General features: G+C 30.0%; 2 protein-coding genes, 2 long non-coding RNA genes and 1 pseudogene across 9 annotated transcripts; 3 read left to right on the plus strand and 2 right to left on the minus strand.

Annotated features, from left to right (window-relative positions):
• Positions 1-3,045: 3,045 nt before the first annotated feature.
• LOC149514610 (putative disease resistance protein At4g27220) lies at positions 3,046-15,289 on the plus strand. 2 transcript variants are annotated; one of them, XM_089744504.1, is made up of 8 exons: positions 3,046-3,214; positions 4,137-4,930; positions 5,022-5,112; positions 6,324-6,472; positions 6,568-9,750; positions 10,636-11,154; positions 13,674-14,438; positions 14,837-15,289. In XM_089744504.1, exons 5-8 carry the CDS (start codon positions 6,595-6,597, stop codon positions 14,942-14,944), a joined length of 4,548 nt encoding a protein of 1,515 aa, XP_089600630.1. In that variant the 5' UTR covers positions 3,046-3,214; positions 4,137-4,930; positions 5,022-5,112; positions 6,324-6,472; positions 6,568-6,594; the 3' UTR covers positions 14,945-15,289. The 2 variants fall into 2 exon arrangements, with proteins under 2 accessions (XP_089600630.1, XP_089600631.1); XM_089744505.1 differs by lacking the exon at positions 3,046-3,214 and having other exon boundaries at positions 4,030-4,930; positions 5,030-5,112.
• Positions 14,033-19,989, minus strand: LOC149514611 (uncharacterized). 3 transcript variants are annotated; one of them, XR_016328138.1, is made up of 4 exons: positions 19,616-19,989; positions 18,743-19,348; positions 14,269-14,364; positions 14,033-14,171 (listed from the first exon to the last, which is right to left on the minus strand). It is a non-coding gene; the product is annotated as an uncharacterized LOC149514611 (long non-coding RNA). The 3 variants fall into 3 exon arrangements; XR_016328139.1 differs by lacking the exons at positions 14,033-14,171; positions 14,269-14,364 and adding an exon at positions 16,306-16,531 and having other exon boundaries at positions 19,616-19,718; positions 19,807-19,989; XR_016328137.1 differs by lacking the exons at positions 14,033-14,171; positions 14,269-14,364 and adding an exon at positions 16,306-16,531 and having other exon boundaries at positions 19,616-19,988.
• A 1,467-nt stretch (positions 19,990-21,456) lies between these two features.
• LOC149514612 (uncharacterized) lies at positions 21,457-35,795 on the plus strand. 3 transcript variants are annotated; one of them, XR_016328135.1, is made up of 9 exons: positions 21,457-21,829; positions 32,207-32,342; positions 32,721-33,042; positions 33,128-33,210; positions 33,891-33,951; positions 34,091-34,358; positions 34,483-34,589; positions 35,203-35,329; positions 35,453-35,795. It is a non-coding gene; the product is annotated as an uncharacterized LOC149514612 (long non-coding RNA). The 3 variants fall into 3 exon arrangements; XR_016328136.1 differs by having other exon boundaries at positions 34,091-34,194; positions 35,453-35,793; XR_016328134.1 differs by having other exon boundaries at positions 34,091-34,589.
• Positions 35,796-36,798: 1,003 nt separating this feature from the next.
• On the plus strand, positions 36,799-38,259 carry LOC149514613 (uncharacterized). The gene is made up of 3 exons (XM_089744221.1): positions 36,799-37,198; positions 37,413-37,681; positions 38,191-38,259. Exons 1-3 carry the CDS (start codon positions 36,799-36,801, stop codon positions 38,257-38,259), a joined length of 738 nt encoding a protein of 245 aa, XP_089600347.1.
• Positions 38,260-39,865: 1,606 nt separating this feature from the next.
• On the minus strand, positions 39,866-42,427 carry LOC149514614 (uncharacterized; annotated as a pseudogene).
• Positions 42,428-55,449: the final 13,022 nt, after the last annotated feature.

Genomic DNA, 55,449 nt, shown 5'->3' on the forward strand with positions numbered 1-55,449 from the left:
ATATACAAAAAATACAATACTTTTGAAAATAAAAAAATTTTAGATTTGTAATTATTTATTACTTTTGTTTTTTTAAAAATATTATTTTTATTATATGTAATTTATTACGTGTTTAATCGTGTGGTGAATCATGATAATTAATCTAATTATTGATTAGTGAATTCCTTTGGATTGGTTGTGAATTCTGTTCGTTGGAGATCAAGAGGATGAAGCAATAGTTCTATAAATAAGGAGGAACTACAAATAGTATGTTAATAAAAAAATATTTATTATTTGATATTATTAAAAAATAATTAATTGGAAAGAAATATTTATATTTAAATTAATAAAAAATAATATCAAAAAATATACTTATTTTATTTTTTTCTACATATTTTATAATATAATTATACATATATATTAACCAAATGTACATATATTATAAATTTGAATTAAGATCATTGAACATTATGATTACAAAGTAATTTTTATTTAGTAAAATTATAATTTTTTCATTAATTATTTTTAATATAATACCAATTAATAAATATTTTTGTTATTTTTCGGAAATTTTCCCCATAAAGGACAGGTATCTGGGCTGTTCCATTCCAAAGATTTGAAACGAACAATAAAAAAAAAGAAGACTTTAGATAAGAATGGAAGGGTTAAAAAAGAAGATATAAGAAGAAAAGAAGTGATGGGCCATGGCTTTTGTGAGTCAGATGGCTTTTGTCGGCCACTATGAAATTTAATAAGGAAATTAAAAGAAAAGAAGGAGACCGAGAGGCAAATAAGTCTTCGTTTCTCTGCATTTTTACATACTAATCTTAAAACAAATCTATGGCCATAAAACCTCAAAAAAATAAAAAGGCAAAAACCCATTTCTGCTAACAAAAGCAGAGTGTTCTGTTAATCTCTTTTGTTTGAATTTTCCAGGCAGATAAGTGAACATTTTCTTTTCAAATTTCCAAGCTTTTTTTATCATTTCAACGCTTCACTTTTTTTTTTTTTTCAATGAGTTGTAAGGTTGATTTATACTCTATTTTTCCTTCAACTCAAAAAGATAAGTTTATTTTTATATTTTATTCGAATTTGATTAAAATTTAATTTTTAAACTTAAATTTGACTTAAAATAAAAATTATAATATTTAATATCTTTTGATTAAATTTATTTAACAAAAAATAAATTCAATAATCATATTGAATTTTTAAATTTGTTTATGTATTCAAACTTAAACTAAGGATAAAATAATAATTTTTAATTAAATAATAAAAATATAAAAATTTGATTAAATTTATAAATTATTTAAGTATTAAAATGTTTAAACTCTTTAAATTATTCGAATTCAAATCGATAATAATTAAATTAATTTTAATTTTATTCAAATTAAATTAAAAATTTTTATATAAATTAATTTATCATTTATATCCCTAAATTTAACATGTGTCTATAACGAAGAAGACATGAAAATAAAGTAATATATTTTAAAGCTGATCGCTAGAATTGCATTATTTTCTATCCTTTGGAGTTTGGACTACTCTTAATTTAATAATCATCACCTCACTATAAATAATTTAACAAATATATAAGTTGCCGATGCTTTGAAGTAATTAAGTAAAGCAGTTTATCTCTATATTTTTTTGTAAGAATTGAATACTTGTTAAGTTCATTACTTATATTCTATTATTTACTTTTTTTTTTTGCATTGATGAATACAAATAAAAAATATAGTATGTTAAAAAGAAAAATAATATATGAGATTAATAATAAATTAAAGTTTATAATGAAATTTTATTTCAAATGCTATAATTAATTAAAAAAATTTGATATCCATTACTAATTACATCGACATAGTATAGTCATCCGCTATAAGTAAAAATGTAATTAATGTAGAAAATAATCAACAAATTAAAAATCTATTATGAATATCTTTAGATGGTAGATACGGGAGTACCATCTTTTATTGCTTGTTTTGACCGTTTGTTGGATATCATATTCTGTTTTTTCCTTCGTACTTTATTATTAAAGTTAATCAAGATAACGATAATAACTGAAGTTTCTTTTTCTACATAAAAAAATTAATAAAGTACTAGAAAATTTAATTGTACAATGTAATCATTTTGCACAAAATAATGAAATTTACCGACGTAGCCTTCGTAAAAGGCTCAATGAATAGCCAAGCTTACCTTAGATTAAAGCTTCCCCATTTTATTGGTGTTGTTATTGTGTTTTTGTTTCATAATAACTTAATTATATAATTTTCAAGTATATGAAAAATATGACTATACCTTTATTGTATATTTAAGCTGTTTGTATCATATATCTTTTTAATATATCTCAATTCTTCACCTGAAGTGCATTATTAATTTAATTTTTTTTTTATCTGATGAATCATGATAATTAATCCAATTACTAATTAGTGAACATGAACAGATATTTTTAGGTCAGCTCTTTTGCTGTTTCAATTGTTTCTTAAAATGAATTAAGAATGATATGGTTTACCAATGAGAAATTCTTTTGGAATGGTTGTGACTTCAGTTTATTGGAGACAAAAAGGATGAAGCAATAGCTCAATAAACAAGGTGGAACTACAAAGGGTGTTTTAATAAAAAAAAATTATTTGATATTTAATAAAAATAATTAATTGGAAAGAAATATTTACATTTAAATTAATAAAAAATAAATTAATTATTATAATCTTAATATCCAAAAATGTACTTTTTTATTTTTTTTGGATGTACATATTTTATAAAATAATTAACATATATATTAACTAAATGTACATATATTATAATTTTGAATTAAGATTATTGAATATTACGAAAATAAAAATAATTTTTATTATTTTATTAATATATCATAATTTTTCACTAATTTTATTTTAATATGGTACCAATTAATAAATTTTGTTGTTACTTTTCGAAAATTTCCAGACAAATATTTGGGCTGTCTTCCATTACTTAGAAAAGAAAGGAAGAATGAAAAAAAAAAAAAAAAGGACCGGAGAAACAATGAAGTCATACGTCATTGCTTTTGTCGGTCACATGGCTTTTGTAGGCCACTATGGAATTTATTGAGGAAATAACAATATCAAAAGAAAAAGAAGACGACTTAGATGAAAAGGAGTATTCTTTTCTCTACATTTTACATAATTATCATAAAACCAATCTTCGGCCATTAAACCTAAAAAAAAAAAAAAAAAAGCAAAAACCCATTTCTGCTATTAGAAGCTGAGTGTTCTATTAATCTCTTTTGTTCTAATTTTTCAATCAAAAAGTGAACGTTCTCTTTTCAATTTCCAAGCTTTTTTTATCATTTCAGTGCAAGCATTTTTTTTTGTCTAAGAGTTCCAAGGTTGATTTCTATTTTGCTTTTCCTTCAATTCAAAAAGAAAAATGTGATTTTCAATTCGAGTTCAATTAAATTTTAAAATTTAATTTATTTTAAGATAAAAATTGAGATATTTAAATTTTTTAAATAAATTTTATATAATAAAAAATAAATTTAATTTTTATATTTAATGTTAAACTCAGTTATATATTTAAAATTTAAATTTAAATTGATATAAATATAAAAATAAAATAATAATTTTAAATTAAAATAATAAAAAATGAGAAATTCTTTTGAATTAGTTTTAAATTTCGTTTATCAAATATAAAGAGAATGAAACAATAATTCTATAAACAAAGAAGAACTACGAAAGATGTTTTAATAAAAAAATTTATTATTTGATATTATAATAAAAAATAATTAATTGAAAAGAAATATTGATATTTAAATTAATAACAAATTAATTTCCTTTTATAATATTAATATCAAAAGATGTAATTAATTAAATTTTTTTTTGGATGTACATATTTTATAAAATAATTACACGTGTATATTAACTAAATATACATATATTATAATTTTGAATAAAGATCATTGAACATTACGATTATAAAATAATTTTTAATTTTATTTATTAATATTTATTGTTTTTTCACTAATTATTTTGTAATATGGTACGAATTAATAAATATTTGTGTCGGTCACATGGCTTTTGTCGTACATTACGAAATTTAATAATGAAATAACAATATTAAAAGAAAAAGAAGAAGACTTGCATGAAAGTAAGTCTTCCTTTTCTCTACATTTTACCCATTTCTGCTATCAGAAGTTGATTGTTCTGTTAGTTTCTTTTGTTCGAATTTTCCAGGTAGATGAGTGAACGTTCTCTTTTCAATTTCCAAGCTTTTTGATCATTTCAGTGCCATCTTGATTTCTTTTTTCCTTTTGGCCAAGAGTTTTAAGGTTGATTTCTACTCTGTTGGCTTTTCCTTCAACTCAAAAAGAGGAAAAAAAAAAAAAAGAAAAAACGTCAGTTGAGTTTTGTTTGATTCTACATTTCTTTCCTTGTAACTTTAAAAAAAAAAAAAAAGCTACTCTTCAATATTTTCTTTCTCTTTAGTTTCCACTTTGTTTGTCATTTTCATCTAAAAAAAAAAAAAATGCAAAAACCCATTTCTGCTATCAGAAGTTGATTGTTCTGTTAATTTCTTTTGTTTGAATTTTCCAGGTAGACAAGTGAACGTTCTTTTTTCAATTTCCAAGATTTCATTTCAGTGCCATCTTGATTTCTTTTGTCTTTTGGCCAAGAGTTTTAAGGTTGATTTCTGTTCTGTTGGCTTTTTCTTCAACTCAAAAAGAGAAAAAAAAAAAAGAAAAAACTTCAGTTGAATTTTGTTTGATTCTACATTTCTTTCCTTGTAACTTCCAAAAAAAAAAAAAAAAAAAGCTACTCTTCAATATTTTCTTTCTCTTTAGTTTTCACTTTGTTTGTCATTTTCATAAAAAAAATACCAAAAAAACAAAGGTAGAGAAAAAAAATCCAATCTTCAAATTTCTTTTCTTTGTTTTCAATGATCCGTCATGAATAAATCCTGGCAGATTTAGAACGCACCAAGCAAGGTAAATGCAACAACTTCTCCATTGCTTCCTCTTTATACAAATAAAGTGTGTTTCTTACAATTTTTTTTTATCTAATTTGCAATTTTGTCAGTGAAGCAGATCAGATCTGAAAAGGATTGGATTTATTTCTCAAGCAACTTTCCTCTTGAAAGCTTCGGATCTATTGCCTCTATCTAGAAGTGGTAAGGTTGGAATATTCATTTAACTTTTTTTTTGTCAAAATTAAAAAAACAACAAAAAAAGTTGGTTGCAGTGGAGTAGAAAGGCGGATATATATATATATATATATATTTTTGGGTTCTAGGGTCTTTTGATCTTGTTTTTTTGGAGCTTCTCTACTTGTGATGGGGAGCCGGAGGAGAGAAGAGAGGAAACGGTGCCATTGGTGGTGATAAGTGGTTGAGGGTGGCGTTTCTAATTTTTATGGTCTTGGGTTTTGTTTTAAATTTAGAAGTTTCTATCAGTTTTTAGGAAGACTTGATATGATATGAGGAAATGGAGGATCAAGGAGAAGACTTGGGTGAGTTTTGGGAAGGAAAACGGTGCCGACGAGCGGCGTACGATGGCGGTGCTATTAAATGAAGTAGGGTAGTCAGACAAGTTAGAAAATGAAACAAATTGATTTTTTTTGTAAGGAATTGTTTTTTTAAATAAATTCACGTTGGCATAACCGTGTGGTTGAGCATAGGCCATGTGTGAATATCAGTTTACCTATAATAGTGATCCTACAATTTTTTTTTTACTTTAATGTTATAATTATCCAATCATAATAAAAAAATAAATCTAAATTTTTTTTATAATCTTATAATTAATCAATTATAAAAAAAATTATATAAAGGTTCACCATTTAAAAGTGTGGATTTCACATATTTTTTGTAAACCCTATAAAAATATTGAATTTTAGTTGGTTAATTGTTTTACAATAATTAGAGGTGGTATGTTTCCAATAAAAAATTATGCAAGTAAGGTTCACCACTTATGTAAGTGTGTACTTCCTATAAATTTTGATGTGTTTCATACAATTATATATTATAATTGGTTAATTGCATACTATAATTATTGTTAGTGATACGATTGCAGATGATATATTCCTGTAGTATCTTCATCCAACATTTGACTCTAAATGGTATGATGATCAAAGAAACAAATCTTTATAATGTTGGTGACTAAATCATTACTTTTTATAGCTTGGGTGTCCAAAATAAAAAATCAACTAAAATTGTTTGACCAAACAAGTAATTAATCGTTTTTAGACTGTTGCTTAACTGTTACAGTATGATACGATTTTTTTGGTTTTCTATCCTATTAACACAAATTTTTTTATTTCATGTTTTCTGAGTAATGTTTCGTTATAAATTATCTAAAAATATTGTTTTTTATCACGTGTTTTCAGCTTGGTAGAGTGCTGAAGAAAGGCATTTGGTTCTCATACTTTGAATTGTCTTCGCCTTGCCTCGTTACGTACTTAAAAAGTGTTACTCGACAGAAAACTGAAGAAAAAGCAGTTGGTTGTCACACTTTGGACTATCTTCACCTTGCTTGGTATGTTTAGAGAGTTCACCTTCATTATTCTTTAATTTTCTTTTTAGTATCTTCACCATGATTTATCTCATAGCCAATATTTTTATGTTTGGCAGAAGTTTCTTCAATTTGAGCTGTCAAGAATGGCTTGTGGGTTTTGCGAGGATGCTCTCTCTAACTGCGTGGGAACACTGCTCGTGGATTGGGTGGCGAAGCCAGTAGGACGTCAGTTTAATTACATTTGTTGTTTTCACAACAATGTTGAAATGCTTAAGGAAAGAAAAGACGAACTGATAGGTGCTCGAGCTCGGCTGCTACATAAGATCGAGGAGGCTGAGAGGCAACTTCTAGCAATTCAAGATGATGTTGGAGGCTTGTTATCAAAGGCGGACAAAATCCTACCAAATTTGGAAACTTTGGAAAGTGAAATACAAAAAAATAAGAGATGTTTCAATTGGTGTCCTGATTGGATTTGGCGGTATCGCTTAAGCAAGAAAGCAATGAAGAACACTCTTGTTATTTGTAAGCTTCTTGTCAAATTTGATCAACTTGGAACAGTGGGCTACCATTCAACTAGTGCAATTCCGACCATAGAATTCCTCTCATCTAAGGATTTTATGGTTTCTAAATCTTCAAAAAAAGCTTTCGATCAGATCATTGAGGCCTTACAACATGACAAGGTCAGCATGATTGGATTGTGCGGGATGCCAGGGGTGGGCAAGACAACCCTAGTGCGTGAAGTTGGAACTCATGCCGAAAAATTTAAGCTGTTTGACAAAGTTGTGATTGCTACTGTGACTCAAAAGCCAAACGCTGAAACAATTCAAGATGAAATTGCAAAATACTTGGATTTCAATATGAAGGATGAACGAGGAAGAAAATCAAGACAAGAATTCTGGTCGAAACTGCAGAAACTGCAGAAGGATAAAAGGATTCTAATAATCCTTGATGATGTTTGGGCAAAAATTGACTTGAAAGAGAATATAGGAATTCCATTTGCCGAGGATCATAAAGGCTGCAAAATTCTTTTAACAACTCGCCGTCGACAAGTATGTGATGCTATGGAATGTCAAAGGACAATACCACTTGGTTGTTTAGAAGTCAATGAAGCTGAGGCTTTATTTAACGCCAAAGCTGGTTTAAACGACTCTTCTGATGCTTCTATTGAGGATGTGGCAACTAAAGTTATCAAAAAATGTAAAGGTCTGCCCATAGCTATAGTTACATTGGCAAGTGCTCTGAAAGGTAAAAGTCGTCATGGGTGGGAAGCAGCATATCGGCGACTCGAAAACCGTACATTGCTTGACATAGAAGACATTGATCAACAAAATGCTTACCTATGTCTTGAGGTAAGTTTTGATTATCTGAAGAATAAGAAGACCAAGATGTGTTTCTTGTTATGCTCTTTATTTCCTGAAGATTATGAGATTTATGTAGAGGAGCTGGTGAGATATGCATGGGGAATAGAGTTGTATAAAGGTATGGGCTCAATTGAAGTGGTGAGGAGCGAAGTGCTTGCGGCGATGGACATCCTCAAGGATTCTTGTTTGTTGTTAAATTGTGGAGAGAGACATGTTAAAATGCATGACTTGGTTCGTGACTTTGCTTTGTGGATAGCATCAAACAGAACGGAGTTTTCTTTTATGATAAAATCAGATGTTGTTGAATTGTGGCCAAAGGATGAAAGTTTTGAGCGTTACAAAGCAGTCTCCTTCAAGACTAGTCGGATTGTTGAACTTCCTAAAGGACTGCTATGCCCAAATCTCAAAATTCTTGTACTTGGTGGAGATAGGAAGATGACAACTTCAAGTGAATTCTTTGAAGGAATGACAGCATTAAAAGTTTGCGCTTTGAATTCTAGATTGATATCTCCGGATGCATTTCAGTTTCAAACAAACCTTACAACTCTACATTTGGAAAGTTGCAAACTCTTGGACATCTCAGTGCTTGGGAAGTTGAAGAAACTTGAAGTTCTTTCATTTAGTTGCTCTGATATCAAAGAATTGCCAGAAGAAATAGGTGATTTGGATAATCTTAAATTGTTGGATTTATCGTATTGTGTACAACTACAGAGAATACCTTCTCAGTTAATACCTAGATTGTCCAAATTAGAAGAACTATACTTGCATGGTTGTCAATTATTAAAATGGGCCACTGAGAACACTGTTCGAGAAGAAAGATTTGCCAGTCTATCAGAGTTGAATTCCCTCTCAAACTTGATTGTATTATCTTTAGAGGTTTCTTCTGAAGATATTCCAAGAGGCTTTGTGTTCTGTAAATTACAAAGGTTTTATGTATGCGTTGGCTTTGGCTTTTCTAATTTTTATAGATTGAAGATGGACTATGAGATCTGCCCATTCTCGAGATCTTTAAAGATTGAGGGGTCTGTAATAGAGACATGCAAGCAGTTACTTGGGGATACAGAATCTCTTAATCTGAAAAATGTGGTGGGTTTCCAAAATCTTGTTCCAAGCATGGAGTCGGGCCGAGTGGTATTCAATAAGCTGACTTCTGTGGGTCTTGAGAGTTGCGAGACTATGAAATGTCTCATCGATACAACAAAGCAGCAGGAGCTAACCATTGCGTTCTCTAATTTGTTCAAATTATCTTTAAAAGATATGCGTGGTTTGGAAGAGCTATGCAGTGGTCATCAACCGCAAGGGTTTTTGCTAAAATTAAAAACTTTGATTATAGATAAATGCAGGGACATGACATGTGCAATTCCAATTCTACAAAGTCTTGAAAGGTTGGAAGTTAATTATTGTGATGAGATGCAAGTGCTATTTCAGATTGCTGAATTGAGGAGCATACAACAAGGACCCAGTCATCATGTAAGCTTACAAAGTTTGAAGGTTGTAAGAATAGACAACTGTAATAAATTTAGATATCTCTTCCCAACGTCTGTTGCTAAAAGTCTTGGGCAACTGGAAACGCTGAACATATCCGACTGCTTGGAATTGGAAGAAATAATTCCCAAAACGGAAGTGACAAACATCAATCTCCAAAGTCTAAGGGAAGTACATGTAAGTGGCTGCAGTAAATTGACATCTCTTTCCTCATTGTCGCATGGTCAAAGTTTGGAGAATTTGACTACACTTGAGATTATTGATTGCTCTCGATTGGAATATACTTTTCCAATCTCAATGGCTGAAGGTCTTCCGCAGCTGAATAAGGTTACATTGCAAAGATTGGCTGAATTTAAAGGAAGGGATGGAAATGATATTGTACTCATGCTGCCATCTTTACAAGAGTTGGAAATGAGAGAGTGTACACAATTTATCATTTCGGCTGAAATACAGGTAAGCCTATTTATTTGTATTTTTTTCTTTTACTCTTACAACTGTGCTTGGTTGGATGGAGTGTAAAAGAGTGGAAGAATAGAGAGTGGAAAGAAAAAAAAAATCGATCAAAATTTAATCCTTTTAAATTGGGAGAAAAACATTTTTTTATACTTAATAAAACCGTGTTTTTAATAGTTTTTCTTCTAATCCTTTTTCTTTTTTCTTTTTTTGTTTCATCTTTGGTACCAAACAATAAAAAAGAAAATTAATTTTCTTTTCTATCATTTATTTTTGCTTTCCTCACCCTTTTTCCCTCTCTTTATTTTTCTTCCAACCATTAAACATAGCGTTAATGTTGTCGACAGAATTTTTTTTCTTGATAAACTGGTGTTCGAAAAGTTCAAGTCTAAGAGCTACAATATTTAAAAGATAGACTTTGTATCACTTTGTGTAAAACTAACGTAAAACTACTTCTTCACTACTTAAACAATGATCATTTAAAGATCAGTTGTGGAATTTTAAGATAGCTTTTTTTATTTTACTTTCCTCTATAAGTTTTGTGCAATATTATTTTACTTTCATCTGCGATATTATAAAATTCAATTTTTTTTCGTGTACGACTTTTTAAAATGTTTTAAGTTCATCTATTATTCCAATCATTGTTAAAAATTTAATAGAATGAAACCTTTTAAAATATTTTAAATTCATCTATTATTTCAATCATTGTTAAAAATTTAATATATGTGCATATGACATGAATTTTAACTTAAAAAGTCTAAGAACACCATCTTACCACATGATAGTTCACATGGACATACATACACATGATTCCGAGACGATATAGTTTGTCAAATTTTAATCACTGTTTATGGAATTTATGATGAGATGCAAGTGCTATTTCAGATTGCTGAAGTGAGGAGCATACAAGAAGGAACCAGTCATCATGTAAGCTTACAAAGTTTGAAGGTTGTAAGAATACACAATTGCAATAAATTGAGATATCTCTTCCCAATGTCTGTTGCTGAAAGTCTTGGGCAACTGGAAGTGCTGGACATATCCGAATGCTTGGAATTGGAAGAAATAATTCCCAAAACAGAAGTGTCAAACATCAATCTCCAAAGTCTAAGGGAAGTACAAGTAAGTGGCTGCAGTAAGTTGACATCTCTTTCCTCATTGTCGCATGGTCAAATTTTGGAGAATTTGAGAACACTTCACGTTTGGAATTGCTCTCAATTGGAATATACTTTTCCAATCTCAATGGCTGAAGGTCTTCCGCAGTTGAATGAGGTTAGATTGGGAAGATTGCCTGAATTAAAAGGAAGGGATGGGAATGACATTGTACTCACGCTGCCATCTTTACAAGAGTTGTATGTGAAAGATTGTCCACAATTGACTCCTTTTATCATTTCGGCTAAAATACAGGTAATCCTATTTATTTGTGGTTTTACACTTTCAACTATACTTTGTAGGAGGAATATAAAGAATGGAAGAATAGATAAGAGAGCTGAAAGAAAAAAAATGGGAACTTAATCCATTTAAATTGGGAGAGAAAATTCTTTTTTTCTTAAATAAAACCTTTTATATAATTTTTTATCTTTGGAAACAAACACTTAGAAAGTAAAATAATTTGACTACATAGTGTTAATGTCGTTGACTAAATTTATTTTCCTGATAAGTTGGTGACTCAAAAGTTTTCAAGTGCTACAATATTTAAAAGATAGACTTTGTATTACTTTGGGTAAAATTAATGTGAATCTACTTCTCCCTATTTAAGTAGTGATAATTAAAATCCCAATTGTGAACTTTTAAGATAGCTGTCCTTATTAAAATGCATCAGGCATCTTTGTGCAATATTATTTTACTTTCATCCACAATCTTATGAAACTCAATTTTTTCATTTACACCTTTTAAAATGTTTTAAATTCATCTATTACAACAGTCATTCTTAAAAAATTAATAGAACAAATCTTTTTTAATGTCACATGGATGTGTATATGACAAGAATTTCAACTTAAAAAGTTAAAAAAATTCTCACCTTTTCATCACATGCATGTTTACATGGTTATACACATACACAATATTTTGAGATGACAAATTTAGTCAAATTTTAATGATTAATTGTTTTAATTGATGAATTTGAAATATTTTAAAAAACTTGTGAATGAAAATTTTGAATTTTAATTAAAACCATGAATGAATTTGAAATATTTTAAAAAACTTGTGAATGAAAATTTTGAATTTTAATTAAAACCATGAATGAAAATGAAATATTGTACAAAAGTCATAGATGTATGTTGTAATTTACTTTAATTTTCATCGACGTTTTCTTTGCTAGTTGTCTTTTTCTTTATATTTGAAGTAGGAATTGTCCATTCTAAATATGCTATTACTTTTTGTTTTCAATTTTTAGGAATTTACTATAATTAGTTTCTTGAGTTGTTTATATCTATCTCATTTAGTTATTTTAATGTTTTAGGAGATTGAGTTTATAGGAAATATGTAGCTAGGAGATTTCATTTTAAGTTCAATTAATTATTGCATAAAATGCTAAATAGTCATTTCTTCTCATAAAAAAAGCCTTAAATAATTAATATCACAAATTGGTTATTTTTTCTCATAAAAACATAATGTTCGTACTATTTAGCATTATTTATCTACTTTTTTTTAATATTAAAATTAGTTTTGATTTTACTAATTACGATTGCAAGTATATAATTTTTTATGAAAATATAAATAAAAAAAATTATAATTATATTTAAATATTGAAAAAATGCATTTCATATCTTAATGATGATTTTCTGTCTGATTAACCCACTTATCTTAATGCATTATTTTTCAAGTCACTCAAATGAAATATCCAAAAAAAGATCTGCGAGATTTCCTAAGTATTCCCTATTGGATTCTGGTTTTCTAAGAATTCCCTATTCCTGGCATAACGGGGGCTACAGGACAATATTACTCTGGTTTTCTAAGGATTCCCTATCCCTGACATGCATATCAGGGAGTCTAGAAATAATAGCATGGTAGCACAGAAATTTGTTATTTCTTCCCATAAAAACATAAATAATTAATACCATGAACTAAAAAACCCTTAATATCACCATTTAGCACTATTGATAGTAGTGTGAGCTTTATTTGGTCAAAACAGAAAAACCAAGCTGAACTAGGTGATTTGGCTCAGTTTAGTTTAACGCCAAAAACTTTTCAAACCAAACTGAATTAATAATTTAGTTTTGAGTTAAAACTTAAACCAAATAAAATAATTAATTAAAAGTAATAATATTTTTGTAAATATTTTAACGCATATAAGAAAATATATTTCTTTAATCATAATTCTTAGAACAAACTTTATTTCTTAGATATATTGAAAAGCCATATGTAGTATGTACTTTGTGTTTTTAAACGTTTCATATGTATTCATTTTTATTCATGATATAGAACTAATCTTTTCAAAACTGTTGTTTTATATTTTAATTAAATTATTTGTCTTTGACTTCAATTAATGAATTGAGAGTATTTCATTTATAATTATCTGTTACTAAATTATAGTTAACCAATCACAATTAAGAATTATGTAGCCACCATTTAAAATGTGGCTTCTAAACAATTTTTTGATGGGCCTTGCACAATACTAAATTATGATTAGTTAATTGTACTATAATAATTATAAGAGATATGGTTCTAAATTAAGGATTTTTTTAAATTTTAATTGATTAGAATAAAAAATTTAAGAAATTTATATTTTAAACTTAATTGACATTAGATTTCCTTATATTGGTCGTTTCATTTAATCATGATTTAAATGGACCTTTAAAGCAATATGTTTAATTTAATGAAAAGATTGTTAAAATCAAAATTTTAAATAAAATTTAAAAATAAAGAAAAAATAAGTTTTAGTTATTTTTACACTTTTTGAATTAATAGTTATGATATGATTACAGGTGTTATACTTGGAAGATATGAGAGAAAGGAAGCAATTGTGCAATATGATAGTTCCTGAATTGAGACAAAAATTACCAAACATGGAATATTTAACCATCAGTAATTTTGAAGAGTTATTTGATAGTGGATATAATCTTTCAAGTTTGAGGGAACTAGATTTGATAGATCTACCTGAATTGCGGGTGGCATGGAAAGATCCCATCCAAGTTGTCAACTTTCAAAACCTCACTGAATTGAATGTCTGTAGCTGCGGAAGGTTAAGATATATCTTATCACCTACCATCGCTCGGAATTTGCCACAATTGAGCCTTTTATCGATAGATGGGTGTGAGAAATTGGAGCAAATTATTGAAAAGGATGGTCAAACTTCATCACAAGGTCATCATCTCCAACCTATACGCTTCCCCAATCTGACTGACATAACCATTTCTTCATGTGAAAACTTGAAATGTCTCTTTCCGGTGAGTGTTACTCATGGCCTTCCAAAACTAAAAATTCTACATGTAGACAACGTCTCCAAATTAGAACAAGTATTTGAACAATCAGGAGATGAGGCAAATGGTAGCGAGGAAAAAGAGAATGTGATACAGCTACCTCAGTTGGGCATCTTAGATCTTTCAACGCTACCAAACCTTGTGAGCTTCAGCCCTGCGGGTTATCATTTCGTATTCCCATCTTTGCAATCTTTATCTGTAAGAGGTTGTCCCAATATAACCACAAGCTTTAGTGTTGATTCAGAGCAATCTGGGCATGCCAAAACAGAGGTACGCTACGCACCCTAACTCTTAATATGAAAGTATCAAAAGCTGCCCTGCCTTTTGTATAGCTGAACTTGGGTAAACTTATGAACAGAGAGGTTCATTTGTTGTATATTTTTCATGTTTTTATTTCCTCTTTCAGCTTTGTTGATTATGCAATATTAATCTCGTCTGTTCAATGGACCTTGTTATGGATTTCAAATGAAATTTGTCATCCATGTGTTTGTTTTAATTTCTAATGAAATTGAAAATGTAATTGGCTGGCAATATTAATTCCCAGTTCTATGGGGTGGCAAACTTTCTTAGTGGGTTCATTCAATGGTCCTTGTTGCGTTATTGTTTCAATTTACTGAATTATACATGCTTCTTGTTCTTCACATGCCATGCTTTAATTTGTTTTGCAGGCAATCCGAACAATTGATGAAGATATAGAGGAAGAGTCTACTAGAGCTCAACAAACAACATGGCCAATTGGTAGTGATATAAGTCTATATGTGAATTTCAGGAGATGAAGAATGTGAGTTTCAGGAGATGCAAGTGAATGAAGCAGTTGTCAATTTGCTGCAGCATTTCACAAACCTTTCACCCAACTTCATAGACTTGCAGACAAATATTGCGATCATATTAGAATGCAAATTTCTATGAGGGTACAAAGACTGCATTCCTGTTTATTTATGTCTTGTTGTTATCAGCTAAAAGTTTATAGTTTGTTGTCCTTTCCACTAGCAGACTTGAAAACAAGGATCTTTTAAAACAGCAATGCGCACATTTTAATTATCTTTGTGTTTCTGTAAGGAAGTCACTTGAAAATTCATCAATTCTGAATTTCAGTTGAATAGAATTTCTTCCTCCCTCTAGACATTAGACAAATCACATATTATTTTGAGGCACAAGAATTGCTATAAGAATTCCATGCATCTTAATTTCATTCAATTAGATCGATTTTTTTTTTTTTTTTATCAAAACAGCTAATCAAAACTAAGTTTCCCTAGTTGATGTTCTAGAGGTTGCTTTACTTAAAGAAGGGATCTTATTGAGTTAAATACTTACTATAATACAAATAAATAAAATTAACTAAGTTGATGGAAAATGTTGGACTGAACTGGTATGTATATACATGCTCAGCTTAGCAGTCTAAGTCATTTCTTGCAAAAGGAGAATTAATCTTGATATTAGAAGTCAAAACTTAAAATCTCATATACATTTTACTTTTTTTTGTGTAATTTTATCACTTTCTTATATTTTAATGTAATTTTAATCATTTATGGATTAAAATAGGATATTTCATCCAAAATTTATTTTTTTTGTTATATGTTGTTGACGTGAAAAATATTTTTATTTTTATTTTTAAAAAATTTCACACATAATAATATAAATCTGGAAAAAATAAATAGGACAATTTGATTTTTTAGTGAAAAAAAAATTTGAGTTAATAAAATTTGGAAAAATTTTAAATTTATTAAAAAAAACCAAAGTATATGTTTTGAAATTTTATCTTTATTTTAAAAGAGAACAGAACTTGAAATTTTTATATGAGTTTTTCTTCGTGATCATCAGTTTGAGTTATGCTCTCATGTCCCCTTCTTCTGCTTAATTATATTGAAGATAACTTTTAGCATTGTATGTTTAATGGTGCTGTTGGAATCGGAATTTGCTCTCTTTTAATTTGTTTGAGTAATTGTGGAGGAATGCAAGCAACCATTTATGGAGAAAGAGAAAATTAATTAGATCAAAGGATCAAAATAAGATGACTAATAAAGATCCCTTCTTATCATCCGATCAAGTATATGTAATCTTATATTTTCATTCATCATTGATGATTTAATTTTTAAATCAAATTTGATTTTTTTATTTTTTATTTTGATTGATCAAATTTTGAGTTTACTTTTCACAATATATATATTTGATTCACCATATTTTTAAACTTACAAGAATTTAAATATAAGTTTAAACATATACTGAGGGCCAATGACTCCAAAGTTCAAACATGAGTCTAGGATTCCTTGAGAACAGCTTAGTCTTGGTATTAGCCAGCTCCTAATTACAGCCAACATCATCAGGATCCAATTGGCTCTGTTTGCAACATCATCAGGGTCATACTGTATTCCATCAAATGGATCAAAAAATGGATCAAAGGAAAAAAACCTGAATAACTAAAGCTGGATCAGAAAAGTGGGGAAAAGAGTCTAGTTGGACAAGTTTTCTCTCCATTGTTAAAGTAATGTTATCATATTTTTATTAAATATTAAATTTTTTATGGTCTTAAATTTGAGTTGACTTCCTTCATTTATTGTTAATTAATTTTAAATTCGATACTTAATATGTTATTAAAACTTAGGTTCTATTATGTTATTATTGTCTATTACTCTTTTTAAATTTGTAGCAAGATCTAATGGTAATCCTTGCTAACTATGTGGCTTGTTTAAATTAGACAGAAAAACATTAGAAAAGAATACTTCCATTAGAAAAGAATGCTACCAGAAATTGTTTAATTAACAAATAATATCTCCACTTTTTTATAAAAATTTGAGATAAATTGTGAAATCGTAGGATTGATATTGACATTTAAGAAAAACTTGACACTCTGGTAGTACTTTCTACTACTTTTCTTTTTTTTTTTTTTTTATTACATCAAAAGGACAAAAGCTTTAATACAAATAAAAGAAAAAAAAAAAAGACTTAATTCGAAATCAGATCTCTCAAGGGCCTATAGGCACTATACCAAAGGTTTAGGGATAATTTCTATCACTTTTCATGTACTTTTAATATTTACAAACTCTCTAAAGAGAATTTAACAAGTTGTTTGAAACGATTGATGAGAATCATGACCGTGTAGTTTTAATACTCTACTTATTTCTTGAGTAAAGTTAATCATTTGACTGATTATTTAGTTAGTAAATAATTTCGAATGCATAAACCCATTCAAAAATTTTTTATTTCAGAAGAATTTTAACTTAATTTTTTAAATATATTATTAGAGATGTAAATAAACTAAGCAAATTTTGTTATATTTGTAATCTGTTTGCTTAACATTACCAAAAAAATGAAATATTATCGACAAAAATTTTAATTTTTATCCATAATATTTCATTTTTTGTCTATAATAATATTACCGATAAATTTATCAATAAAAGTTTCGTTAGTATAACGAAGTCGATAATATAATTTCATTAATAATTTAAAGATAAAATTTTTTTATTTACAGACAAAATTTTCAGTTGGTAATTATTTTAATAATTTTTTTCAGTTTTGAAAAAAAAAAACTTCATCAATAATAGTTAAAATTTCATATGAAATATATATTTTTTAATCATATATAATTCTACTTTGCTTACAAATTCTCTCATTTTATTCTAGTTTTTTTTTTAATTTATTTTTTAAGTAATTACATGAATATTAAAATATACATAAATAGAAAAGATAAATAAATAAAACAATCATTTCCATTTATAAAAGAAAGAGCATAATAATATTTTTCAATCTGAAGTACCATTTTCTTGCAGTCTACCAGAACCAATACTCACCGGTTTAAGTTCTTACATATAGTTATTACTAAAGCAAATACTTCAACAAGTGACTAAAATGAGTATATAACAAGATTGACTAGAAGGACTTGTTGGAGTTGAAGCAAATTTGGAAGCTTTCTTAAAATAATATTAAAGTAAACTCACATGAAATGAACTAAAAAATCATAATTTTTGGATGGATACAAGATATATTGCAAAACCATCTTAAGCAAACAAAACGCCAAGATAAATGATAGCCTTGGAAACAAAACAAAATGATTGGAACCAGAATTTGCACTAATTTTCTAAAATTCATCTTGGACAAGCACTATATTAGCACTAATGCCAAGCAAATTGTCACATAACACCAAGTGTTTAGGATAAGGAATTCTTCCTTTCACATTCCTTGAAGATTTACTCATTTATGTGTAGGTAGATATTGTTGAAGAACATTTATAAAACTGATTTTTACTTACAATTAGGAGAAGGATTCAAACCTTAATCGTTAATGGAACTAAAAAGCACAAGTCAAAAGAAAACCTCACTTGTATTAGAAAATTAAAACTAATTGCTTCCAGCCAAAAGCAATTTATAAACTAAGGTACAACAAAAAGTTCATGACAGTTAAGCAAAAACTCAATATAAATTCACTCTTAAAATGATTAAGTTTCCACAAAGATTTAATCTTTAAACTTCTTTACAGTTAAGCATGTGCAAGTATGTTCATGGATGATGACACTAACAACAATAATAACAATATAAGAGACCACAAAAGAGAGCTATAAAAACCTCAGACACTATTACCTTTTGACACCTACTTCTTGTCTGTTGCTCAAGCTTGGACCTTGGTCCCTTAGAAGCCATTAGTTAATAGATGAATTGCAAGACAAGTGAAGACAAAGAACCAATAGATGAATTAGTTAAATACTAGAAATAAACGTTAAATTCAATAAAAAGTATAGACAACAAAAACACCAACTCACATTTGACAATGGTTCATAAAATTGTAAAAGGGCTTATCGCTAACACTAAATGATGTTAAATTTATTAATTCAAATAGCCATGACCTTAATTAGAAACAGAACAAAAGATTCTCAACTCATTTATTACAAACAAACCTCAATAAAGACATAGTAAATTTAAATATGTTATTTATTGGCTTATAATAAGCAAGAATTTTCATTTCCTTTGTACCATACTATATCTCAAATAAGATGATTTGGTATTTCAACAAATTGAATCGACTTTCTAATTGGCTCTAGCTCATCACAAATCAAAGTTTAAAATTGCATAGAAAATATACTTGATGGAAAATTTAAAAAGCTAAAACGAATTTCATCTTTACCTTTACATCAAAACCTAGGAAAAAACATCAAAGTTCTGTCTGATTTGTTGAAAATTGGAAGGAGACTGCAAAAATAAAATATAAAATTGAAATATGGAGGACATTCTAAAGAAAGCATGATTCATCACACATAGTATCAAAGAAATTAGAGATTTCATTTTCCAAAATATTTTACTTTTCTTTAAATTGTTCAGCTAATCAATAAACGCAGTCATTGTTACTTTCGACAAATTCAAACATGTCTCTTTGATTCTTCCTTTTTTTCAATTTAAATGTCATACAAAAACTCATATTATTAACAAAAATTTTAAAAAATAAATAAATAATTTCACCTGAAGCTTCTATGGACAGATATTGCTCGAGAACGGCAACAAACAGGCTGCCACGAGCAAAGTAAGCCGCGGCTGTCAACCCATTATGCCCATCTCTGATCACCTATGCATCTCATTTCTTCTCCTTTAGTGCTGTGTGGCTCTAAAAATGATTAAAAGAAACATCTGTTTAAAAATATATATAGTTTCACCTGAAGCTTCCTCGATTACTGGTTTTTGAGATGTTCTCAGTCACAAATGATGTTGTAGCGGTGAACGGTGGAGGAAAAAGGCCGTCAGAGGAGGAATTGAGGATAGAGAAAAAGGATGATGGTCTAGTGGAGGGGGTGGTAAAAGAGAACTGTGAGTGAGGGCGATAAATGTTTAAGAGAAGAGCTAGGGATTTTATTCCTAAATGAAAATCACTAACGAAATACCGACAAAAATTCGTCGGTATTTCAAAAATCGATTTAAAAAATTCAAAATATAAAATTTTATTTATTAATTTAAAAATTTTTTTACACCTAAATTATTAATCGACGGAATTTTTTAATTAATATTCCATTAGAAAAATGTGTCTACATTATTATCTATATAATTTTTCATTCATAAAGTATGGTGCCAAAATTTTATTGACGAAAATTATTTTGTTTGTATTTTTTTTAATAATCCAGCGATATTTCAATGGTAATAAATTGATAATTTCACTTTTCAACTTCGTTGACAATTCATTAGTATTTTATTTGTAATTACTTACAAAAAAATTCATTGATAAAATTCTATCGGTAATAAGTATATTTTTGATAGTGTAATTAATGAACCATGAAATATTTTTTATGGTCATTTGTTAAATTTAATAAACGAATAAAAATTGAGCATGTTCATAAACTGTTCGTAGAATATTATATTAATTTTTACAAATAAATCGAATATGAACAAATTTTGTTTGTTTGTAATATGTTCATTTAATTAAAAAACCTTAAAATGTTGTTTACAATTGTTTGTTAAATTAATAAACAAATATAATTCGAACATATTTATGAATAATTAATCAAACATTATGTTTATTTATCTTATAATATTATATATATTTATTATTAAATTAAATAATCTAATATGAAATTACAATATTGATAATTTATTGTGAAGAATATACCTTATAATAATTGAAGGTACTACAACCCACATCTTTTAAGGTGTTAGATATATTTAATACTTTAAAATATGAAAATAATAAAAAAAAGACACGAAATTAACACGAGTTAAAATTTTTATAAAATTCATATATGGGTTTAACAAAAACAACAAAAAATATTTTTTCATAATTTTCATGTTGATATGAAATGTAATATCTAATTTATGATCCACAAACCTTTAGTTTAGTAGTCAAAGAGGCTTGAGTAGATATCAAAAGCTTGATTTTGAATCAAGTCCCCTATTTTTCTTATTTGTATTAGAATTTTATCCTTTTGATGTAATAAAAAAATTTTAATTTTTGTGTAAAACATAATACTAATACATGAAATATTTTAATAAGAATTATTAGATGGATAATTGATAAATTAATCTTATATCACTTTTATCAAATATTCTATTAGCATGAACACCGTAGAGTACATATCAAATACATTAATTATTAGTTTAGCTCGAAATATAATTGAGTCAAAGAATTTGTGATATGAAATTTGAGTTTAACTTGAAGTAAAAAAAATATGCTTTACGTTAGATTGAGTTCTAGTTCTAACTTTGATTTCTTATAAGTAATTAGCACAAAATTATGAATATATCATACAAATATCACAACAAAAAATATATCATTTTAATGACATCTCTTTTTTTTACGGTTTGAGAAACCACCGGAGCTATCCTTCAATACCCTCTATTGTCCTAACAAAAATGAAGCCACCATTAGGCACTGGTGATTTAAGTTCACTAATAGCCTCCAATAATAAGAAAGAAAAAGCTCTCCTGACAAAATAATTTTTTTCATCGTCTCCCATTTGTCTCCTTTTGTTCTTCTCCCTTCTTTACCGATTGAAAAATTAGAAAATTCCACCGTAAATTTTGAAAATCAAAATCTCTCTTAAATTACTCTTCTCCAATACGATTTCAAGTTATTATCCATAATTTTTTAAAATCAAACCCTAACTTTTGAATCTCTGCTCTCACCATCATCATCGTCATCTTGCCTCCATTGATTCATCTTGTCACTGTCGACATCATTTCTTCAGCGAGGTTGTAGACACCCAATTGGGTCCGGGCCCAGATCAATTGGGCTTGGCCCAAATGGGTAAGGCCCATTTCAATCCTGTATTTTTTTTTTTCTTTTCTTTTTCTTCTTTTGTATTTTATGTATTTTATTATTATTATTATTATGTATATCTTTGTGTATTTATTTTTATTTAGATTAGATTTATATGTATTGTATGTATACAGTTATATATTTATTATTATTATTATTATTTTTTTTTTTGTAATATATTTTTGGGTTTATCTTATGTTATTTTTTTTTTATTATCTGTTAATTTTATCTGATTTTTTTTTGAATTATCTGATATTATTTTTTTATTTTTATACTATCATATCTTTTGATTATCTAGTATTTTTTTTATTTATTTTGATTTTAATTCTGGATGGCTAAGATTCAAAGTTGAAGAATCCCACTCTGGAGGGGAATTGAATCAGAAGAGTCCAGTTGGATTCAAAGACTGAATTCCCGTCCAAGGAGGAATTGGGATTGATCAGGAACTCCTGATCAACCCCTATAAAAGGGATCCCCCTAGAACAGAGAAAAATACAGAAAACAGTAAGCAAAGCTACTGATTTGAGAGAAAAGGAGGCGTATAGGAAGCTAGGAAAAGTTTAGGAGTGTTCTGGGAGTGAGAAAAAATTTTTAGAGATTTTTTGGCGAAAATTTTTTCTGGAAATTTCCCAGAAATTTCCAGAATCCGACGAAAATTCCGACGAAATTTGAATTTTTCGGCACAATTCCGGCGAACATTGAAGTTTTCGGCGACCAGTCCAGTTTTCGGCGAACTTCCGGCGAAATTTCCAGATTCCGACGAAAATTTCCAGAATCCGGCACCGGTGTTCTTCAGTTTCTAGAGAGAAGGGAGAGAAAAAGGAAGAAGAGAGAGAGAGGGGGAGGAGCGTTCTGCCGAAAAACGGAGGAAGGTGCCTTTTATACCCTCCCAAAACGCCATCGTTTTGGCCTTAAGTAACCCAGAGGATCCGCGCGTTTTGCCGAACCCGACCCGACCCGGGCATCGACCCGCTTTCTGACCCGCGCGTGTCAGCCCCCCTCCGAGCCGAGCCGAGCCGAGCCAAGCCGCCAAGCCGCTCCCCCGAGCCGTTTTCTCTTCCTTGAGCCGAGCCGAGCCGAGCCGCTCCAGGTTTTTTTTATTTTTTTATTTCTTTGTTTATTTGTTTATTTTATTTATTAGATTAGGTTTATGTAATATTCTTTTTATTTATTTTTATTATTTTATTTTCTTTAAATAAAAATAAAAAATTCTAAAAAATATATTTTTAGGGAAAAGTTGAAAGTATCAATTTTCCTTAGAAATAAATTTCCAAAAAATATTTTTGGGGAAAAGTTGAAAGTATCAATTTTCCTTAAAAGAAAAATAAATTTCCAAAATAAAATATTTTTAGGGAAAAGTTGAAAGTATCAATTTTCCTTAGAAATAAATTTCTAAAAAATATTTTTGGGGAAAAGTTGAAAGTATCAATTTTCCTCAGAAATAAATTTCAAAAAAAAATATTTTTAGGGAAAAGTTGAAAGTATCAATTTTCCTTAGAAATAAATTTCCAAAAAATATTTTTGGGGAAAAGTTGAAAGTATCAATTTTCCTCAGAAATAAATTTCAAAAAAAACATTTTTAGGGAAAAGTTGAAAGTATCAATTTTCCTTAAGAATAAATTTCCAAAAAATATTTTTAGGGAAAAGTTGAAAGTATCAATTTTCCTTAAAAGAAAAATAAATTTCCAAAAAAAAAGTATTTTTGGGGAAAAGTTGAACGTATCAATTTTCCTTGAAAATCAAAATTTCAAAAAAAAATATTTTTGGGGAAAAGTTGAAAGTATCAATTTTCCTTAGAAATAAATTTTCAAAAAAAGAGTTTTTGAGGAAAAGTTGAAAGTATCAATTTTCCTTGAAAATCGAAATTTCCAAAAAATATTTTTGGGAAAAAGTTGAAAGTATCAATTTTCCCTAAAAAAAAAATCATTATTTCCTTCCTTTCTATCTTAATTTTGATTTTGTTTTTTTTCTTTAAATAATCCGACGACGGAGCCTCTGCAAGTGAAACGGTAGTTTTTCTTGCATACTCTTGAGGTGAGGGAATTTTCTCAATTTTCTGCTAAAAGTATTAGAGTCAATTGAGAATAATTTTCAATAATTAATTACTTGGTAAAATTTTAAGGCTTTTGGATAACACAAATTTAAAGTGGTACCATCTTTTGATGGGCGTTGTGAGGGTGCTATAACCTTCCTCACACGTAACCGAACTCCCGAACCTTGTTCTGGTTAGCAGACCTGAACCTATTCTTTTAGGGACCCTTAAACTTAGGTGTTCCCTGAAAGGACAGATTCCTTAGGTGGCCAATCGCACCTAGATAAAAAAGATTGGTGGCGACTCCCTAAAAGTCAATGTCTAGCGATAGATCCCCGGATCTAGACGTTATGACAGCTTGGTGACTCCACTGGGGACTTTGAGAGTCAGGCCAGCAAATAATTTGTGTTATCCAAAAGCCTAATAAAATTGAACCATTTTTGTATATGTGTGTTATTATTCATTCATGTTTATTTACCTTGTTAATTATGTCATTCATATGCATGTGCATAACATGAGCTCTACACCCGAGCTCCGTCCCTTTAGGAGGGAGTAAAGTACCTATTGCTTTCGTGAGGTCTAATGCCTCCGCAGTGGCTAGCGAAATACTCCCACTCAAATTGAACCTTTTCCGCTTGTAGCCTGTAATGGGTGAGGATTAGGGTGTCTTACTAGTCTGTGATGGACAAAGATGTAAGGAACAATTTGAGGACCTTTAGACTCTGACCCTAAAATCACATGTAGTGAACCTTAGGAGTGCCTAAACCTAGGATAGAGCCCTTTCTACCTAATGATAGATATACCTTGAGATTAAGACACAAAAAAGTTGTTTATCTAATCATTTTGATTATTTAACTTTGTGTATTATTTTTATCATATGTAATATTATGCATCAGCATCAATTTCATTTCATCCATGAAACTAACTATGTTGTTTGTCTAATTTTATGCATCTACATTACTTGCATGGTCATGTTTTAACACAATCATTTGTATCCATTTCATACTAGATTTCATTCAAAAAATGTACATTTCATTTGTGTATCAAAGCATCATACATAAGGCACAGCATAATATTTCTAAGTATGGTACTCAAGGTCCCAGGATAGCTCCATCTAGCGAGAACCCTACTCATCCATACAACACAAGATCTAGAGCAAGGCAAATGGAGGAGGAAAGTTCTCATAGATTTGAAAAGCTAGAAAAAGCTCAGGAGAAGATTGAAAGTGAACTAAGCAAGATTCTAGAGGCTCTTAATAACATGAACAAAGAAAAAGGAGCTAAAGGAAATACAAGCCAGCAAGATGTGGCTGACCCTTTGTACCCTCCAGGTTTTGGCCCACCTCAGGCCCAACCTGCTCAAGAGGTCTCGTCATATCTTGAAATGCCATCAGCTTTCAACCCAGGACAGTATAATAGCTATATAAATCCTGTCTTCACTGAAAAAGCAGCAGAACCAATTCCTGACCTAGATGACTTAAAGGAGAAGGAAAAGGAAAAGATGAGGGTGGAAGCTGAGAAAAGTTCCAAGATTAGCATGATAGAGCAAAGGCTAAGGGCTGTGGAAGGATTTAGCTTTTATGGGTCAGTTGATGCTGCTGGGCTCTGCCTAGTTCCTGATGTGGTTATCCCCTATAAGTTCAAAGTACCGAAATTTAAAAAATACGACGGTACAAAATGCCCCAAAACCCACATCACCATGTACTGTAGGAAGATGGCAGCTCATGCTCATGATGAAAAACTTTTGATGCATGTTTTCCAAGATAGTCTTACTGGCTCTGCGGCCAGATGGTATGTTCAATTGGATAGGGCTCACATTCGCTCTTGGAGCGATATGGCACATGCCTTTATCAGTCAATATCGACATATCATCGATTTGGCCCCAGATCGTTTGTCTTTACAGAACCTGGAGAAAAAGGCAAACGAATCTTTTAAAGAATACGCCCAGAGATGGAGAGATATAGCTTCACAGGTACAACCTCCTCTGACAGAAAAAGAAACTACAGTGTTATTTGTCAGCACTTTGAAGCCTCCCTATTATGGAAAGATGATAGGGAATGCAACTAAAAATTTTGCCGACATGGTGATCTCTGGAGAAATTATTGAAAGTGCCATAAAAAATGGTAAGTTGAAAGAAGGAGAAACCAAGAAGACATCAGAAAAGAAAGAAGCTCAAGCTCAAGCTGTGAGCTTTGATAGACAACAATTCAGGGGTTATCAACCCTATCCATCTCAAGGTTACTCTCCATACTATCCTACTGTGAATAATACATCATCCTACCCATACCAGCTAGCTTCACAACCATCTTATTCATCCACTTACCGTCTCAACATTCAAGCTCCTGCAAGAACTCAAATTCGTCCTACTAACCTAACAAGTGGTTCACGAGAACAACGGACTGCTCGAGAAAAACCTGTATTTGATCCAATCCCTATGACTTATACAGAGTTATATTGAGAACTCTATAATAGCCACTTGATTGCCCCCAGCCATGTGGAACCACTTAAACCACCCTACCCAAAGTGGTATGATCCTACAGCCCATTGTGACTATCACTATGGAATTACTGGCCATTCTACTGAAAATTGCACTGCTTTAAAGTATAAGGTGCAACGATTGATCAATGATGGAATGGTAAGTTTTGATCAAGGAAAAGCAACAACATCTAATGTTAGCGCTCTGAGTGAAAGTCAAGAACGGAAAGGGTTCGAAGAATCACAATGAATTGAGGAGCAAGATGTCAATAAAGATTCTTCACATGATCGCATAGGGGGACAATTTTAAAAAATGGAGATAAGGCGGGTTGAAGGTTTTTTTTTTTTTTTTCATTTTAAGATTTCTTTTCAAATAATGTTAGATTTCTTTTTACAATATGACTTCACTTGTTATCATTTTAATAAAGGCAAGTCAATGCATTTCATTACATTTTTCTCTTTCACTTGACCATTATTCCATGCCCTGTTACCTTTCATAACTTTATACTCCCATTCTCAAATTTCAGATGATGAATATTTAGACAATGATAACAGTAATTCTGGGATTTAATTTTGAGAACTCATCCACATTTAATATGAGAAGATGATTTGAGCAAGAAGAAAGGTAGAGAGATATGTCTTGATGATATATAATCTTTCATATAGGTTCATGAGCTTTGTTTAATAGATGATGTTCAAGGAAGGTATTCACAATTGAGATGAAAAATGGCCATCTTTCTTTTACCATTGGAAAAACCATTTATTGCTACCCCTTTGAGCCAATCATGATTTTTTTCCTTGAAGAACCCCAGCCAAGGATCACCCTCTACACTGGAGGGTAATTTTTGAAAAAAAAAAAAAAAAAAAAAACCACAAAAGGTCTCAAAGATGAAAAGAGAAAGAAAAGCAAAAGAAAAAATAAATGCCACACATGATTTGGGGCAAAGTAATGAGATCCTTTGTGTGAGAAAAGAAAAAGCAGTGAAATGATATGGGGCAAAATGTCAAGTTGTATCAAATGATCCTTTGGTTTTAAACCTATTTAATATATGTTTTGAGCCTATTATATCTTTTTTTTTTTGGTGACCCTTCACCTTGGCCTACATTACAACCTTGAAAAGTCCATTTGGATCAAGTGTGAATACTCAACTTGAATGATCATATGTTGAGCGAAGGTATACTCATGATGAAGCAATGGAATCATGCTACATTGCTCTAAAGTTGGACGTATGAAAGATATCAACAATGGATGAAAAATGAGTAAAAAAAGAAGATGATGAAAAAAAAAAAAAAAAGAAGAAAAAATGAAAAAAATGAAAAAAGAGATTCAAATTGAAAACCTGAAAATGTGATTTTGGTAGAAAGAGATCCAGGTCAAATGGCTCACATGAATGGAAGATCAAAGATATCTGAAGATCCCTCAAAGACTGGGACAAAGTTTGCCAGGCTCAAGATGACTTCAACAGTAAATGAAATGAGTTTTTGAAAAAGAATCCTAGATTAATGTTGAAAATTGTCTGAATATTCATCATTTGGACATACCATTCACCTCAATGACATCCAATTTATTTTTTTTCCCATTTATTTTCTACCAAAATAGATCTTCATTGATTATCTTTACTATAGTTCACTTTCTGTTCCCTTATTGTTACACCCTTAGAATAAATTGAGAAAATGCTCGATTGCATTGTACTTGTCAAGATTTGAAATGATAATGAATGAATGAATATGTGTTTAAAAGAGTCTTGCATTCATTTGAAAAGAAATCTAAGATGATGGTGGAGACAAAATGAAGAAATGGTAGAAACCTAGAGGAGATGATTTAGAAGGATATATGATGTGATCAAATGAAGAAATGGGGCAGTGATACAATCAAGTGATGAGTACGAGGATGAATTGGTCGATATGACTTGCAAGTTGTGATTGAATGATGAAGACAAAATCTATTTTGGAAAGGTTAATGCTGAGACACCTATGAGTAATGACCCAGTGATGGTGGATGAAACTTGTTTTGAAATTTGTTAGTGCTGAGAAATTCATTGAATGATGGTCAAGTGATGATCGATTGATGAAGCTTATTCCAAAGTATTGAAAAACAGAATAAGGAAGAATCTGAGCGGAAGAGACAATTAAGAGCTACACTGGTTCGATCCTAGAAGAGCAGTGTAATTGGATCCTTGAGGGATCAAAGGGCTTGACACCCAAGAAAGAAAAGAGCTTGAGAAACTTGAGTACCATACATTGAACAGGAATTGATTGACCAACATTTGCATAGCATGCATTGAAAATCATGCACATTGCATAGCATACACTACTTTCAGAAAAGTATAGTGTACAAATTCAAGAAGCAGGGGTGTTCCAACATCCCACATGGAAAAGACAGGTATGAAAAGACTTTGCAAGTTTGAGAAGAAACTTGTCAGGTAAGTTCCTAATCCTTGAAATAGGATGTCTCTTGGTATCAGGGTTGATTTATAAGACCTTCGGGCATAATCTCCTAAAATCCCTTCAAACACAACTTTCAACTCCTTCAGACATGATTGTCTAGGAGTATTTACTTTTCAAAGTTCGTTGCCTCTGTTTAGAGGAGCAATTTACTTTTTCAAAGTTCGTTGCCTCTGTTTAGAGGAGCAATTTACTTTTCAAAGTTCGTTGCCTCTGTTTAGAGGAGCAATTTACTTTTCAAAGTTCGTTGCCTCTGTTTAGAGGAGCAATTTATTTTTTCAAAGTCGTGGTGCCTCTGTTTAGAGGAGCAATTTACTTTTTCAAAGTCGTGGTACCTCTGTTTAGAGGAGCAATTTACTTTTTCAAAGTCGTGGTACCTCTGTTGAGAGGAGCAATTTACTTTTCAAAGTTGTGGTGCCTCTGTTTAGAGGAGCAATTTACTTTCCAAAGTCGTGGTGCCTCTGTTTAGAGGAGCAATTTACTTTTCAAAGTTCGTTGCCTCTGTTTAGAGGAGCAATTTACTTTCCAAAGTCGTGTTGCCTCTGTTTAAAGGAGCAATTTACTTTCCAAAGTCGTGGTGCCTCTGTTTAGAGGAGCAATTTACTTTCCAAAGTCATGGTGCCTCTGTTTAGAGGAGCAATTTATTTTTTCAAAGTCGTGGTACCTCTGTTTAGAGGAGCAATTTAATTTTTCAAAGTCGTGGTACCTCTGTTTAGAGGAGCAATTTACTTTTCAAAGTCGTGGTGCCTCTGTTGAGAGGAGCAATTTATTTTTCCAAAGTCGTGGTGCCTCTGTTTAGAGGAACTTCGACAAAAAAAAAAAAAACAAAAAAAAAACAAAAAAAACAAAAAAACAAAAAACAAAAAAACAAAAATTTTAAAAAAAAAAATCAAAAAATAAAAATGTTGAGTTGAGTCTTGATTGGGTGTCTACGTCTTTGCGCAATTTCTGTTTCACAGAAAATGTGCAAAGAGGGGCAGCTGTAGACACCCAATTGGGTCCGGGCCCAGATCAATTAGGCCTGGCCCAAATGGGTAAGGCCCATTTCAATCCTGTATTTTTTTTTCTTTTCTTTTTCTTCTTTTGTATTTTATGTATTTTATTATTATTATTATGTATATCTTTGTGTATTTATTTTTATTTAGATTAGATTTATATGTATTGTATGTATATAGTTATATATTTATTATTATTATTATTATTTTTTTTGTAATATATTTTTGGGTTTATCTTATGTTATTTTTTTTTTATTATCTGTTAATTTTATCTGATTTTTTTTTCCGAATTATCTGATATTATTTTTTTATTTTTATACTATCATATCTTTTGATTATCTAGTATTTTTTTTTATTTATTTTGATTTTAATTCTGGATGGCTAAGATTCAAAGTTGAAGAATCCCACTCTGGAGGGGAATTGAATCAGAAGAGTCCAGTTGGATTCAAAGACTGAATTCTCATACAAGGAGGAATTGGGATTGATCAGGAACTCCTGATCAACCCCTATAAAAGGGATCCCCCTAGAACAGAGAAAAATACAGAAAATAGTAAGCAAAGCTACTGATTTGAGAGAAAAGGAGGCGTATAGGAAGCTAGGAAAAGTTTAGGAGTGTTCTGGGAGTGAGAAAAAATTTTTAGAGATTTTTTGGCGAAAATTTTTTCTGGAAATTTCTGGGAAATTTCCAGAATCCGGCGAAAATTCCGGCGAAATTTGAATTTTTTGGCAACAATTCCGGCGACCATTGAAGTTTCCGGCGACCAGTCCAGTTTCCGACGAAGAATCCCAGAAACCGACGATCTTCCGGCCAACTTCCGGCGAAATTTCCAGATTCCGACGAAAATTTCTAGAATCCGGCACCGGTGTTCTTCAGTTTCTAGAGAGAAGGGAGAGAAAAAGGAAGAAGAGAGAGAGAGAGGGAGAGGAGCGTTCTGCCGAAAAACGGAGGAAGGTGCCTTTTATACCCTCCCAAAACGACGTCGTTTTGGCCTTAAGTAACCCAGAGGATCCGCGCGTTTTGCCGAACCCGACCCAACCCGGGCGTCGACCCGCTTTCTGACCCGCGCGTGTCAGCCCCCCTCCGAGCCGAGCCAAGCCGCCAAGCCGCTCCCCCGAGCCGTTTTCTCTTCCTTGAGCCGAGCCGAGCCGAGCCGCGATCCGAGCCGCTCCAGGTTTTTTTTTTTTTTATTTCTTTGTTTATTTGTTTATTTTATTTTTTATTTATTAGATTAGGTTTATGTAATATTCTTTTTATTTATTTTTATTATTTTATTTTCTTTAAATAAAAATAAAAAATTCTAAAAAATATATTTTTAGGGAAAAGTTGAAAGTATCAATTTTCCTTAAAAGAAAAATAAATTTCCAAAATAAAATATTTTTAGGGAAAAGTTGAAAGTATCAATTTTTCTTAGAAATAAATTTCCAAAAAATATTTTTGGGGAAAAGTTGAAAGTATCAATTTTCCTCAGAAATAAATTTCAAAAAAAAATATTTTTAGGGAAAAGTTGAAAGTATCAATTTTCCTTAGAAATAAATTTCCAAAAAATATTTTTGGGGAAAAGTTGAAAGTATCAATTTTCCTCAGAAATAAATTTCAAAAAAAACATTTTTAGGGAAAAGTTGAAAGTATCAATTTTCCTTAAAAGAAAAATAAATTTCCAAAAAAAAAGTATTTTTGGGGAAAAGTTGAACGTATCAATTTTCCTTGAAAATCAAAATTTCAAAAAAAAATATTTTTGGGGAAAAGTTGAAAGTATCAATTTTCCTTAGAAATAAATTTTCAAAAAAAGGGTTTTTGAGGAAAAGTTGAAAGTATCAATTTTCCTTGAAAATCGAAATTTTCAAAAAATATTTTTGGGAAAAAGTTGAAAGTATCAATTTTCCCTAAAAAAAAAATCATTCTTTCCTTCATTTCTATCTTAATTTTGATTTTGTTTTTTTTCTTTAAATAATCCGACGACGGAGCCTCTGCAAGTGAAACAGTAGTTTTTCTTGCATACTCTTGAGGTGAGGGAATTTTCTCAATTTTCTGCTAAAAGTATTAGAGTCAATTGAGAATAATTTTCAATAATTAATTACTTGGTAAAATTTTAAGGCTTTTGGATAACACAAATTTAAAGTGGTACCATCTTTTGATGGGCGTTGTGAGGGTGCTATAACCTTCCTCACACGTAACCGAACTCCCGAACCTTGTTCTGGTTAGCAGACCTGAACCTATTCTTTTAGGGACCCTTAAACTTAGGTGTTCCCTGAAAGGACAGATTCCTTAGGTGGCCAATCGCACCTAGATAAAAAAGATTGGTGGCGACTCCCTAAAAGTCAATGTCTAGCGATAGATCCCCGGATCTAGACGTTATGACAGAGGTAATTTCGCCAAAATTACTCATTTTGTCACAGTCACGCTGTTTCTTCAGCCAGTTAGGTTCGCCAATTTTGATTTCCCTCTCTAGTTTCAGCTCGATTCGCATCGTCTTCTCCGTCAACATCGTTTCCTAGCTAGGTACTTTCGCCAAAATCAATCTCACTCCTTTTTTTTATTTTGATTTTGTAATGAACCAAATGTCTAACTGTCCAAAGGATTGCGTACATACTTTCGCCAAAATTAATTGGTTACGAATTTTGAATATCCCTAATTTTGGTGAATTGCGATTTGGAATTGACGGTCGAAAGGATGTAGCAATGAAACTTATTGGTAGATCGCTGTTAGTGATTCCATTGATGAGATTGTAGCTAGCGGCTAGGATGTCTACATATGAAGAATTCAAGGCAGATTCACAAGTCACAATTTGTGTTATTTTTGTCCTACTTTTCTTTACGCGTTTATTTCCATCCACATTCATATAGGTATGCTAAGGGCTTCTAAATTTTTTACAAACAGTAGCTGAAACCAGATGCAACGCAGAACCAGTCTGCTAATGGGTTGATCACATTATCCTCAGGTGTAATTGCATGAGACAGCGTCTGCAGTTCTGGTATGACTTATTTTTGCTTCTCATTGCTGATCATTTTCCCTTGGTCCAAATGATTCATTCATCAGTTCTTTTGACATTTGATTTTTTGATGATAGATTCTTAAAATGTGCTAATATGTTAGTATTAGTATTTCTTTCTATAACTTGGGGATTTGTGGATGTTGGATGTAGACTGTGAAGGACAAAAGCGAAAGCTGGAGGAAAGTGAGCAATTGGTAAATCAAAGGAGGTAAGTAGTTGCTCCTGATTTGTGTTTTTTGCAATTGAATGTTTCTACTTGATGAATGTGTGCATTTTTTTTCTTCCAATTTTAGGGATCTGATTGCCAAGTATAGAAGCTCTGTTGAAGACCTTGTGAAGACTGAACCATAGTTGCTTCTCACTATACTAAGCACAGGTAGGAAAATGCATACAAAACAATTTGACTTGAATATTGTTGATAAATAGTTGCAGTTTGCACTGTTTACTGTAACTATCAATTTAATTTCCAAATTGAGTTAGAATTGCTCATAAAGAATGTTGATACAAAGAGGCTATTTTGCATGAGCATGAGCTAGTTGCTTTTTGTGTACCCATTTCGTGTTTTGTGTAAAATAAGTAAAAGAGTGTATAGTTTTAATAACATACTGTCATAGAGTTTCAGTGAGGGCATATGGTTAAGTTGTTGTCTGGGAATGAATATGGGGAAAAACTATGTAAATTCTAGTATCTTGCACAAACACAAAGAAAGCAAAATGAATCTTGCCTCAAACAAATCTTTGGAATGTGGTTGCACTGATTAGAGTTCAACTTTGAAATGTGGTTGTCTTCCATTCATTTGCAGAACCTGCTCCCTTTAGAGCTTTATGTGAATCAAAGAGAAAGGATATAAATTCTTATTCTATTGTCATTGAAAACTCTTTAGCAAATTATTTCCAAGAAAAATTGCAAAGTTGTCCAATGCTGTTTTAGAGCTGTCGAGTTTATTTATATCTTACTTTGAAAGTTTGTTTCCATACATTTCAATTTTTTCTTGCTATGGTGACTCTTGTCATGTGCTATAACTCTAATTATTCAATCAATATCTGTCTCTGACAGATACTCCCAGTTATGCTGGATGTTGGTACTAACAATGAAAGGGTACTTGAAGACCAGCTTTGTGAGTAAAATGTATACTCAATTACTTTGTTCTTAAGAAGTTGTTACCTTTGCAGTGTGGACCATATGATATGATTGCTGTGACTTTGTTTTTTGACAGGTTGTTATGATTTTTTTGACATATTATTTTGGCTTGACAGATTTAGGATTAAGACAACCTAGGTGAGAAGGGGAAGAATATCTATCAATTGTTGATGAGTTCATGGAAGCAGTTTTCACAGGTTGGCCTAAGGCTATTGTACAGGTTTATTTCTTTCACAAGTGAGAATTTTGTGTTCTGCATGGTTTATATCATGTTGTTTATTTGATGGTTACACCATTCAGTTTGAGGATTTTCAAATTAAATGGGGCTTTGAAACTCTGGAATGCTATCGGAAAAGGTTTTGCATGTTTAATGATGATATACGGGTGAACTCTTGGTGCAACAACTCTCTACTTTTATGGACTAGATTAGTGTCTAGTGTAATGCAGATTGCTCTGAAATCACTACGAATGCCAGCATTATTATAAAGTTGCGCTTAATATCTCTTAGGGAACTGCTGGAGTTACGCTTGCTGGATTGTTAGGAACTGTAAGAGCACAAGGTTGATCATTGGCTGACTTTCCAAACCAAAAGATAGTTGTGGTGGGAGCTGGAAGGTACTTGAGTAACTTATAGATAAGGCTTTGGCTTTCAGCCTTTCACCAAAATTTTTCAGCTGTTTCTCTATGCCCATTCCCTCTTGGCTTTATAAGTTAAAGTTTGATGTTATACTTCACTTTTATAGTGTAGTCTTCTATAAGTTATAGATGTTCTTTACATATATAGGTTTAAATGATCAATCACATTTGAGCCATACCTCTATTCTAACAAATTTTCGCTTATAGCCCTAAATTATTGCTTTTAGGATAATTAATGATTTTGCAATTGATGACCCAAGACAGGGAATGAGCCTAGAAAAGGAAAATTCTATTAATCTAGAATATAATTTAGTTAATTCATGTAATTATCTTTAAAAGATAACATATAAAATATGTGTGATTCAAATTTCAATATCTATGACCTCTTTAGTTCTTACTCATGTTGCAGTCTCTTTTATAAAAAAAAATTCTATTTAACTAGAATTGAGAGTGAAATACTAAGTTTTGTTACTCTTTTACATCAGGAGCATGAAATATTAATTAACACGTTTTAACAAATATCAATAATTATTTTCCTAGCTGCCTTCTGCTGGTTTCACGTTTAATTTTCCATGTTGTTTGATTATTGCAGAGGATGCATAGGCTTGGAATTACACGATTGGTCGTTGTTGGGGTCCCTCCTTTGGGCTGCATGCCCCTTGTCAAGACTCTAATGGATTTATGTAGTTGGGATGTTGTGAACAACCCCAAAAAATATGGTAATTAGCTTTAATCAATCCTTCTTATTTCTTCTTCTTTATTTGGTTTCAAAATGCAAAAGAATGATATATATATATATATGTATATATTTATATTTCTGAAACCCACAAAAAATTTGACAGGCTTGGCTGAAACTTCCAAAGGATGTTGTAGAACGGGGACAGTAGTGTATGGAGATACATGCAGAGGCATGAGCACAGGCGCTGATGCATCAAAATATGTATTCTGGGATGCTGTTCATCCAACAGAAAAAAATGTATCCCTCAATGAACAGAAACTTGAGGAAGACAATTTAAGTCCAACATTTATAATGAAATTATCAAGTTACGATGGTATCAAAAGTTTTCTACAACATTTATAAGTTGTAGTTTCAGAGACACTGAAAATAAAAAAGAATGAATTGTTTTCTAATTTTAGTGGGTACAACAATTATAAATGTGAAAATTATTTGAAAAAAATAAAGTAGTATTTTTAATGGCAGTTTTAAGTGTCATTATAGTTCATTTAATAAATATAAAAAATTTGAATAAAATGTGATTTTTATCGACAATTGAAAATGTTTTTAAAAGTTTATATTACCTTATAACGGCAGTTTAAAGTGTCGAAAAAAATCATACTATAAAATTCATATGTATCTCTGACACCGGTGATTAAACAGCATAAAAGTTTTTACTAACACTCATTTTGTCGACTGTTAAAAACAACCGGCAATAGTAATAGCAGTATTTTTTTAGTTTTTTACTTCCGCCTAAAAATGCCAATAAAAATGACTTTTCTTTTGTTGAGCACAGGATATGGAAAAAAAAATAAATTCAATTAAATTTGCAATAAAACTATGTTTATGTATTATGATATTTGAATTAAATATAATTTGTTAATTAAAGTGATATTAAAAAAATTAAACTTACCAATAGTTTAATTATAAAGTCTACTTTCATATTTAAACGTGTTGTTAGTTTAAAATAAATATAATAATGTTTAATTTTATATTTAACTTAATTGACTCATATAATTTTTTAAAAATTTAAAATTTAAAATCTATATTTTATTTTTATTATTTTTAAATTGTGATTTTCTTCATATTAAATAATAAAATAATATCAAAACAATTAATTAATTCTTAATTTTAATATGTTGATGTAACTCCAAAATAAGAGTTAATTAATTACTTTGACATTATTATATTTTTTAATATAAAGAAGGTCACAATTTGAGAATAATAAAAGTGAAATGTAGATTTTAAAATTTAAAATTTAACTTTTTAAACTCTAGTTTGTTCTTTTGTGCAAGGAATGAAGATAGAATTCATTTCTAGCATGACAAGTGCATTGAGAGATACATTTTAAAAATTAAATTTCAAAGGATTTATTCTCTTACTGTCAACAAAGAGCAGCCAATTAAAGAATTTGGAAATTGGATCGGTTCAAACTTGGAGTTGGAGAATTCAGCTGTGTAGAAACCTGTTCAAATGGGAACTGGAATCACGGATCAAGTTAATGAACCTGTGACTCTCTGCCCCACAGTTCACAATAGGATCATATGGCAGCACACAGCAAATGGTGTTTTCAGCACCAAATCTTTCAGAGAAGTTCTGAACTCCATAACAGTTTCTAATTCAACCTATAAAAATACATTTGGAACGGTGTCGCACCCACCCGAAGTAGAAATTTTTTGCTGGAAGACTCTAAAAGCCGGTGTCCCTGTCATTGATCTACTTCATAAAAGAAGATGCATGGTTAACGTGATGGACAAATGCTCATTCTACGAGGAACCAAAAACTATTGATCATCTCTTTCTGCTCTGCTCTTTTGCACGTAAAATCTGGTACAAATGCTGTCTTCAATGGAATATTAGCTGGTCTATTCCAGGTTCGATCAAATCCCTTTTTCTGTCTTGGAATACTCTTGTTGCAAGTAGTAACCAAATATTAGCTGTTCTATGCAATTCTATGGTCGATTTGGCTGGCTCGAAATGAGAAAATCTTCAAGCAAAAAACAGTTTCAATTGATCAAGTTATCAGTTGAATATGGGCTAGACTTGGTTGGTGGATGAAGGCAAAATATCCTAATCTGAATTTTTCAGACTTGAATTTCATGTACAACATTCGAGACTTAACCATTCCGTTGCACCGAAGATATCCAAGGAAGAACATTCATTGGTCTCCGCCAACATTTGGTGTCTGGAAAATTAATGTTGATGGATCTGCTGCTGGTAAACCAGGTCCTGCAGGTATTGGTGGAGTAATTGGTAATAGCAAAGGAGAAGTTCTGCTTATGTTCTCAAAAAGCATTGGCGTTAAAGACTCTAATCTTGCAGAGCTGATGGCGGTAATAGAAGATCTTTCAATAATGGTAAGTTCGAACATTGATTCTATTCCAGAATTGATCATCGAAAACGACTGTCAAGTAGTCACAGCATGGATTAACAAAGTAAGCATCAATCTCTGGAAGTGCAATGATCTTCTCAACAAGTTGTATAACTCTATTCTAGGTTGTAATTTTTGTTTTTTAAAAATAAATATCTTTTACTGTTCAAAAAAACTTTAAAATATATCTTTCACTCTTAGTATTTTCAAATTATGACTTTTTTATATTAAAAAAACGTAATAATATCAAAATAATTAACTAACTGTTAATTTGAATTTACACCGATATCTCAAAATTAAAATAATTTTGCTAATTGTTGCTTAATTTTTCTTCCTACAATTACTTGAATAACTGGCAAACTCAAATTTCTTTTCATTGACACCCAAGGACCATTGACTTTGGGATATAGATTAAAAGTCAATTTGGATTTCATCATACTGCCAGTAGATTGAATCCAACTAAATTGGCCACCCATTTAGAAGTTTCGATTTCAGTGCGGTAGCGGCATTCTCACCGTGCCAAGGTTTAGTGATCCATCGAAGGGGAAATTTACTAGTGGCTAACTGAGATTGGTTTTTTTCACTTTTACCCTTAAACCATAAGAAGCTTATAAAAGTCATTCGTCCTAATTCAATAAATATTCTTTTTTATTTAAGCATGTAAGCCTGCAAAGATTGGAAGACTTTTGTGATTGGAAGGTTTCTTCTTTTTATTTTTTATTTTGATTTTTTGTTTAAAATTATGGTATATATACATTTATTATTATTTTATTTAATATAATAGATAAATTTTACTATAATAAACTAATAAATAATAAATTATTATATAATAAATTAATAAATAAATAAATTTTAATAGTCTAAAAATTTTTTGGAGATTGTTTTATTAATTAACAAGTATCTACAAAAAATAATAAAAAATAAAAAAAATATTATTTTTATTAATTTTTAATCATTTATTAATAAAATTATTATTTGAAATAAAAATAAGTTATTAATTTTATAAATATTAAATAATTTACATTTTAAATTAATATTTTTAATGGCATTTTTCCTTTCGTTACAATTTAACTCACCATTACCATTATGTTTACATCTAAACACATATTTTTATTATTAATTTTAATATTGCCGCTACAATAACTAATCTTACTTTGATCACTATCTTTAATTTAACTTAAACCAATTTTATTAAATGACCCCTAAAATTGGGTCCAATTCAAAATTTGCCTTAAGCCTTTGAAATTGATTTTTACGTTTTCAGCAATATTACTCTCTTCTTTCTCTCTATAATCCAGTGTGGACCGTTCTAGACGTCGCCATCTGCTACTTACAAAACGAAGGGTCCGATTTGGGGGACCCATCTTACATAGACAGGACAAAGCATATTCAGATCCCACAAATCCCACATGCAAAAGTTTCTTACCGGTGCCTGCCTTTACCTGAACCATTCACCACCCAAACCAACGAAGAAAATGTTAAAAAAAAAAAAATTCCTTCAAAAGCCCATAAGCAAACTATCAAGCAACTAGCACATCAACAACAAAACTACATATACAACTTGGCCAAGATTTAGGTTGAGATGTGTTTTAGATTTTTATTCTCTTATTAGTGATATAAAACCTTGGTTGACATTTTTGTGTTTTAAAGATAAAAAAATATCTTTGATCATGTATAATTTTATTGAATTATTTTTTTATAAATTCACGATAAATTTTTATATTTATGTAATTGAATTGACATAATTATATAAAATTTTATATCTGTTAAATAATGATTAAATTTTTAATAATTAATGATGCTTTATATCTCTAAAAAATGAGTTTAGATGTATGCAAGTGTTCATGTTAATTACACATGTCAATGTAATTTCTTTTTATTTACAATTATATGGACACGTGATGCATATATATAAAACTGTTTATGAGGAAAAATTCTATAATCTATTTATAAAATAATTATTACAAAAATACCGATAAGGAAAACTATAAGAAATGGGAAATTCAATTCTTTTTATAGCACGTGACTTTTGAACCAATGATTCAATAACTCAAAAGTCTTAGATTTGAATTTTTTGTTTTTTGTTTGTTTTCTTGCTCAATCATATAGAGGACTTTTAATGATACAAAAGAAATGAGTACAAGAGATTTGATATCTCTTTTTAAGTATTTTATAGTTTCAAATTGAGATCAACTTGTCCTTCTATTTCACTACCTTTACAATTGGCTATGGTTATTGCAGTTTCTCGGTCAATTTGCACCATTGCTGGTGGAAAGAAGCTGTAGTAAGGTCGATAGTACATATTTAATCCGCTAGGTCCTAGCCCGACAATTGAAACTTCAAAGCTTGCCTTTCACAAATAACAACATTATATATGAGCAACTGAAAAACAAATGATCATACAAAAGCATAAAATTAATGAAAATGGAGATGGTGTTATTTGTTGTTTAAGCTCACTTGATAAGCTAATGACTCGAGCTTGGGCAATTCATAATTGTAATAGATTAAATTGAATGGAGGATGCTTGAATTTTGAGCTTGAACACATTGAAGTAGTTATTGGAATGGCTAATGTGAGAAAATCTCCATCAAAGACCCCATATTGTTTGGTGCTCTTCTTGGACTTTGAATCCAAATTTGATGTTGAACATGATGGTTCTTCCCTGTAAATGATACAAAGAAAACATAAATGGGGAAAAACTTATATAGAATCAATTATGATAATTTTTCTTTTTAGTACGTATGAGAAAGTACAAAGAGAAGTTGTGATTTGAATATCAAACCTCAATACTCATTATGTTTGAGAGATGAAAATTAAAATCAAACCTAAAAATCGAGGTGCGAGTTTTAAAATCGAATGCTCTACCATTGCTACTTGAAGCTGCTTTAACTTGTTCATGATGGAATGAGCAATGGGAGGATATTTGTTGTGAATAGAGCATTGTCTAGAGAGAAGGGATATGATCTCTTCAAGCCAACTACCTACAATTTATGGTAACCAAATTCGCACATAAAAAAAGCAAACCTGTTGGGCTGTCACTATTACATAATATCAAGGTCTAAAAGAGAAAGAAGCTGCATTCTTAATACTTCTATAAAAGATGAAAAGAAAGGAAACCTAATTCTTTATAAAACTATTGTATAAATCAAGTTTTTTTTTAGGGTAATTCAGCAGGCAATTTTCCCACTGTGAAAGGTAATGTTTAGAGGCCTCTATAATTAAAAAACAGAAAAAAAAAAAAAAAAAAGGCAAAATGATGTGAAATTCAGACCATAAACCTCATGAATTTCACAAGTAACATCATATTAATTAGTAAATGGAAAGAGATATTAAAAACTAGAATTTATCATTGGATCAATAATAAGCTATACATGATTGAAGACAAATACCTTCTCCTCTTCAGGCAATAAAGGTGTACAATTTCCATAATAGCCGTGGTTTGAAGGGGGCTTCATCTGAAAATTCAGTACAGATGTTGATGAAGTTCTTGATGACAAATTCACCTACATAAAAAATAGAATTCCATTAATTCACCTAATTCTCTATCAATCAACGTTACCAGAAATGAAAATATATTTTAAAAAATAAATTAAATATTCCAACCACTACAAGTTACAACACAAAATCAATTTTCTTACTACTGAAGAAGAAGGTTGTTGAAATGGTTGTAACCTTTGAATCAAACTAGGCAAAGCCAAATGGATTCAGATTCATAAGGCAAACTCAAATTTGTCCTGAAAGCCAATCCAGGGTCCAACCAGGAACACTCTTTTTCAATGTTATACTCACAAGAACAAAATTTTATGACCATTATTAACACTGTCATTCCCTGAAAGTACTGCTGCACCAGGATGCCACCCTGGAGAACCACTGCAGGTCAATAGAACAGTGTTTTCTGTACTGACAATATCAATATTTTGAACAAATAAAAGTGTTCTAAAGATTGAATTTGGTGGGGAAATAAGTTCAGCAGGAAATGGAATTGAAGAAGCAGAAGAAGCAGAAGAAGAAGAAGAAGACGAAGAAGAAGAAGATTAATTTGAAGATGGAACTTTGGGATTAACAAAGAAAGATATGATGATTTATGATGAATAATTGTTGGTGAAATAACAGATTATGGGGAAGGCAAAATTGCAGCAGTAGCAGCAGCAGCTACAGCTGCATCTTTCTATTGTTGTTCTTCTATTCTTACCTTCTCAAGCTGTACTGTGCCACACCAAGTACTCTTTTTGGGGCTTTTTTAGGCCTTTGCTTCTGGGAAGATCTACCAATATTGCTTCCAGTTCCACCACCACTGCGAGTATTACTATTGCTACACCTTTGGGTTTAATGTTCTTAAGCCATTGTTTTCACTAGCTTCCATATATATGTAAACACAAGCTTTCACAAGAAAAAAATGGAAGAAAAATCCAAGAATATAAAGCTTTAGACCTAAATCTTATAAACTTGTCAGAAACAAGATGCTAGCAATCCCAACCCTGGTATTCAAGCATTTCACTATTTATATGTGCACTTTTTTTTGTGTGTTTACATTCTTTTCAAGAAGAAAAAACAGATGAAAAGAGATTTATAGAGAGAGGAAATCTTTGAAATCAAGAAACAAGGATTTTCAAATAAAAAAATTAAGGATAACAAGAGGAAAATCTAGAGAAAATATACAAGAAGAAGCAACAAAGTTTAGAAAAAGATACCAAAATCTCACAAATATTGGAGGTCCAGAGAAGAAACCCATGAGCCTAGACAAGTTTTCGGCTAAAATAATGAAAAGAGAGTGGAAAGAGAAGATCACTGTGTCTGAGAGGTTTCAGATTTTCTCTCAAAGGCCTTGTTTGTCTGAGGGATCCAAAAAATTATATACCAAAGTTGTACATTCAATTTTTTTTTTTTTTTCAAAATTCAAAACCATTCAAATCTTTATCTTTGCTATACATATATTTTTCTCTCATTTCTCGCCCAAGTCCTCGCTCCACACTTCCTCAGTTCATTCCTAGAGTCTTCAAGACCCTCTCTTTCAGCTTTTTTTTTTTCTCTTTTTTTTTTCTCTCTCAATTTATGTTTCAAAGTTCTAAAAGAAGCCGAGTTCCTAATGTCACCTTAGCTTTGTTTTGTTTTCATTTCGGGGTATCTTATGCTGGCTTTACGACTTTTGGACCTAAATGCGGTACCTTCACTTTGTTCCCCAACACATGCATGGAATTTGCAACCTATTTTATGCCTTTCGGCTATATTTGGTGCACAAAATTATGATAGGAGAGAATAATATAAGATTATAGACAAGATTAGATTAAATTATATCATCTTATGTTATATTTGGTGTATGTAAGGATTAAAAATAAAATAAAGTATTATTTTATCATTTATCATATTTTTTATGTGTAAGATTAAGATTAGGATAGGATGATATTTTTTTTATTGATCAAAATTGCCCTTTATATGCTAATTTTATTTTTATATAGTCACAAGTGATATAATTTCTCAATTATTTTTTTTAAAGATCATCTATCAATTAATTAAAAGTTTGCCCAAATACCTTTTTAATTGTAAATTCCTTCAATAATTTTGACTTAGAAAAAATACTCATAATAAACAAATAAATACATCAAATAAATAATAAATAAATATAAATTCAAATAAAATTGTATATTATTTTATATTAAAAGGCTTATAGCTTATAGTTTAAAAAATATTAAAGTTTGAATTATATATTACTTGCTTGGCTACTTGTTGACAACAATAACAGAATGTTTTTTGACAAATAACAATAACAGAGTATCAAGGTCTGGGAAACAGTGAGGATATTTATGTGGAGAACAAAGGAGTTTTCTCCATTGATAGTGAAGAATATTTGGAGACTAGAGAAATTTTCAAATATTTGATAATTTAAATTTAAGGGTAAAATAGAAAATTCATTATTTAAAAATTATGATAAATTATTTAATCCTATGTATTGAAAACAATCTTCTATTTTTCCAAAAAATAGAGTTATCCTATTAATACGGGATATCTAATCCTTTCAATAATTTAATCTTTTTATTTAAGTGCATAATAAACATGTGATAAGATAATTAGTATCATATCTTTCAATTAATCTTATGTACAAACGTAACCTTCAAGTGTCACGGGTCGAGACTTAAGCTCCGAACCCGCGCGGCTCCGGGACCCGGGCATTCACCCTTCCGACGTCCTAGATTAGCCTTCCTACCACGGTTCACACTCTTGTGAGGTATTGTCTGCTCTGGCCCCCCTGGCCTCACGGTTTTGTCCTACAAAAGGCGCCTCACAAGGCGGAGATGGTGTGAACCCTTTTATACCCCAGTGACCCTCTTATTATGTTCGATGTGGGATTCAGGACTCTCCCTTAGGTCCGTGACATTCTCCCGCACCTAACCTTGTGACGCCTTTGTCACGGAGGCCGGCCACCCTGCCTACCTCCCTCGAGGCACTCAGCATGGATCGAACGGTTTAGGGTTGGCTCTGATACCACTTGTCATGGGTCAAGACTTAAGCTCCGAACCCGCGCGGCTCCAGGACCCGGGCATTCACCCATCCGACGTCCCAGATCAGCCTGATTCGGGACGTCGGAAGGGTAAATGCCCGGGTCCCGGAGCCACGCAGGTTCGGAGCTTGAGTCTCGACCCGTGACAAGTGGTATCAGAGCCAGTCCTAAACCGTTCGATCCACGTCAAGCACCTCAAGAGAGGTAGGCAGGGTGGTCAACCTCCGTGACGAGGGCGTCACGAGGTTGGGTGTGAAAGAATGTCATGGACCTAAGGAGGAGTCCTGAATCCCACATCGAACATAATAAGAGGATCACTGGGGTATAAAAAGGGTTCACACCACCTCTTCCTTGTGAGGCACCTTTTGTAGGACAAAACCGTGAGGCCAGGAGGGCCAGAGTGGACAATACCTCACAAGGGTGTGAACCGTGGTGAAAGGTTGATCTGGGACGTCGGAAGGGTGAATGCCCGGGTCCCGGAGCCGCGCGGGTTCAGAGCTTAAGTCTCGACCCGTGACACAAGTACATTGGTAGAAACGGATGGTTATACAAGCTAGAGAGCTTCTTGACCCTTCAAAATTTTAAAAACCTCAGTAAGGAGGTAGAGGTGGATGGTTATACAAGTTATTGGCTCCCCAAATTTTAAAAACAATCAAGTTCGTTAAGAGAATCAAATAATCTATAAGTTCTATTCTTCATGTGAATGCATTATATCAGTTTACTCAATTAAATTAGCTAATAATTCTCTGAAATCTGAATGATTTATTTGCAAAAGATTAATAAAAAAGTATGTAAAGATGTTTTTGGATAGCTAAATTCCATTAATGTACTAAAAGTCACACCAAGAATTTTGTTAGCTTAACTTTGCTTCAGCCTTTGTGCTCATGGGTGTGTATTTATCTTATGCATTATAGTTTAAGAGGAATTAAAATCATATAATTTTTTATTTGTTTGTTATATCAATCAGTTATTACTTACAAACCCTTAAAATCAAGAGATTTATTATAAGATTAGGAAGCGTATATTTGTTACAATCACCATATCCATGTAACAAAAGTCAAATTGACTTTCTAGTTTCTTCATAATACTCCAAATCTATAATCAAGTATCAAACTTCTTTTTTCCTTTTTATTAACTGCAACTTCTCTCCATAAAATTTTCACTTTTAATTCTATTTTATATTTTTCTCCTATTATAATGCAATTTTTTATTCAATAAAAAAGTTAGATTTGCATAACTTTTTAAAAGGTTAAAAAATTATTAACTTCTAATCTCAAAAGTCTAATTTTATTCTTTTAATGGTATATTTTATTTTTCTTGTTTTGATAAAAAAATATGTTATTTTGCAATTGGTTTATTTGTTTCTTTTTAAATCATTCACAATTTTAAGTAAAATGATTTATTTGATGTATTATGTTTCTTTGTACGAATCAATAAAATTTATAATTTTGTAAGTTATTTTTAGTATATTTCTTGTATATATATTAATATTGATAATATGTATAGTAGGTTACATATAAAGAAAAAAATTAAAATTCAATATAATATTAGTGGCAAAAGGGTAAAAAAAGCCTCTGAACTAAAATTCAATAATCATCTAAATCCTTATTATTATTATTGGCAATTAATTAAACCCTCAAACATCTTTTTTCATCAATTGCACTCTTGTTGGAGAAAAATAGTTAACCTTTTCAGTCCAATCGAGGGCTTAATTGAATGAAAATATATGTATAAGGATTCAATTTAGTGAAAATAAATATTCACTGATTCAATTGATTTGAAATATAAGATTTAAGGCCTGATTAATTGTAATAAAATATGATGAATAATTGATAAATTATTTTTTTCAAGGGCTCTTTTTTACCCTTAAGCCAATATTAATTTATCCTCTCAAAATTAAATTACACTGACCAATTGGGTTTTACTTCTTTAAGAGTTTGGCAGTCAACATTTTAGTTATATTCCCAATCAATAATGTATTTCATATTTGAATAATAAATTAAATTTTTTTTAATTATATAATTAATTTAAAACTCAATAGTTTGATCTAAATTAACCTTCGATGATCCAAACTTAGAAAAGTTAAATATCAAATTTAATAAAACTTTGAATTCAAAACAGTTTTTTTTTTTTTGTTAATTTGAAATAACTCAATCCGTCCAATTATAATCTTCTTAAAGTACTAAGTTTAAGTTGGGAATACAATCAATATATAGAGGTTGGGTTGTTTTCATTTTCAATTTCCTTTTCCTAATAAGGATGTTGTTGGCATTTGGATTGCTAAAAGTGGAGATGGAATTGATTGATTATTTTTTCTTAAGTTAGGCATAGATTTTCTTAATTTTAGTGATGGTTTGTTTTTAATTAGGTCTTTGAAATTACTTTCAATCTTTTACTTTTAATTTCCAATTTGGAGTAAAATGGAAGAATAAACCAGAAGTTAATTACAACAAACTTAAGTTTTAGGTAATTCTTTTTCATTTTCATATTTTTCCTTTTAGTTACTTCTATAAACTTAAAAAATCTTTTTATTTTTATTTTTACTTGGATCAATAGTGTGTTGCCATGGGGCATTCACATAAAAATTTTAATAAAATTATTCAATATTTTAATTTAATATTTGGCATACACATGGACTTTGACAAAACTTCAGATTTGGAGTTGCAGTCGATTGGAATATACTTTTCCAATCTCAATGGCTAAAGGTCTTCCACAGCTGAATGTGGTTTCATTGGTAGGTTTGCCTCAATTATAAGGAAGGAATGGAAATGACATTATACTCCCGCTGCCATCTTTACAAGTGTTAAAAGTGGGAAATTGTCCACAATTGATTCCTTTTATCATTTCGGCTAAACTACAGGTAAGCCTATTTATTTATTTATTTTTATTCTTACAACTATGCTTGGTCAGAGAGTGGAAAGAGTGGAAGAATAGAAAGAGAGAGGAAAGAAAAAAAATGAAAAATTAATCCTTTTAAATTTGGAGAAAACATTCTTTTTTACTTAAATTAATCCTTTTAAATTTGGCGAAAAACATTCTTTTTTACTTAAATAAATCCTTTCTTATAATTTTACTTCTAATCCTTTTTTTTTTTCTAGTTTTATTTATCTTTGGTACCAAACACTAACAAAGAAAATTAATTTTCTTTTCTATCATTTATTTTTGCTTTCCTCACCCTTACTTCCTCCCTTTATTTTTCTTCCTACCAATTAAATATAGTGTTAATGTTGTTCACTGAATTTGTTTTCTTGATAAATTGGTTTCTGAAGAAAAGTTCAAGTCCAAATGCTATAATCTTAATATTTATAAATTTTGAAAATTTCTAAAAATTTTCAATATTTTTATTTTTTTAAGTATTAAATTTACTTTCTAAATGATATGATTATAGGTGTTAGAATTTTGGGATATGAGAGAAAGAAAGCAATTATGCAACGTGATAGTTCCTGAATTGGGACAAAAATTACTGAATATGAAATATTTAACCATCATTAATTTCTAAGAGTTATTTGACGGTGGATATAATATTTCAAGTTTGAGTGAACTAGTATTGTCTCATCTACCTGAATTGCGGGTGGCATGGAAAGATCCCATCTAAGTTGTCAACTTTCAATACCTCACTCAATTGGTTGCCTTTAGATGCGGAAGATTAAAATATATTTTATCACCAACCATCGCTTGGAATTTGTCACAATCGAGCCTTTTACACATATATAAGTGTGATGAATTGGAGCAAATTATTGAAAAGGATGTTCAAACTTCATCACAAGATCATCATCTCCAACCTGTATGCTTCCCTAATCTGACTCAAATACGGGTTGAGTCATGCAAAAACTTGAAAAGTCTCTTTCCAGTGAGTGTTCTCATGGCCTTCCAAAACTGCAATCCTTAACTGTTTAGAACGTCTCCAAATTAGATCACGTATCTGAACAATCAGGAGATGAGGCAAATGGTAGTGAGGAAAAAGAGAAAGAGATACAGCTACCTCAATTGGGAACCTTAGATCTTGAAAGGCTACCAAACCTTGTGAGCTTCAGCCCTGTGGGTTATCATTTCGTATTCCCATCTTTGCAATCTTTATCTGTGAGAGGTTGTCCCAATATAACCACAAGCTTTAGTGTTGATTCGGAGGAATATGGGTATGCCAAAACAGAGGTACGCTACGCACCCAAACTCTCATTTTAAAAGTATCAAAAGCTACCGTGCCATTTGTATAGCTGGACTCGGACAAGCTTATGAACAGAGAGGTTCATCTTTGGCACATTTTTCCTGCTTTTATTTCCTCTTTTAGCTTTATTGATTATGCAATATTAATCTCGTTTGTTCAAGGGAACTTGTTATGGATTTCAATTGAAATTTGTCATCCATTTTTTTGTTTTAATTGCTAATGAAATTGAAAATGTAATTGGCCGGCAATATTAATTCCCAGTTCTATGGGGTGGCAATCTTTCTTATTGGGTTCATTCAATGGTCTTTGTTGCGTTATTGTTTCAATTTACTGAATTATACATCCTTCTTGTTCTTCACATGCCATGCTTTAATTTGTTTTGCAGGCAATCTGGTCAATTGATGAAAATATAGTGGAAGAGTCTACTAGAGCTCAACAAACAACATGGCCAGTTGGTAGTTATATATGGTGGAGGTCTAGACAATGAAGTTGACAAAACACATTTTTCAGAGGGAGATGAAGAAACGAATGTCAGTATGAGAAGATGCCAGTGAATGAAGCAGTTGCTAATTTGCTGCAGCATTTCACAAACCTTTGTCCCAACTTCATAGACTTGCAGCCAAATATTGCGATCATATTAGAATGCAAATTTCTATAAGGGTACATAAGACTGCATTCCTGTTTATTTATGTCTTGTTTTTATCAGCTAAAAGTTTATAGTTTGTTGCCCTTTCCACTAGTGGACTTGAAAACTAAGTTTCCCTAGTTGATGTTCTAGAGGTTGCTTTATTTAAAGATGGCGGATCTTACTGAGTTAAATACTTGCTGGAATACTAACAAATAAAAACAATTAAGTTGATGGAAAATGTTGGACTGAAATGGTATGTGTATATATTTTAAGCTTATAAGTAGTCTAAGTGAGATTTAATCTTGATAATAGAAGTCAAAACTTAGAATCCCATATATATATTTTACTTTTTTTGGTGTAATTTTATCACTTTATTATATTTTTACGTAATTTTAATTATCTATAGATTAAAATAGAATATTCCATACAAAATTTATTTTTTTTGTCATATACTGTTACTATGGAAAATATTTATATTTTATTTTAAAAAAATTTCAAGTAGGATAATATAAATCTGGAAAAAATAAATAGGACAATTTGATTTTTAGTTAAAAAATTTTGAATTTATAAAAATTTTGAAAATTTTTAAATTTATTTAGAAAATCAAAGTATATGTTTTGAACTTTTATTTTTATTTTAAAGGAGAATTGAACTTGAAATTTTTGTATGAGTCTTTCTTCTCGATTATCGCCTGAGCTTAGCTCTCATGTCACCTTTTTCTACTTAATTATGTTGAAGATCATTTTTAGTGTTGTATGCTTAGTGGTATTGTTGGAATCAGAATTTGCTCTCTTTTAATTTGTTTTAGGAACTGGGGAGGAATACAAACAATAATTTATGGAAAAAAGGAAAATTAATTAGATCAAAGGATCAGAATAAGATGGCTAATAAGATCCCTTCTTGACATCCAATCAAATATATGTAGTCTTATATTTTCATTCATCATTAATGATTTAATTTTTAAATCAAATTTGATTTTTTTAAAATTTGATTTATTAAACTTTGAGTTTACTTTCCACAGTATATATATTTGATTAATCACGTTTTTAATCTTACAAAAATTTAAATATAAGTTTAAACGCTTTATTTTTCATTTTAATTTGATTGATCAAACTTTAGTCTTCTACATAAGTTTAAACATTTTTCAAAAATTTCTTTAACTTTAAAAATTTTTTCACTAAAAAATAAATTGTCCTATTTTTCAGATTTATATCATTGTACATCAAATTTTTTAAAAATATAAAAAAATAAAATATTTTTATAAATGTTTTCTCTCAAGTCATCCATTCTAACCTTCTTAAGTTCTCTACTGTTATGTTATCACATTTTTGTTGAATATTATATTTTTTATGGTCTCAAATTCAAATTGGATCTTTTCATTTATTGTTTATTGGTTTTCAATTAGATACTTAACATATTATTAAAATTTAGATTTTATTCCATTATTCTTGTTTGTTACTCTTTTCAAGTTAGGATCCAATAATAATCCTTGTTAATTGTGTAGCCAGAAACTATTTAATTAACAAATAATATCTCCTCTTTTTTTTTTTTTTTTGTAGAAAATGAGATAGATTGTGAAATTGTAGGTTTAATCTTGACATTTAAGAAAAATTTGCCACTCTGTTGTTACGTCCTGCCACTTTTAATGTACTCTTAATATTTATAGACACTCTAAATGGAATTTGACAAGTTGTTTGATATAATTGATGAGAATTGTGATGATGCGGTCTTGATATTCCACTTATTTGTCAAGTTAATAATTTGACTAATTATCAAGCTAGTATATAATTTCAAGTGCATAAACCCATCCAAAAATTTTTTATTTCGAAAGAATTTGAATTAATTTTTTAAATATATTTTTAAAGATGTAAACAAACTGAATATAAATAAATTTTATTATATTTATAATTTGTTCGTTTAATATTATCAATATTTGTGATCAGTTTGTTTAACACTCTCAAAAAATTGAAATATTATCAAAGAAATTTCTATCAATAATACTTTATTTTTCATCGGTGATAATATTACTGATGAAAATTTTTTATCGATATAAATGTAGGTAATTTATTGATAGAACTTTTTGATTTACCGACAAAATTCTGAATTGATATATTATTTTAATAATTTTTTCAATTTTACAAAAAAAAAAAGCTCTGACAATGATAGTTAATAATACTTGTTTTTTAATCATGTATAATTCTATGTTGTTTATAATAAATTTTCTCATTTTATTCTAGTTTTTTAAATTTATTTTTAAAATAATTACTTAAATATTAAAATATACATAAATAAATAAACAAAGCAATCCTTTCCACTTATAAAAGAAAGAGTATAATAATATTTTACAATCCCTAAGTACTATTTTCTTGTTGTCTAATAAAACCAATGGTTGCCATAACATATAGATCCAAAAAGCTATAGCTTGATTTAACAAAAGGAGTCACCACCAATATTTTTTATCTAGGTATGATTGGCCACCTAAGGAATCTATCCTTTTAAGTAGCTCTTAAGCTTGATTAAGAGTCCCTAAAAGAATAGGTTCGGGTCTACTAACCAGAACATAGTTCGAAAATTCAGTTACATATGAAGAAAGTTATAGCACCCCCACATGCCCATCCAAAGGATGATACCATTTTATTTTAAATTTATCCTGAGGTCTTGATTCTAATGGTTTTAAGTTGATATTGAATATTGGAAATAATTTTTAAGATTTTTTCATCAATCTGGCAGAATTTTTAAAAATATTTTTTCACCTCAAGAGTATTCAAGAATCCCATTTATTTTCTTAAAGAGGTTCTATCGTCCGAAAAAAAAGATGTAATCATTTTTTGTTTTGGTTTTTATTATTGAAAATATATCTAATTATTCCACCATTTAGGCCAAATTAGAAATATTTTCTCTTTTTGAATTTCTAAATTTTCTACCATTTGGGCCTATTTAGAAATTCTTTTTATTTCTTTTTTGTTTTGGAAAGACAATAATATGACAATTATTTTTCTTGAAATGTCATTTAAATTCTTCCACCATTTAGGACAAATTTAAAGAAATTTCTCACCCAAAGATTTCTTAGGAATTTTTCATTTGAAATTTCTAAGAATTTCATTATTGGATAATTATCAAATATTTTCAACCAAATTTGGAAAAGAATACAATTACTTTTATTGAAATTTCATCTAAATTATTCCACCATTTGGGACAAATTTAGAGAAATTTCTCATCTAGAGATTTCTTAGGAATTTACCATTTGAAATTTCTAAAAATCTCATCCTTGGGTAATTAGTATTTTTCCAAATTTTTATTAAATTTTTATTTTTATTTTTTCTCTTTTTTTTAGAATAAACATTAATTATTGTTATTGAAATTTTATCTAAATTATTCCACCATTTGCAAATTTAGACAAAATTCCTCACCTAGGAATTTTATAGAAATTTACCATTTAAAATTTTTATAAATTCCATCATTGGATAAGTAATACTTATTCTCAAAAAATATTTTATTTTTTATTTTTTTTAATTTTTCAAATTTAATCTTACAAAAATATCCTTAAAAATAAAACGAACACACATAAATTAATAAAATAAATAAATAAATAATACCAAAAAATGAAATGGCTAGGCTGAAGGGTTCGATGTGGGTCGGCTCCAAGTATAGAAATCGACTCAGCGACTATGCTCAGAATCTCGGCTAGGCTAAAGGGGTTTGCTTGGGGCACAAGTTAGCGAAGCGGGTTATGCTCTAGTCGGGTTGCCCTAATAAACACACACGGATCCTAGGATCTTTTTAAGGTGAAAACGACGTTATTTTGGGGCCTGTATAAAAGCCAAAATTCGATCTTTTCTTCATATTTCTCTTCCCCTTTCTTTTTTCCTTCTTTTTTGTTCTCTCCTTCTCTCTTTATAAACCTAGAATTCTGGTTGAAGCTTCATCGAAAACTAGGAAAAACACGTCAAAAATTAGAAAATTCATAGGAAAAGATGAATTTTATCAAAAAAAAATTGGAATCTAGAAAATTTCCAAAAAATTTTCAGAAAAAAACTGCCAAAAAAATTTTTAAAAAAAATTCTTCTTTTTTCTTTTTCGCTTATGCTTGCTATGTGTTTTGTGTGATTTAGGTATGGTATTTATAGGATCAAAGAACCCTAATCCAAACTGAATTTCCAATTCCTTTGACGCTTAAACCTCTACCTTCAAATTCAACTCAAATTCAAACACACAATTCCAATCAAACTCAACTACTATTTTTTCATTTTGTTTAAATTTTTTAATTAACAGAAAGAAATAGACCCCTAGACAGATTGGGGTGTCTACAATACTCACCCGTTCAAGTTCTTACATATAGTTACTAAAGCAAATATATCAACAACTGACTAAATTAAGTGTAGAACAAGATTGACTAGAAAGACTTGCTGGAGTTGAAGCAATTGTTGGAGTGACACCTTAATCCTAACACTAAATGATGTTAATATATTAATTCAAATAGCCATGACCTTAATTAGAAACAAAACAAAAGATTCTCAACTCATTTATTGCAAACAAACCTCAATAAGAATATAGTAAATTTAAATATATTATTTATTGGCTTATAATAAGCAAGCAGTTTCACTTCCTTTGTACCATACTATATCTTAAATTAGATGATTTGGTGTTTCAACAAATTGAATCAACTTTCTAACTAGCTCTAGTTCATCACAAATCAAAAGTTCATCACAAATCAAAGATTAAAATTGCAAAAAAAGATACTTGATGAAAAATTTAAAAAGCCAAAATGAATTTCAGCTTTTCCTTTATATCAAAACCTAGAAAAAAAATCAAAGTTCTGTCTAATTTGTTGAAAATTGGAAGGAGACTGTAAAAATAAAATAAAAAATTAAGACATGGTTGACATTTTAAAGAGAACGTGATTCATGACACATAGTCTCAAAGAAATTAGAGATTTCATTTTCCTCGAAATTTTACTTTTCTTTGAATTGTTCAGCCATTTAGTAAATGCCATCATTGTCAAGTTCGACAAATTCAAACATGACTTTTTAATTCTTCCTTTTTTCAATTTCAATGCCACACAAAAATCTCAGATTATTAACAAAAATTAAAAAACAAAAAATTCACCTGATGCTTCTATGGACAAGTATTGCTCGAGCACGGCAATGGACAAGCTGCCACGAGCCAAGTAAGCTGCAGCTGTCAACCCATTATGCTTAATGCCAATCACCAATGCATCTCATTTCTTCTCCTTTAGTGCTTGTGTGGCTCCAAAAAAGATTAAAAGAAGCGTCAGTTTAAAACTATATATAGTTTCATCTGAAGCTTCCTCGATTACTAGTTTCTAAGAAATTCTCAGTCACAAATGATGTTGTAGCGGTGAACAGGGAGGAGAAAGGCCACCAGAGGAGGAAGGCCATTGCATGTGAGCAATCGAGAATAGAGAAGGGAGATGACTGTCTAGTGGAGGGGGTGGGAAAAGAGAATCGTGAGTGAGGGAGATAAATGTTAAGAGAAGAGTTAGGGATTTTATTCCTAAATGAAAATCACTGGTGGATTACCGACAAAAATTTCTTTGATTTTTCAAAACCAATTTAAAAAATTAAAAATATAAAATTTTATTAATTAATTTAAATTTCTTTTTTTACATATAATTTTTTGATCAAAACTATTTATCGACAAAATTTTCTTATCGATATTCTATCGATAAAACACATATCTATATTATTGTCAATAAAAATTTTCATTTGTAAGTACGACACCAAAGTTTTATAACCACACCAAATATTTATCGACGGTATACTGATGGAAATTATTCTGTCAATATTTTTTTATCAATAATCCATCGGTATTCTATCAGTAATAAATTATTAGTTTCATTTTTCAATTTTGTCAGTAATTCATCAGTATTTTATTGATAATTATTGATAAAAAAATCTGTCGATAAAATTTTGTCGGTAATAAGTATATGTATGGTAGTTTAATTAATGAACCATGAAATATTTTTCATAATCGTTTGTTAAATTTAATAAACGAACATAAATGAACAAAAATCGAGTACATGATATATTCTATTATGGTAGTTCATAAATTGTTTGTAAAACATTATATTAGTTTTCACAAACGAATCGAATATGAATAAATTCTATTATGTTCATGATATATTCATTTAATTAATGAAACTTGAAATTTTGTTTATAATCATATGTTAAATTTAATAAACAAACATAATTTGATCATATTCATGACTGGTTAGTTAAAAGTTATATCTATTTGTCTCATAATATTTTATATATTTATTATTAAATTAAATAATCTAATATGAAACTACGATTATTGATAATTTATTGTGAAGAATTTTTCTTATAAAAATTGAAGGTATTACACCCAAATCTTTTAAGGTGTTAGATAGATTTGACAATTTAAAACTCGATATAATGATATGATATGAAAATAATAAAAAAATATGAAAATAATATGGGTTAA

Source organism: Durio zibethinus, chromosome 15 (assembly GCF_047325235.1).
Source record: "Durio zibethinus cultivar Kanyao isolate XHJ-2024 chromosome 15, ASM4732523v1, whole genome shotgun sequence".
NCBI lineage: Eukaryota > Viridiplantae > Streptophyta > Magnoliopsida > Malvales > Malvaceae > Durio > Durio zibethinus.

Bases quoted from the DNA above. Each gene is read 5' to 3' on its own strand.
- LOC149514610 (XM_089744504.1), top strand. From the start codon at position 6,595: ATGGCTTGTGGGTTTTGCGAGGATGCTCTCTCTAACTGCGTGGGAACA. The intron at 9,751-10,635 runs GTAAGCCTATTT...GTGCTATTTCAG, and splicing joins TCATTTCGGCTGAAATACAG to ATTGCTGAAGTGAGGAGCAT. The intron at 14,439-14,836 runs GTACGCTACGCA...TTTGTTTTGCAG, and splicing joins CTGGGCATGCCAAAACAGAG to GCAATCCGAACAATTGATGA.
- LOC149514613 (XM_089744221.1), top strand. From the start codon at position 36,799: ATGGGAACTGGAATCACGGATCAAGTTAATGAACCTGTGACTCTCTGC. The intron at 37,199-37,412 runs GTTCGATCAAAT...TGAATTTTTCAG, and splicing joins TATTAGCTGGTCTATTCCAG to ACTTGAATTTCATGTACAAC. The intron at 37,682-38,190 runs GTAAGTTCGAAC...TTTCGATTTCAG, and splicing joins TAGAAGATCTTTCAATAATG to TGCGGTAGCGGCATTCTCAC.